At 38.3% G+C, this 72,089-nt stretch overlaps 7 protein-coding genes across 7 annotated transcripts; 2 read left to right on the top strand and 5 right to left on the bottom strand.

Annotated features, from left to right (window-relative positions):
- Positions 1 to 6,982: 6,982 nt before the first annotated feature.
- LOC126381728 (larval/pupal rigid cuticle protein 66-like) lies at positions 6,983 to 8,418 on the top strand. Its single transcript, XM_050031189.1, has 2 exons — positions 6,983 to 7,038; positions 7,733 to 8,418. Exons 1-2 carry the CDS (start codon positions 7,027 to 7,029, stop codon positions 8,300 to 8,302), a joined length of 582 nt encoding a protein of 193 aa, XP_049887146.1. The 5' UTR covers positions 6,983 to 7,026; the 3' UTR covers positions 8,303 to 8,418.
- Positions 8,419 to 12,490: 4,072 nt separating this feature from the next.
- On the bottom strand, positions 12,491 to 14,344 carry LOC126381478 (larval cuticle protein A2B-like). The gene is made up of 2 exons (XM_050030986.1): positions 14,264 to 14,344; positions 12,491 to 13,196 (listed from the first exon to the last, which is right to left on the bottom strand). The coding sequence occupies exons 1-2, from the start codon at positions 14,273 to 14,275 to the stop codon at positions 12,624 to 12,626; spliced, it is 585 nt and encodes a 194-aa protein (XP_049886943.1). The 5' UTR covers positions 14,276 to 14,344; the 3' UTR covers positions 12,491 to 12,623.
- An 11,736-nt stretch (positions 14,345 to 26,080) lies between these two features.
- On the bottom strand, positions 26,081 to 28,281 carry LOC126366648 (larval/pupal rigid cuticle protein 66-like). Its single transcript, XM_050009847.1, has 2 exons — positions 28,270 to 28,281; positions 26,081 to 26,677 (listed from the first exon to the last, which is right to left on the bottom strand). The coding sequence occupies exons 1-2, from the start codon at positions 28,279 to 28,281 to the stop codon at positions 26,081 to 26,083; spliced, it is 609 nt and encodes a 202-aa protein (XP_049865804.1).
- A 4,383-nt stretch (positions 28,282 to 32,664) lies between these two features.
- LOC126366655 (larval/pupal rigid cuticle protein 66-like) lies at positions 32,665 to 33,698 on the bottom strand. The gene is made up of 3 exons (XM_050009860.1): positions 33,687 to 33,698; positions 32,970 to 33,396; positions 32,665 to 32,810 (listed from the first exon to the last, which is right to left on the bottom strand). The coding sequence occupies exons 1-3, from the start codon at positions 33,696 to 33,698 to the stop codon at positions 32,665 to 32,667; spliced, it is 585 nt and encodes a 194-aa protein (XP_049865817.1).
- Positions 33,699 to 34,364: 666 nt separating this feature from the next.
- LOC126381341 (cuticle protein 19.8-like) lies at positions 34,365 to 35,499 on the top strand. The gene is made up of 2 exons (XM_050030857.1): positions 34,365 to 34,405; positions 34,767 to 35,499. The coding sequence occupies exons 1-2, from the start codon at positions 34,394 to 34,396 to the stop codon at positions 35,496 to 35,498; spliced, it is 744 nt and encodes a 247-aa protein (XP_049886814.1). The 5' UTR covers positions 34,365 to 34,393; the 3' UTR covers position 35,499.
- Positions 35,500 to 38,000: 2,501 nt separating this feature from the next.
- Positions 38,001 to 39,020, bottom strand: LOC126381567 (larval/pupal rigid cuticle protein 66-like). Its single transcript, XM_050031060.1, has 2 exons — positions 38,985 to 39,020; positions 38,001 to 38,678 (listed from the first exon to the last, which is right to left on the bottom strand). Exons 1-2 carry the CDS (start codon positions 38,994 to 38,996, stop codon positions 38,106 to 38,108), a joined length of 585 nt encoding a protein of 194 aa, XP_049887017.1. The 5' UTR covers positions 38,997 to 39,020; the 3' UTR covers positions 38,001 to 38,105.
- A 661-nt stretch (positions 39,021 to 39,681) lies between these two features.
- On the bottom strand, positions 39,682 to 40,353 carry LOC126366664 (larval/pupal rigid cuticle protein 66-like). Its single transcript, XM_050009872.1, has 2 exons — positions 40,301 to 40,353; positions 39,682 to 40,074 (listed from the first exon to the last, which is right to left on the bottom strand). Exons 1-2 carry the CDS (start codon positions 40,310 to 40,312, stop codon positions 39,682 to 39,684), a joined length of 405 nt encoding a protein of 134 aa, XP_049865829.1. The 5' UTR covers positions 40,313 to 40,353.
- Positions 40,354 to 72,089: the final 31,736 nt, after the last annotated feature.

The raw sequence follows: 72,089 nt of genomic DNA on the forward strand, positions 1-72,089 counted from the left end.
TCGGTAAGCTGTTTCTAAAATTTCCAATAAAGCACTTAGAAAATTAACACTGTTAGGTTAATCTCGGGTTGTCTAGATAGCGATATTACTAACATTAAAAAGAGCTAAGTGAAATGATAGGTATATATTCATTTTAGGATACAGTCTTTAATGAAGTTAGTCATATTACTATCTAGGCAACCTGATATTAACCTGGACTATGTTGATTTCAGTCTGTGGCGTGAAAAGAACATTGACAAAAGTTACCTTGTGGAAAAATTACTTAGTATAGAATGGTCAAGTTGACAGTAAAGTGTAGGTACATTAAAGTATCTACAATCTACATGCCCCTGCAACAGTGACGCGACATAACGCGGTCTTTGACCATACGACGTTTATCTACGTAGATAAAAGTTGCCTAGTCACAGTGGCCCTGTGGTTCACCGACTTGCTTCACAAACGGGGACTGCCGGGTCGAACTTAAGTACAGTCTTCACTGACACTGTTGGCTTGACCGTTATAGACGGCGATACGGCTCACCTATCACGTTGGTCTAACAGAAAGCTCGGTGAGGTGTGGGTACTTTGTTCATCTTGCGATGGATGTATCTATGATTACCCTACTTAATTGGGATGTAGTCGTGAGCTTATGTTATAGAAGATGCGAAGGCACATTATATTTTGCCATGTAATTGGAAATTTCAATGAAACAGACGATGCATTCGTTTTAAACACGCATGGCTACATTAGTAAATTAATTTGGGTATTGTGTCTAATTTTAATGTGGGTAATTTACCTCGTTCTAGCGAATTTTTTAGTATGGTAACATTATGGCGATTTTGTTAGTTATGTGGTGAGGTTAGTACCTAACTGTTATGTTTGCTTAGCCTGTAGATCGGGAAGTAACACTGGACATGATTTAAAAAGTAAAAATAATAAGTATTTTTATTTTTCATTATAAGAGAACCTGTGCATATTGGTTCTTGTAGGATGTAAGGATCTTTTCATTATCGGAGAGTGTTCAAACCATACCTACCTCTTTATTGATTAAGGTTCAAATTCAAAAGGCCCAAAGGCGTCTTAATTGGAAAAACTTATCAAGTCATTTTATCTATACTTCCAATGTCCAGTGTTATTTTGAGCATCTAATTTTAGGAACAATCTTTTGGGAAAGCGTCATGGAAATATTAACAAATAAAACATACATAGATGCAACTAAGACCTTTAAGTTCTGGAAACACGTAAAATGCGACGTATTGTGTTTCTGTAACGTAACTTAGAGAACAAAAATAAATGCTACTTATGTACTAACACTTTATTTTTCTTCTCTTTCAACTCAACTTTTTTTAAATTTATGCAGGAACATACATAATTTTTGCGCATTTACCTCCAAAACCCGCAGGTCTGTGGTACCGCGCGAATTATATCGAAGCCTTCGACCAATAACCGTACGACTTTTATCCACGGAAGTAGATAGGATTCGCTGCGTCCATTGGTCGAAGCCTTCGATATAATCGCGTCGCGTGCGCTGAATCTATTGTCTGTTTCTATAACATCCATTACGTTATCCCAAAAGATTTAGCTATCACGAAATTATTTTAAGTCTAAATACAGGTATGTCCATGTGCACTACTTACTTGTACTACAATAACAGTGAATCGACAAGCCCACTACACTAACTACAATCTGGTTTAGGAAATAGTATAAATATTACATGGAAAAATTTGTTCCATTGTGGAAATCTTAATAAAAAAATGTTGGAAAATTATTATTGTTGTTGATTATTTTGTGACGTCTCCCTTTCCCTTGTTTAATATGTTACCTACATTTTTTACCTATAGCACACCCCGGACACTTCATACAAACAACCTCGTTTCACACAAACACTACACATTGATGTTATCGTACACGCGCCTCTATGTGTGTGACGTCTACCATACGATTTCAGTCTAAATTATGATAGAGCCCCCCCCATTAAAGATTCAAGTCAAGATTCAAGTCCGGGGGAGGTCAACCTAACTCAGACGCTGGTGGAGAGCGTAGAGATGTCGTTCTTACATAGCATTATTCCTAATTATATGCCTATAGGCTACATAGGCACAAGTAGGTGCCTAGGTATAGCTAAATAATTCCTGCAGATTTTTGACTAGCGTAGTTGTAATTAGGTACATAAATTTCAAATTAATAGATTTACCTAATAAGCATAATGACACCAGGGGTCGATGGGGTTGATAATCCATCTCACAACCCACACGATAGAAGAAAAATAAACATAATATAGCAGAAATAGTTTCAAAGGCTTTACAGTATCTATGTAGAGCCATAGAATAAGGAATAAATAGAGAAAAAAAACAAAATCTTATAGGCCTGTAGGATACTGTTATTAAAACAACCATTGCAATATACGACGCCTTACTAAAATGTACTTGCAATTGCAACGCCCGTGAAACGAATGAAAGCCCGGATATCTTGTTCTTTTTAACAGGCGTTTCTTTTCGACACATCTTGTTTGTATTTATGTAAGTTGGTATATTGGAACACACCGAGACAGGAATTTTATTTATTTACATAAATTCACATCACAAATTTTCTGAGCAACAAAATTTGTAGCTCAATAAAAATATTTATGCAACTATTTGCTACTTAAAACCTCATTGTGTGCAAATGACAACCAGATGATTAACAATGAAAATGTCAACGTTACATTGATAGTGATGACATTTGCAGTGAGTTGCTGATTATCCGGCCAATTAGGATTACAAACGCCTTAACATAACATAAACAACATATTTACGTCCCACAGCTGGGCTCAGCTCTCCCTTCAATCAACCGGAGGGGGTATGGAGCATACTCCATCACGCTGCTCCATCGCGGGTTGGTGGAGGTGTTTTTACGGCTAATAATCAGCACTAATACGTAAGTAGTATTATTCCACTCGAAAATTTATGCGGACTTTTGAGTTAATTCGTTTAGGGTTCGGAGTAGGAGTTTACTCCGAGGGTGGGGGCTTAGGTTTCATCATCATCACCTTTCATCAATCATCAAGAAAAAAATACGTAAGACATGGCTGTATGGGCATAGTTCCCTTTGCCTTACCCTTCGGGGAAAACTAAAACAAAAAAAAATATTCTATGCCTACGTTAAAGGATATTTTTACATCTACCCACACTTGCCTACTTTTTTATCTCCAAAGATTAGCGTGTTAGCGAACCAGTGTCATATTATTGATTCGAATTCGGGAACCAGTCTTAGACAATTGAAGGACAGACGGATAGACTTAACGTTTGATCCTTTACTCTGGAGGATTAGAATAACCTTCAAATGTGTAATTTTTTAATACTGACCAAGTGGTTAGAAGTGTTGTGACCTTGGACCAGAAGCAACCATGGCCGAAGTCTTCATTCAAATACTTGGGTAAGTGTCTCCTAAACACCTAAGTTGACAATAAGTGCTAATTCTTGTAGACACAATCTAATTTAATTTTAAGTTATACCTGTCAGTCATACCAGTTATACCTGTACTGGGCAGCCATAAAATTTACGGAACTCTTAAAATTTTACATTGGCAAATAACCCAACTTTTGTGTTAGTTAAAGTTGCACTTAGGAAGTAAGTAATAAGCACTAACAATTATTCTGAATATGTTAAGCCTCAATTCCTCTTTATCTCAATAAATTCGCAAAATTTTGATCATTGTGCTTACAGTATAACGTACAGTCATGAGCAATATCATGTACCCGCTTTAGAACTCTGTCGAACTATATTATATTTGTCATTTAATGAGACTTACGGGTTTGACATGGTTCCAAAGTGTATACATATTAGTACTCGTGACCGTAATGCCGCTTTTTTTCGTTCTACCATTTGTACAAGAAATTCCAAAATCAAAAATAATGCGTCTCTTCGGATCCTTTATGTATGGATGGATAATAATCTTAACTACATTTTTTTAAATATGTTTCAAGTTTCCTGGGGCGTTTAATTTTAACGAGCTCTACTGAAAATGTCGAGGGCAGAACAAACCGCTTGTTCGAATTATTGAGATGACCAGGACATGAGCATAAATAAGGCAATCAGTTCGACCTTTATTTATAACAATCAGTTACTTTTTACTTTAAAAAAAATGATTACTTCTCTCGTGTATTGGGAGTAAAGAAAATTGAGTTTAACTGTTTATTATCTCGGTGCTGATCACCTGATTGTCCGAAAGTAAGATGATCTGTACTAGAGTGTGGAAGGCATGTTAATCCGTTGATCCCGGTTACTACATACTGCTGTAAGTCTGTAGTCGTTACATGAGCAATGTCAGGGGCCGTTGGTGGTCAATAGTAACCTTTACACCAGGGTTGATGAGATTGGTACTCCACCTCACAACCTACACGATAGAAGAAGATCCCGGGGTTCTTTCGGTTTGCTCCAACATAAAGGTTGCTGAGATCTTTTTTCTTCTCCTTTTAATGCAATGCAAATTTTGTCTCTCCACATTATCAGATACACTTTTTTGCACCAAAATAAAAAGAAATAATTACAAAAAGTCTGTTACCTAAGTCTTGTAGCACTTTCCTCCTCAGAATCATCATTTAAGAATAAAGGTTTGTTTACAAAATACCATGATATTAATAATAACATAATAAGTCGTTTATTTCAGGCATAAAAAACCCATATACAAAAATAAAAGATACAATAAAATAAAATAAAACTAAAATAAAATTATACAATAAAATGATATAAAATATTATTATATTTAATACAATATTATTATATTATATTGTTGCGGTAATGAGTTTTAGATAACGGGTTTGAAGTTTTATTTGCCTACTGAACTTTACTATTATTTCGTACGGAGGGTAGAAAATGAGGGACTTTCCAGACTACGTTTCTCAAAAACAATATAGATGGCGCTGTACAGTTTTTTTCATTATATTATGCATCTTTTATCTTAGTTTTTGAGTATAAATGAAGACCCTTTTTATTACACCCAGGCACAAATACATCTTCCACCCATTATTATTCTGAACAAAATAAAGAGAAGCAATATAGGTAGCAACATAATTCTATACATAATGTGATCCAAATATCAAGCAACAATATTTTTATATATGCTTCTGCTATTACATTGTATTTTGAAATGTACCCGAGTAATGAGAAAAATTGGTAATTATCACGTTAAAGCTGTACAAAACCGGACCTGTCAAATCTTTAGGTTAGGTAAGCGGACCCTGTGAAAAAAAAACCGGGATAATGCACGGTGGAAACCTGTTATTGGCTTAGTTTTTAAGTATGATATTTTTGCTATAGTTATTAAGAGATGTTGGTCTCCCAAATATTAAATAAATAAATAAATTAAATGCTAGGAACAGATTGTAAACCGTTTTATTTTGACAATTGACTATCAATTTTTTTAAATAACAGTCAGTTGCAGAAACGCTCTTTTAGTTTGAAAGGCGTCTTTAAATACTAATGAATCATTAAATTTTGCACACGACATCATAATAGACAATTTCAATGTTCCTTTTTATTTAAATGTTAAACTACATACATAATCCAGGCACATTAAAACTCCATCGAGTAGTAGGCTCACCACATGTTCACACCCACTTATAGAACTTCCGAAGAGACAAAAGAAATCAGGAAGCGTATTGTGGAATGCGTTACGTCTTTGTCACTACCTACTTGTCTAATAATTATGCCAATAACTCTCTGCGTAAGACAAGCGTCCGGCCTATATCTCAAGAACGCCCGGTGACCGCTACCTGAATCGTATTTAGTCTAGTGCGAGCGATTCAGCGATTCGCGACGTAGGTTTTTCTTCCCACGCATACTGACATAGCATGCTGGTCACAGCCCTCAGGCTTCGATCTGGTCACTTCCCGTTAAATAGTTTTGCTTATCTAATGGGTAAAGTACAATCCTCTAAGTGTTCTGAGTGTGATGTGATTGATGATAAGTACTTTTCATATCCTCATGGAGTGTGACCGTAACGAAACCGAAAGAGTTACGTTATTTTCTGCAGAATAATTATATATAAGAAACAATGTTGGTCTCTGTAATAGCATTCTAGCTTTCCCAACATCTGTGGAAGCTAGAGGTCTATTCAGAGTCGTTCAGAAGGGCGTAGAACGTAGATCATAAGTAGTTTTTTTTTCTTTGTTTCAACAGATTTTATTTTTTTTTATGTATACAATTTGCACCACTACGAGGGTGATATTTTCTTTTAGAAAAAATCCCTTTTTAAAATAAAGAAAAATAAAAACTAGCGTATCATGTGGGACTTTGAACTGTTCACAAAACCTGTTGAATTATTTGCGAATAAATGATTGATTGACGTTGTCAGTGGAGGGGCGAAGTTTCTATCACAAGTATTTTAACAACTTAAAAGAAACTTCAACCGCTATGTGTTAATTATTTTGGTAAATAAAGCATTTTGCATTTAAAAAAAAATGATTTAAGTACTGTAATAGATATGAGATGTGTAGGGACGTATACCTAATAGATTTGAGTGGTAGGAAACAATGAGACACTAATTATGTTGTAATTAATAGTTTTTATTGAATTAAAAGCGACGCATAAAAATCCAAGTTCAAATTATTTCCGTACGACCTCCATGGTAGAAAAACAACGCACGTCTTCCAAAGAATTAAAAGTGAAAATTCAAATAATAAAACCATAAATCGACCAATGATTATGGCCAGTAATAGTAACACACATCACATTACCATAAAAACGCTATGTCACATCATTGGAAAAAGAAAGAGAAGAGTTTCTTATCCAAGAAGATTTTAGATGAGGTATATTGTGCTTTATAGGACGGCCTTTCGACTTAAAGTAGGTAAGTACTCTTAAGTAGTTTTTTCAGATTGAACGCGAATAATTGCAGCGTCAAAACTATTCTATTAATTACTTATTTTCCATGAACACCCTACTCGCTTACAGTCGCACAGTTGGCTAACAAACCAAGAAGGACTACCTACAGCGATGTAAGTATATAAACCCGATGCGGCATGAAGTACTTATTCATTCATCGAGTGGATTACCTTAAGATCGCAGCAATGGCAGCTAAGGTAGGTTAAAGCTCGTACATTGTAAGCTCATAGCATAGTAAAAGACCGTAAAGATATAAAATTGTAGGTTGACTTTCCTAACGACTTTTCTTACCAGTGTCTCGGGTAATTACGGAAGTCCTGTCTCCTACTCTTGCTGTACCGTCCAGAGTCAATAACGACTTATTTTATTATATCACCTTTATCTACTTTGTGGAATGGCAATAAAGCTATTGAGGATTGAGTGTGGAAGTGCAAGAAACTTTAGTTTAGATCGCCTTTGTAAAGATTTAGTCAACTTGATCATAGTCTAATCAACCTATTCTTTGCATTGCAACAGCGAGACAAAATACCACGCATCATACCTTATCGTCTTTCCTCCTTAGCTCCTAGATTATCCTTCAATTAGCGCAATTTGCTCTTGTATTTTTATTATTTTCTATGTGCGAATAAATGTTTCGATGGAAGGTCAAAGTGTAATAGTTATTATAAAATATACCATAGCAATATAGAATTGATATCGTGTCTGGCTAGACATTTACTTATTTACCTATACAACTTCGTTACTTCTTTTTTAAATATTCTCCATTTTAGATTATATATTTTTTATGTTCATAGGCTTGGTTGTCCACATCTCACTATCGTTTTACTCTTTTATCTAAGTTTAACATATTGACAGGTCCAAGTTATAATTTTTGATATTCCTTGTTTCCAGTTGGTTGTAGTTCTCGCCCTTGCGGCCGTGGCCCACTGTTCCGTGGTGCCTGTAGCGCCCCTTGCGCGAGTAGACGCCGACTACACAAGCTTCTCCTACGGAGTGGCTGACCCCCACACCGGCGACTACAAGAGCCAGGTGGAGACCCGCGTCGGCGGCAATGTCGTCGGGCAGTACTCGCTCCTCGACTCCGATGGCACAAAACGTACCGTTGACTACGCTGCTGATGACGTCAATGGTTTCAACGCGGTTGTGAGGAAAGACCCTGTGATCGCCGCCGCGCCTGTTGTTGCTGCCGCACCCGTTGTCGCCGCTGCTCCCGCCGTGGTTGAAGCGCGTGTTGCCGCCCCCGTCGTTGCCACCCATGCCGTCGCCGCCCCTGCTGTGGTCGCCGCGCGTGCCTACGCCGCTCCCGCCGTGGTCGCTGCCGCTGCCCCCGTGGTCGCCCACGCTGCCCCCGTGGTCGCTCGCACTTACGCAGCCGCCCCCGCCGTAGTCGCTCACGGCTACACCGGCTACCCCGCTCCCCTCACCTACGCCGCTCATGCCACCCCTCTTGCTTACTGGTAAATTATAGAACTTGAAAGGAGGTGTGAGTTCCAACCACGGTGTTCCGCTTGTTGTAAAAATGTATATTTATTAATTACTTAAAAAAATGAATAAAAATTAAAAAGTGAAACTACCTACTACGTTGTTTCCATTAGAACCTTTGAACTAAAATATTATATACTTATATTCTATCTATATCAAAATCGATTCTGCAATCCCAATGGTCAACTATGTGTTGAATAAATAGTATTAGTGCAAAATTTAATTTCCCAATTTGTGACCATGTGAGTTATTTGCTCCAGCTGTTGTTAGGTAGGCAAAATTAATTTGATATTATCATCTAAAGGATGTAAAAAAAAATACTCTATCAGACGCCTACACGTGGTACGAATTTCAATTACGTAACAAACGCAAATTATCATAATACTTATTTGTGATTTGGTGGATCTAGTTCTCAAGGTTTCTCTAAAACCTTAACTTAGTAAAAATCGTCAATAATTATTTCAGAGTTATTGAGTTGTTGATTCCACATTTTAAAATTATTGTGTCAATAATGAAGATGAATTAACGACGATGGCGGAGGCGGTCTAATTAGTCGAGTCAATGTAGGGTTTCTTCTAACTTTTTTTATTTGATTGAAATATTTATTTGCGCCACTCAAGATGTTTCTAATTTTAAATGATATAAAAAACTAAAAAACTACCCCTACAAAAAAAACATCAACATCGAAACCCTGGCAAATCAATGAAGGCCTAAATCAATGATTGACAAATTTGTTTTCGAATTCATGTTTGGATCATACTTAAATGATTATCACGTGCTCAGCGGTGAAGGAAAACATCGTGAGGAAATCCATATTCCTGAGAAATGCATTTTCGGAGGTATGTGACCTAACCTGTATTGGGCTGGTTTCCCTTCGTGGGTTGGATTGGAAGGTCAGACAGGCAGTCGCTTCTGTAAAAAACTGGATCTGTCAAATCTTCAGGGTGAAATACGGGATAATGCTAGGGAGATGAGTAATTATACATTAAATAGTTGTTTGGAGTAATCTGAATTGAATTCGGAGTTACACGAGCGGTTCCAAACTTTGGCTGCATTCCAGTTTCAGCCTTGAGGTCATACTAATTATCATTGCAGATTACTAGCGTTGGATAATATTCGAATACGCAAATGGATTTAGTAATAATGCTTTGTAAGAAGATTTGCCCAACTGCTACTTGTGGAACTGAATATTATATGAGCCAGTGTTGCTATTTATTGATATGAGTTTTTGTCTATACATGTATCTATGGTACAATAAGTCAATAAGAATAAGTTATAAGTGGTATAGTATTAAGGATTGTACTACCATAAAACAATAAATCCTAGTTCTGGAATTAACTATCACTGTATACAAGTAGGAGCTCGGTGGCGCAGCGGTTAACGCGCTCGGTCTGCGATTGTTGAAGTTAAGCAACTTTCGAAGGGCCGGTCATAGGATGGGTGATCACAAAAAAAAGTTTTCATTTCGAGCTCCTCCGTGCTTCGGAAGGCACGTTAAGCCGTTGGTCCCGGCTTCATTAGCAGTTGTTAATAACCACCAATCCGCACTGGGCCCGCCTGGTGGTTTAAGGCCCGATCTCGGTGGGGACGTTAATGGGCTAGTGATGGTGGTATACAAGTGCTATTTTTTTGATGTCACTTATTGTTGATTTACCGCAGATGGCATTAACTACTTGGCCGGACAAAATACTGTTAGATAAAAAAGAATTGATACATAACTATGCTAATGACCGTCACAACACTAGCTTATGTACCTTGACAGATCTAATTCTTACCGCGCATTGAAGCTATCGTGAAGTAGTTATCTTTATTGAAATATCATCACTAATTGTACTGAACTGGTCGTCTTGATTTATAATAGATATAAATAAAGCTGCACATTTAAGTATAACATATTTTATTATACAATTAAGCATTCGAAGGGCTTTTTTGTTTTTATAGCACTCAACCATTCTTAGTGAAACTTACGTGTGATGCTCTGTCGCGGAGCCACCACCTCCAATTCAGTTGAAAACGATATAGATTACTGTACGTACCATGTACATAGTGTACGTGAAAAGATTTTATGTGTACGTGCTATAATTAGAAAGAAAACAACAAATTAAAGTGGCTTCGCTGGAGAGCATACTCCCCAGCGGAGCCACTCAGTTTGCATACTTCGAGATGTTTTCTTCCTGTAAATTGAAGTATAGTTTGATGTACGTACTACGTACATAGTGTACGTGGAAAGATTTTATGTGTACGTGCTATAATTAGAAAGAAAACAACAAATTAAAGTGGCTTCGCTGGAGAGCATACTCCCCAGCGGAGCCACTCAGTTTGCATACTTCGAGATGTTTTCTTCCTGTAAATTGTAGTATAGTTTGATGTACGTACTACGGACATAGTGTACGTGAAAAGATTTTATGTGTACGTGCTATAATTAGAAAGAAAACAACAAATTAAAGTGTATATGACGGCATGAACAAAACGTGAAGCGCTGAAGATTTTAAGAAACAATCTCCTTGCGAGAACTTTTTATCTATGCACAAACTACTAAGAGAACCTATTTCAGACGAACGTCTCTCATACAAAAGAAAGAGCCTCAGAATTTAGAGTATGACACTTGATTTGACATATAAAATTATATTGCCACACGCAAAAATAATTGTGGGGTTGCCATAGTAATGATATGGCACGGCGTGGCAGTAGTGATAACTTTAAATTATTTAGATTACTTTAAATTTTGATGACAAGGTTTATAAAAAAAAGACTGCAGTTTACTTGTATAACATGTTATTTTTTAATTTTGTTTTATATTTTATGGATTTTTTTTCTGAAATAGAGCTTTATTGTTATTATTTTAAATATGCCTTTTTGCATTAATGGCAAACTTTCTTCTAAACTCTCTAATCTAGAGACATATGTACCCTTTAATATTTTGTTTATAATAACACTGCTAATCTTGAGAGACCCGGAAAGTTTTTAATAAAAATGTCTTTGTGCAATCCGCATGGCAAACACAATTGTTCCCAGTAGTCCTAAGCCTTCGCAAATTGTCATCACACAAACACTGTAACTTCTGCACTTCTAGAGTTCTTCCTAGCTCACTTTTAGGAAACTGGTGAAATATAGCGTCTTTTCGTCTTTTTGCTTACTTATCTTACACTCATACTGTATGGATATCACAGTTTCCTAGTTGAGAGGCTAACTACGGAATTTATTCAACGCAAATTTCACTCGATCACTTACATTTATAAAACTACAATGAAACAATGATTGATTTTGGATTTTGTTTGGTTAGGACGCCGGGCGGGCAGTGCTTGCCCTTGTGTCTATGTTTATATCCTAACCTAAGATTGTCCCAAGATGGCGGAAGATCGCAGAGGGGTGAAATGAAGTAGGATAGGGGTGAAGTAGCTGTCATTTTCTAAACTCGGTACATTTGCGCTATGGTACAATTTTTTTGTATGAACATTTCCGGCCGTGTATCTATGACAGATTTGACATAGATTGTCAGTGCCGTACCGATCCGTCACCAAACCTTGTCATCAAAATTTAAAGTAATCTAAATAATTTAAAGCTATCACTACTGCCACGCCGTGCCATATCATTACTATGGCAACCCCACAATTATTTTTGCGTGTGGCAATATAATTTTATATGTCAAATCAAGTGTCATACTCTAAATTCTGAGGCTCTTTGTTTTGTATGAGAGACGTTCGTCTGAAATAGGTTCTCTTAGAAGTTTGTGCATAGATAAAAAGTTCTCGCAAGGAGATTATTTCTTAAAATCTTCAGCGCTTCACGTTTTGTTCATGCCGTCATATACACTTTAATTTGTTGTTTTCTTTCTAATTATAGCACGTACACATAAAATCTTTTCACGTACACTATGTACATGGTACGTACAGTAATCTATATCGTTTTCAACTGAATTGGAGGTGGTGGCTCCGCGACAGAGCATCACACAAACTTACGACACTCAAGAGAAAATTACCTAGTCCCTTTAATTAGTCTTTTTCAATTAATTTTCTCTTTGTAAGTTGTGAATTCATGCATATTTAGGTTAAATAGGGCTGTTTAATTTAAATTTTGTACCGAATGAGAGCCCTAGCTTTCCCATATGAGAGAAATCAATAATAAGTCACGTCAAAAAAACAAAAGGATTTTTTAAAAAGTCAAATCTTGTATAATATTTAAAATGGTTTATTTTCATACCATGGTATCGACAGTTTTGTAACAAAATATATACACCTGCTTAAACAGAACACTTTGCGGCTTATTTCTAACTGACCTAAGCTGCTAAATCTCTGAGGATTTACCAGTAAGAGACGGGGCTGCCGTAAGCCGAGTAACTGATGGGAGAAGCGGCATAGTAGGGGGCGGCAATGGAACGGGCGGCGTAGACCGAGGGGGCCGCGGCGTATACGGAGGGGGCGGCGGCGTAGACCGATGGAGCGTAAGCGCGGGCAGCGACAACGGGGGCGGCGGCGTAAGTGTGAGCGACCACGGGAGCCGCATAACGCGCAGCGACCACGGCAGGAGCGGGGGCCGCGACGCGCGCTTCTACCACAGCGGGAGTGGCGGCGACAACAGGTGCGGCAGCAACTACAGGCGCGGCGGCGACTACAGGGTCCTTGCGCACAACAGCGTTGAATCCATTGATGTCGTCAGCGGTGTAGTCAACGGTGCGTTTCGTGCCGTCGGAGTCGAGGAGCGAGTACTGGCCGGAGACGGCGCCGCCGACGCGGGTCTCGACCTGGCTCTTGTAGTCGCCGGTGTTGGGGTCGGCGACATCGTACGCGAAGCTGGAGTAGTCGGCATCTGCTCGCGCCACTGGCACCACCGAGCTGTGGGCCACGGCCACCAGAGCTGCGAGCACTACGACGAACTGCAACAAGAAATGTTAAGAGCAATTACGATAAATATTCAATTTTTACATACACATACATAAACTCACGCCTGGGGTAAGCAGAGACTATGGAGTTCCATTTGCTTCGACCCCGAAACACTTCTCTTGCTTCCTCCACATTCATCAATCGTTTCATTCATGCACGTCGGTTCAGAGTAGATCTTACTGAACCTTCCCCTAAGGACATCTCCAATTCGGTTAATGTACGTCCTTCTAGGTCTTCCTCTGTACGTAACCTTCGCTCTATACGTATATTGCTTTTGGAAACCAAAAGTCAATATTTCTTTGAGATAAAAATAAATACTTTAATGAAATAGATACATATGAAGAAATTTATTTTCAAAATGACTGTATTATCCGTGATGATTCCCGTGAATATTTGTTGGGTACTTAAATCAATTTCACTAGTAAGTTTCAGTACAGAGCCCTTCGCTATGAAGAACTGAAAAAGAATTTATATAAGAAATTCTGAAAATTGCGAGTCCTGTTAATCGTTTTCTCATTTAGTAGATATTACAAACTGGTAAAATAAAGTAAAATTTTTTAAACAAAACTATCGAATTTATACACTTGGACTGAAATAAGCCTATAATATTTTACACTGGTGTGCTAAATAGGCAATTTTCCAATTCCTTGGCGTTACCCCAGAATGGCACGAATTCTTCGAATAGATAATAAGTTTTAAAAAATCCACTGAAATGAACCGGCAATTGGGTCGTGCATTTGGTTCAAGATAAATTATGGAATTCTGATTAATAAATAAAGAAAAACATTTTCTTTTTTCCTATTTCACTTATTTACGAATTTTAATCAAGAAAAACGTAATAAGTCCGACATTTTATCACGTTTTTTAAAATATCACAGTGTGCTTTTTCATACAAATTTTACAGTAAATTCGTGTTTTGACGTTTAGTAAAAAGTAACTAATTTGACTAGTTGGAAACTAGCCTGTTGGCACAAAAATGTCGTGAATATTCTACGATTAAATGCGCGATGTATCGTAGGCACGTTAGAAACACACGCGAACAGAATATAAAATAGTTCACCTTAGTTGCCATTGCGTTAGACTAGAGGATGTCCACTCGAATGATTTCGAAGCACCACGCTGGGAGCTTTTTATACGATCATCTCGTAAGGCGTGGCACGGTCACTGGTTGATCTTTAAAGTAATGCGTACGTCAGACATGAGCAGTCATTATGATATACAAGTACATGAGAGTGATCCGGAAACAAAAGGCCATCATTCTGGAGTGCTCTGTAGAAATTACTATTGCAGGAAAGTATATTAATCGTTTAATAATCAGCGGTTAAGTATTTTGTAATTTGTTCTCGTCGAGCGTTTGAACTTGGGTGTTTGCGGCGTTAAAGTTCATGAGCTTCTTGGCTATTGTTATATAATATAAACATAAGCTCACGGCTAAGTCACAATTGGGGTAGTCAGAGGTACATCTATCGCAAGATGTACTAAGTGCCCACACCTCAGCAAGCTCTCTGGTAGACGAAAATGATTATTTTACATTTTTTAACAAATGTTTTTGCTAAGATTTCTGAATAAAGAAACATAAATATAAATAGTTATATGTCCCGTTGCTGCCTCCCTCAATCAACCGAAGGGTGTATAGAGCATACTCTACCACGCTGTTCCAATGCGGGTTGGGGAAGGTGTTGGGACTAAGGGTGGTTATTATAAACTAATCTCAGCTTCGAGACTGCCCTCAAGATCATGTCAATGTGACAGTTCTTATATAAAAACAAAGACTTGAGCATGATCTTGAGGGCAGTCTCAGCTGAGATTCGTTTATTAATACCACCCTAAAAAGATAAGATTTCAATTTCGCAGTTTGTTGTGTTTGACGATGTGGTTATTTTTTTCAATAAAAAAAGTTAGTTTCATCTAACAAAAGATGGAATTGATACTTAATGGGATCTAAAAGCCCTCAGTGATAATTATAACGAGATGGAATAAATTCACAAAGTCCGTGATAGTCCTGAGTTTGTATAAATTTTTGGGTTTCCAGGATTTGTGCCTGGTTGATGGTAATAGGTGGCTATTGGGACTTAAACATACCTAACGGGGTGTCTCTTCTATCGTGTGGGTTGTGAGGTGAATTACCAACCTCATCAATCCTGGCGTCAGGGTTACTATTGAGCCGCCAAAGGCCCCTGACATGACTCATATAACGACTTAGGTAGTCGTTATATGAGTACTTAAATCAGTAAGTAGTAACCGGAACCAACGGCTTAACGTGCTTTCCGAAGCACGGATCGTCGTACTACGGACGGGGACGGGGAACGGGGAGTGGGTGTACTAGACACTTTTGCCTACCTTTTTAGGATGAAAGCGTGATGCAAAGTTTTTATGTTACAAATGCACAAGAAATCAAGCTGGATTATTAACATTTGCATCTCCGTGCAACCAAACAGGAATTATTTATTAAGTTAAATATCTTAGCATACCATTCTCAGATACAATAAGATAATTTTTATACCCTTTCGCCTACGATTGCGTTGCCATTTCATTCATAAAAGGATAGCAAAACACGTGGGTTTGATACTTGTGTGAATTGTATGTGTTACGTCATTTGTATGAAGATATAAACCGTTGTAAAGTAAATAATATGATCGCTATCAGTGTTGTGTCATTCCCAGGAATATTCCCAGTGTGAGAACGTAAAAAAAGTCCCCGATACCGACCCCGCCGGCGTGGTCGACGATTTCCCTCATTCAGCGCTTATCGCTATCGACCCATTAGGGTCGATTAATTCTTTCAAATATTTTTCCTCTCAGACGACGCCCTGAGCCGAGGTTCGCGCCCAACTGGGCACCCTCAGGCCTGTTGTCTTAAACGTTGTACCGGGTGAGAGCCTTCAGCGCTCCCCATTTGTCCGGCCAAGTAGTTAATGCCATCTGCGGCAAATCTACAATAAGTCACAAAAAAAAAAATAAGCGCAAAAGTTATTGTTTAGTATTCATTCAAAGGATTCATACTAAAATTCATTCTTCCCTTCATTCTCTCTCTGTTCGCCCAACCTCCGCAGCGTCAATACGTGTATTTAGTGTATTGTGTTTTGTAACTGTTTTCTTTCATATATAAATAAATAACAAATGATTGTAAAAGTGATTTTTTGTTAATAACGCATCTTTGTCTCAAGGAGGTCGTCACGTGACCAAGTGATCCATTCAACATTCATCAATTCATTCAGATTGTGCTGCACTCTGGCGGACGGCGGGCAGAAGCAACCTATATTTGTCAATATTGGTCTTAAAACACTCGAGTCCAGTAAAAAGTGCTTTAATATCTAACCTTCAGCACACACCGGACACTTCATACAAATAACCTCGTTTTACACAGACACTACACATTAACATAATCGTACTCGCGCATCTGTGTGTGTGACGTCTGACACCATACGATTAAAGTCTAAATATGTTCGAGAAAGGGTGAGGTAAACCTACCTCAGACGCTGGTGGGGAGCGAAGAGTTACCGTTCTATCTAGCGAGAGCGTATATAAAAACTAGCCAAGTCGGACCTTAGGCTACAATAGTTATGAGAAGAAATTATATTTTATGTTGTGGCGGCAAGTTGTCTTTGATTACTTGTGGCTCTGCCCACCCCATTAGGGATTACCGGCGTGAGTTTATGTATGTATGTTGTTATAAATAAATTTCAGGACCGACTATTGAACTTGGCACCCATTTAGATCTCACTTCTTTTGTCAACAACAAAGACATAATATAGGTATTTATTTATTTATTTATTTATTTATTTATTTATTTTATTGGAAGACCAACAGCTAATATTACAAAATAATAGTTCATATTAAAAAACAAACAGCCATTTACAGGTCCTCACCAATAGACACAACTTGACTAAAAAGAAAAATGCTATAAAGAGCACTTACAAAATAGGTAAACAAGAAATAATAATAAGTAACAATGTAATTAATATGGTAGAACACAATGCAAAAGGTTATTGATTTATTCAACGAAGAAACTCTGACTTAAGAGACGCCTTGCCGCAGTGCAACTAGTATTAAAAAGGTCAATGTCTAGATCACCTGCCAGTCTGTTGAAATTCCTACTCGCACGCCACATATAGGTATTCTGCCTGTAGTTAGTAGACGCAGATGGGAGGTATAAAATAGAATTGTACCTAAGAGACTTCGTCGGCACTCTCAAATAGACCTGGGATAATAATTCTGGGCAGTCTACGGAACCGGAAGCAATTTTTAAAAGAAATACTAAATCCGCGACCTCTCGACGCCTCTCTAATGGCAGAAGGTGATGTCGTCTGCACAGGTCTACATACAAACTAGATTTGTAACGATCCCTAAGACGATAACACAAATATTTAATAAACTTTTTCTGGATATTTTCGAGACGTGAGACATAAGTTCCGTATCGTGGACTCCAGATTTGCGAAGCATACTCCAAATTACTACGAACAAAAGAACAATATAAAATTTTAAATGTCTTGGCTTGAGTAAAATCCCTGGAATTACGCATAACAAACCCCAAGGCCTTAGATGCTTTGCCGATGATAGTATTGATATGCTTGTCAAACAATAGCTTAGAATCATGGAAAACTCCTAGGTCCCGAACAGTGAATTCCCTTTGCAAGCTGACGCCTTTCAAAGTGTAATCTAATGCCAATGTATTACGTTTCCGTGTAAAAGTCACAACAATACACTTTGAGGGGTTAAGGTCCAAATGATTAACAGCGCAATACTTATCAAGTCGAAGTAGGTCAGCTTGCAAGGCAGCAGCGTCCTCTTTGGAAGAAATTTTGGCAAAGATCTTCATATCATCGGCAAAGCACAGAAGGTGCGAGGTAAGGAGACACGTCTCAATGTCGTTTACAAAAATAATAAATAACAGTGGACCCAGAAGGGAACCTTGCGGGACCCCGCTAGGTATGGGTATCCATCCAGAGATGTAGTTACTTATTACCACTGCTTGAGATCGATTTTTAATATAAGAAGAAAACCATCTTAACAAATTTCCACTGATCCCTACTTGTTGAAGCTTTAGAAGCAACAAATCATGCTGTATTCGATCAAACGCTTTACTGTAGTCAGTATAGACGACATCGACCTGCTGCCCATGATCCATGGCATCAGCTAGGAAGGAATTCAATAAAACGAGATTGGTCACCGTAGAGCGCCCCTTTAGGAAACCATGTTGAGAAAGACTAAGCGACTGTTTCAATGCTGGATAGACCTGATTGTATACAACTTTCTCCAATAACTTAGAAATGAGACACAGCTTGGATATGGGTCTATAGTTCACAATCTCAGTTTTCGGCCCTTTTTTATGCACAGGTGTTATGTAGGCACGTTTCCATATATCGGGAATAATACTTTCCGCTAATGTCCTCCTAAACAAAAGACAAATGGGGACAGCTATCGTATCAGCACAATTAATAAGGAAAATTGCTGGTATAAGGTCAGGCCCTGCAGACTTATGAGGGTCTAACTTACGTAGCAAACCTACTATGGTTTCGACATCAAACGTCACATCAGATATACCCGAGGAAGAATGAGTGACAGAGTCCTGTGTCATTTGAAAATAATTAATATTAGAAGGCAATATACTATTTAAAAAGGACGAGCCAAAATAATTTGAAAACGCGTCACAAATCGAAGTACCAGTATTGAGCGCAGCATTATTATAATTAAGGCTGCTGGGAATACCGTCAGACTTGGACTTAGACTTGACGTGAGACCAGAAAAACTTGGGGTCCCTTTCAATAGATCCCTCAATAGATTGTATATAAGTGTCATAACAGATTTTTTCCATGCATTTCACTCTTTCACGCAACAACTTGTATGACAACTCATCGGATTTATTCTTATATTTTTTATATTTACTGAAATATTTAAACTTTTCTTTGATAGCTTTCCTTAACGCAGAAGAATACCATTTGGGAAAGGAGTCATTTTTGACTAGTTTCGATGGAATATAATTGTCTATTAAGGAGGACAACGTCGAGTAAAAGTAGTCTGTGGCAGTATTAAGTGATCCATTGGATAATTTATAAGTCCAGTCGATCTCGCTAATTGCTGCATTTATTGACACGTAGTCACCTTTAGCAAACATAAACTTATTGTAAGGAGCAGCCTTCAAGATACCACAATCGGCAAAACAGACCTCAATGACAAGGGCCCCATGCAGAACGTCTACAGGTACTAGCGCGTCATTGCTGCAGTCGGACACCAAGACACTATTAGTAGACAGCACGAGATCAAGGATTTTTCCTGACTTATTTTTTATTCCGTTATACTGGCAAAGACCTAGCGTATTTATTTCATCGACTAGAAAAATTTCGTCCACCTTCTCATAATTATATGGCTCCAAGGAATTGTCATTCGTACTTTTTCCAGCCCAGCATATGCCACTAAGATTAAAGTCACCAACAATGAGGTATCTATCATATGGGTTCTGTATCATTATATTATTTACGCTACTGAAAAAATTTGAAAGTTGTTGCGAAAAAGTAAAACCTCTTTTTTCATTGCACAGATAGACAGTACACATGTGTAGTTTAATAACTGAATTTGTACAGCGATTTTTTATAAATAATGTTAGCCACAAGTCCTCTGCACTAGAATGAAACGATAATTGTGGTGTAATAGACAGTTCCCTACGTGTCGCAATAAGTACGCCACCTCCATACACTTGTCCGGTCGCAGCATAATTACGATCGCGTCTCAATACCACATACCGGCTATCAAACAACTCAGTGTCTTTTATTCCATCCAATAACCAAGTCTCCGTTATACAAACTATATCATAGCTATTAACACAAATATTGCGATAAAAAGTAGACGTTTTAGTACGCAAGCCCCTTGCATTCTGATAATATACAGAGATATAATCATTTTTAGAAGTATTAGCCATTGTAATTATAATTGTTAGCATCATAGTAAAAACAAACTAAACTTTTAGTATATAAACTGGGCAAACAACAACTAAAACAAGTTACCGATATTAATTTTGCTAATTGTAGGTAAAATTTAACAGAAGCCAGGATTGCGCACAATAGAATAAGCAAGCAATGCAGTAAAATGCGTGTGGCAGTAAAAATCACATATAACCAAAGCAATAATATGTATATGATGCGTAAAGACTGGTTATGAATAGGCAGACTGGTAGGTAAAGTAAGCGGCAGCGAACAATATCGAGTCATTAGCGTAAAGAATAAGTCAGAGGTTCTAAACAGTTTACTGGATAGTAATACGATCGAGAATATTATATACAAGCAAATGCGAGTCGCTGGGCAAAACAGCAACGAAACATATGGTAGTGAAATGTAGTATATATTGTTGAAATAGACTAAATAATTTTGTTTAAATCACTTTCTTTCGTGATAGTGAATACGTGGGAAGTTTCATTTCTTCTGATATGTATTTTACAGAACTTGACCCATACATATAAATAGTTTTTTTCCTTAGCAAGCGACTTTGCCCTTGTGAGTAACACTTTTGAATCTGGCGTCAAGTGATCGTTGATGTACACTCGCTGCTTATTACCCTGGAACCCGATATCGCCTGCTGTCAACGTTTTCTTCGCACGCGCCGCTGCCAAAAACTCCTCCTTAATGTATCTATTTATAAAAGTTATAATAATAGATTTGTCTTTGGAGTTGTAGGTCGGTATCCTGGCAATGTAATTAATTTGAGATTTCGGGAAGGCATATCCCACCGCAGCACTCAAAGCCTCTGCAATAGAAAAGAGGTTTTCGTTGTCCTTGACAGGCACGCCTTTCACCTCCACATTATTGAGACGCAACCATTGATCCCTGGCCCGAAGATCTTTTCTAAGGGAAACAACTTCAACCAGAGTAGAGTTCAGATCCACTTGCGTTTTCTGTAGCTCTGGGATTTGCTTTTCGATGGCAGTCAGCCTCACATTATGCTCGTCGTGCTTAGCCCCGTTGAATTCGCAGGAATCCTTCAGCTCAGCTAACTCGCGTTTAATATTTTTTATCTCATCAATTAGTGAAGGGAGTCCAGCGAGTTGCTCCTTAAGACCTCGGATTTCCATCAGTATTGTATCTAAGGAGGAAGAAGCGGTGCTAGTGGTCGGCGTAGGTGTCAGTGGCGGTCCCAGCGATGGTGATGGTGCCGGGGACGTAATTTTGCACTGGGGACATTTCCACTGGGATCTTCTATCCGATCCTAGTTTGCGGTAACCTGCCTCCGTAATTTGAGCACAGCCAAAATCGAGATGCCTCTTACACGTACTACACTGCACACCATCATTAAAGGCTACCTTACAAGAAGCGCACTGCATAGTTTCTTTTTATTTATATTTTCAAACAAAAAAGGTTGTTAACCACGGGGTATAGTGTGCACCACCGATATACGCGTGTTTCCGATGCAAGTGCTCATAGCGGACTGATAGGTATATCACAATATTGACACATCATTTCACATTTACGTTTTTGATGGGATTCGTAGTCTTATTCCTTATTCTATGCCATCAGGCATATAAGATCAGAGTACAGGAAAGAACAATTTGAAAAAGGAAAGCAGCCAGTGTGCTTACTATTAAAGAGATTTTACAACAGGAACTTTCCCACTTTCGGAACATTCCCACGACCGGCACATTGCTGATCGCTATCATTGCATTAGCATTGCTCCATATTTGAAGCGCCAAGGTGATCTTCGGACCAAATCGCTCTTAATACGATACTGATATTGTATTGTGTTCTGCTTTCTTGAAAGGTGACACCTTGAAGAAATGCGAGCTTGCGGCCTATTAGAAGGCATTTGCGAATTATTTATTATATTTTGTTTATTGTTCTAACGCGGTAGTAATCCTGTAAGTAAAAAGGCAGAAGAGTAGGTTCATAATATTAAAGCGTATTTAGGAGAATATTGTCCAGATTAAATAATCGTTTTTCTTCATCATTAAGTTCTAACGACTTCTGTGGTCCAGTAGTTGAGCGTTGGGCTCACGATGTCCCGGTTTCGAATCCCGGTGGGGACATAATAATATCACAAAAAACACTTTGTGTACCCTAGTTTGGTTATAACATTACAGCCTGTCCGAAAGTAAGATGATCTGTGCTTCGGAAGGCACGTTAAGCCGTTGGTCTCGGTAACTACTTACTGATGTAAGTAAGTAGTCGTTACATGAGTCATGTCAGAGGCCTTTGGCGGTTCAATAATAACCCTGACACTAGGGTTGTTGAGGTTGGTAATTCAACTCACAAGCCACACGATAGAAGAAGAATCATTAAATTCTGATTACTAAAGAAAGACAGATCTAAAACTAACGAAAAAAATTTCTATTTTACTTATCAATGAATTTTAATCAAGAAAAACGCAATAATAAGTCCGACATTTTGTCATGTTTTTCTATGACGTTACGTTGTTCTTTTTCATACAAATTCCATAGTAATTTCGTGTTTTGACGTTTAGTAAAAAGTAACTGATTTGACTAGTTGGAAACTACCCTTTTCCGATGCAGTTGTGCCAACCACCAATCGCAATTTTGCAGCTGGCTTCCTTGGTTTAATAGTTCTATGTCTTTATTCTACTATGGTCAATTTTAGGTGATTGTAATAACCACTTTAACATTCAAGTAATAGCTTAATAGTTCAGTTTCGCACGTTATAAATTAATGTTCGCATATACAAAACCGGTCAAACAGGAAGCGTTTCGGTAAAAATACTTACCGCATTTGATAGTTATACTTCTATGCATGTTTCGAACTAAACCGATAAATTGTATCAAGGACTCAGGTAATTTACTATGTCGGCATATTTTTGTTGAATACAAGTTTGGATACTTTACGATCATTGAATAGATGGATTTTTAATTCGTCTCTTGTAACATCTATTAATTATCATTGGCTCCGATTCCTGCAGACACCTCCTAATTTTACTTTAAGTTATATCTGTCATTTTCTTATCCACCGTCAAGGAAAGGGACGGGTGATTCACAGCTCTTAATTTTAGGTAGAATGAGTAAATGAATGAATAACCCGGGTGAATCTAAAAGGTATCGCGCTGGTATGCAAACCATTTGACGTGTGCTGTCAACATAATTCTGTCGGGTTATTGGCCAATGTAAAATTTTTAGAGGGTTGTTTTAGATTTGTGCTTAAAATTGACGTGTGTTCCATAAATTTTATGCTTGTCGAATACCCGTCCCTTTCTTTATCGGCGGATAAGAAAATGACAGATATAACTTAAAATAAAATTAGGTGGTGTTTACAGGAATTAGCACCATTATCGATCTTAAAAGCATCCGTGGTCTAGTGGTTAGAGCATTGGGCTCACGATCTGGAGGTTCCATAGGAGGTTTGGTAAGGACTAAACAAAGGAGTCTCACAAAGTGATTTGGAGAGTGTCCCCATCGGGAATCGAACCCCCAGACCACATTGCAGGCTTGAATCACCTGATTGCCTGAAAAAAAAATGATGATTCCGTGCTTCGGTGGGCACGTTAAGCTGATGGTCCCGGTGCAGGGGAGCAGCGTGGTGGGGTATGCTTCATACCCCCTCCGGTTGATTGAGGGGAGGCCCGTGCCCAGCAGTGCGACGTATTAGGCTGTTTATGTTATAATGAAAACACATAATAACGGGTTCTTACCGCGTTTAAAATGGGGATATGAGACTCCCGATATTTCGACACTGTTGCAAGTGCCATGATCACGGGATGACTGACTTTGGTGCGAGTTCAGATGGTTCCGAACATTCCGATATCAAAAACATAAACAAGCGGCAAAGAAAGAGGGTAGACAGATATGTCTGCCCGTAGAAAATTATGGATCTACCTACTCCACTCCAATCTCATCAGTCATCTCGTGATCATGGCACTTGCAACAGTGTCGAAATATCGGGAGTCTCATATCCCCATTTTAAACGCGGTAAGAACTCGTTATTATGTGTTTTAAATCTGTTAATAACCACGTAAACTTAAAACAATGCATTATCCATCTTAGAACTTATTATCGAAAGTTGCCGAAAATTTAATCCGTACCAGCTCTGTTCGGCAACGTGGCTTACGTGGTTCGAATACCGACACGGGCTCTAAACCGTTGAATTCGACTTTATGACTTTGAATATGCTAACTTAAGTAGTCAAATCAGTTACTTTTTACTAAACGTCAGAACACGAAATTACTATGGAATTTGTATGAAAAAGCACTGAGACGTCATAGAAAAACGTGATAATAAGTATTATTACATTCATTTAGATCTGTTTTTATATAGTAATCAGAATTTCATGATTTGTCTTCACCCTCGGTCACGAGCATTAATATGTATACACTTTGGTACCATGTCACATTAACTTTTTTGACAAATTGAACTGTAAGTCTCACTAAATGTCAAATATGTTAGTGCGACAGAGTCCTAAGGTGGGTACATTATATTGCTCATGACTGCACATGACCCAATTCATGTTTGGATTATAGATAATAGATATCACGTGGTCTAAAGGTTTTGTGTCCGGTTAATGGCAATATAGGCTCGCCCTCTATTGTCGAGTGACGAGGTGGCGAGTAGTGGGGCCATACCCACTACACACGTCTGCCTACTCCTTTGGGCATACATGCGATGCTATTTTGTGAGTGTGGTGAGACGGGATACCAACCTTATCAACCCTGGTGTCAGGGTTATTATTGAGCTGCCAAATGCCCCTGACATGGCTCATATAACGTCTACACACTTACATCAGTAAGTAGCAACCGGGGTCGAAGCACGGGACATGTTACTTTCGGACAATCAGGTGATCAGTCTGTAATGTCCTAACCAAATTATGGATCACAAAGTAATTTTTGTTATGTGTCCCGGAGTCGAACCCGGGGCCTCCGGATCATGAACTCAGCGCTCAACCACAGGACCACAGAGATCGTTATTTTGGGTTATGAAAATTATCTTAATGGCTTGTGGCTCTTCCCAGCCCGTTAATGTACATCATGAAAAGAAAATAAAGAAAAAGAAAAAAGTTATTTATTTCAACAAAAAGGTACAATCATTGCCAAGTGTAACGGCCTTCTGTTAAGTGAACAACACCTGTGTTAGAAGACCGCGCTCTTCAATATCGATTACTAATCGTACCAATACAAAAGCTTAAAGAAATAAGTAACTTATGATTAGTAATAAAAATATATTTGTTTATTTTATTTGTTTAGCCTAAAGTGTTCAGTTGAGAGTGGTAGAGTGTCAAGTGTGTGATAATTATGAATATTATGTAACTACAGTGTTTTTATTGATCATTATTATCCTCAGTAATTTTTCCTAAGAGTTTCTGTATGTTGTATGTTTATAGATATTAAGGTATCTATGGATACTTTGCAATAATGGACTACATTTTTTATATGTTTCGTAAGACACGGAAGGCAATGATCACTTATCTCGATTAGTTATTAAAACGTTTGCCATTTTATATGGTGTTATTAAATTAATTGCATGAGAAAGAAATGATATTATGAATGGTGAGTCATTGAGACTTAGAATTATTAACTTTATAAACAAAGAGTTGCTATATATATTTATAATGTATATATACTGGGATTGAGAAATAATATGCTGTATATTGAACATTATATCTATTATGATAATAATTTAAGAATCTTCGAGGAATAAACGAGAGAAAAAAAATAGATTTTCCAATATTTATATTTATTGGATTTTTATTTTGCAATTATTATAAGTTATAACAAAGCTAACAGAAATAACAGTAAAATAAAATGTACAAAGACGTATATAACATTGTTTAAAACTAGCTCAATAGTGAGATCTAAGAAAGACTAAAAAAAAAAATTGCAACAAAAGAAAAAAGAGAAGGGTACTAATTAATAAATAAGGGTCGTTTGGTCCGTGGGGTAGTCTTTGGTGAGATGTCTTTACCAGGCAGCGCCATATCCGCCATAGCCGCCGAGGCCGCCGACGCCGGCAAGGCCGCCATAGAGGGAAGAGGCACCGTATGCCCCATAACCGGCGTGGCCGCCATAGAGACCGCCATAGTTAGCGTATGAGTGGGGAGCGTACGCGCCGCTGTACGCCAAGGGGGAGTGTCCGGAGTAACCGCCGTGGGCTACAGTTGTGGAATACGCGGAGACGGCAGGGGTGTGGGCATAGGAGAGGGGAGCGGCATGGGATGCGTAGGCCAGGGGAGAGGCGTGGGCGCTGTACGCCAACGGAGCGGCGTGGGCGGCATAACCAGCACCATATCCGTACGCTGCGGGAGCAGGATGGATCCCATATGCAGGGTCCTTCCTCACGACAGCGTTGAAGCCAGTATGGGGATGCGACGAGTAGTCGACTACTCTCTTAGTTCCGTCAGACTCCAGCAGCGAGTATTGGCCGACCACGGTGTCTCCGACACGTTTCTCGTGCTGGCTCTTCACGTCGCCAGTGTTGGGGTCTGATACGCCGTAAGAGAAGCTAGAGACGCCACCGCTAGCGTGAGCGGACGCGGCGATTAGAGCGAATAGGGCTACCTGTAATAGAGATATAGGGTTTAGCTAACAACATAGTTGCCAACAAGTCAATAACAGTTGACTAGACCATTATAGCTGGCGATACAGTTCACCATCTATCACGTTGGTCTAATAGAGAGCTTGGAGAGGTGTGGGTACTTAGTTCATCTTGCGATGGATGTACATCTGCCCACCCTTTGGGATACCTCTAGTTGTGAGCTTATATTATGAGAAAAAAAAAAGTTTTTATCTCGAGCTCCTCCGTGCTTCGGAAGGCACGTTAAGCCGTGGGTCCCGGCTGCATTAGCAGTCGTTAATAACCATCAATCCGCACTGAGCCCGCGTGATGGTTTAAAGCCCGATCTCCCTATCCATCCATAGGGAAGGCCCGTGCCCCAGCAGTGGGGACGTTAATGGGCTGAGGATGATGATTGTTCATGAGATGTTACAGTACTTACTTCTATTCACATTTCCGAATACAAACATAATGCTGGTTATATTAAAGGTTTAAGGGCTTATGAATGAGAGACTTTTCAGACTTCGTTCCCAAAATAATATAGATGGCGCTGTTCAGATTTAACGTGATAATTACCTATTTTCTAGGGGGTTAAAGTGGCCACGTCGAAGCAATTCATCTAAGAAAGTAATTTTGCTATTTATTTTGACATTTGTTTGCATTGCGCACTTACTTTTATACAAATGTCATATTGCAATATTGCTTTCTTATGGTGGCCATACACCATCCTTCCTATCGTCCAATCGGCATGACGCGATCGATTGGATCAAATCGAATTGACCGTATGTGGGCGTGGATTGTGCCGTCAAATAGATTGGACATCGATCGCGTCATGCCGATTGGACGATAGGAAGGATGGTGTATGGCCACCATTAGATGAATTGCTTCGATGTGGCCATTTTAACCCCCCTGCACTTAAGATGAATTAATAACTCATTGTGCAAGCCCGATATCGGGGTATGAACCAATGTTCGGGTACATAAAATTTCAAAAATTCAATGTAATGGCATAAGCATATATAAAAATAATTGTTGCTTGATATTTGGATCATATTATGAATACAATTGTTTTGCTATCTATATTGCTTCTTTTTATTGTGATCAGAATAATAATGGGTGGAAGATGTAATTGTGCCTGGGTGTAATATAAAAAGTCATAAATTTATACCCAAAAACAAAGATAAAACATGCATATTATGTCTGTTATCCATGAAATTAGAAGGAAAATATTTACAGCGCTATCTATATTTTTTGAGGAACGCCTGGAAACTTCCTCGTTAGTAAGAAGGTACTTATTTCTTGACAAAGGATAGCAGTGAGAAATTTCAAAGGTTTATAAATTGTTAAGCTATTAATATATTAATTAGTGGGTTGTAACTCTTCTAGGCACATCATCTTGACTGCAAGGCGGTGTTATTCTAAATATTATTTTTTAAATACTTAAGTAAATGTCTTATGACAGAGTGTATTTAATAAGATAAACTAAGTCATAGTTAAAAAGAATGAAAAATATAAGCAGTAAGTAAGTAGTTGGAAGATATGAAGTGTCCGATGCAAAACAATGCTTAGTAAATTAATGCTAATTAAAGGCTATTTACCTTGAAAAACATTTTGTGTTGTTCTAATTTGCTGTTTGCGATGCAACTGATGATTTTACGAACCAATTACGCCTTTATATACTAAGTTACCTTAATATTAAAATTCATACGTGTAATATTATCGCAATCTTTAACAGGAAACGTTAGAATTTGACGGCCTACGTACTTACGGAAACCCCTTTCATTTTATTCATTATTCATTTTAAATTGCCATTTGAACCTTAGCCGTGATGTACGTTAAGTGGGACGAGGTAAAACTTTTAGTTTAGGTTTCTTAGTCAATACAGGGTAAAATTATCTAGGTGTTCATACATAAGTAAATAAAAAAATACATTTTTATTTCCACACTTAACAAATTCAAATTCAAAAATATCTTTATTCAGTAGGTAACATAGTTACACTTTGAATCGTCAATTTTTACATAACGAACGTCTTATCCGCCTTAAACTACTGCAGCTTCTCACAACCTGTATAGCCGGGGAAAAGAAACTGCAAGAAAAACCTCGGCACAGGGCCCTAGACGTTCTTTAAAAAAAATAAAAATAAACATAAAATATTGATATACAATTGAGTAATTTAGCTGCCTAATATCAGTTCTCAGACAGTTAATCCCATGCATTCATATCTTCTAAATAATCACTAACTTTATAATAACCTTTTTTGTAAAGTTTTTGTTTAACTACTTTCTTAAAGCAGTTGAAAGGCAAATTCTGAATGTCAATGGGAATAACAAATTAGAGACCCCCCACACTAGCGTGTTTCGAGCGTCGTCGTCGTGTCAATGTCGTGGCCAGATCTTAGAATTGATCATTTCACGAAATAGAATATCGTTCGTTGGCCACATCATGATGTAGTTTGGCCAGATCAATGGACACAAAACGTTTAACGATATGACCATTGGTCATTCATTTAGTTCGTCATTGACCAACTAAATGCATGATTACTTCATGATATGGCCAAACGTTGGCAATCACATCGTATAATTAGTAACATTATCTACCGGTAGTGGCGCTGATGTCGATTATATTTAAAACTTGATTGATGTAATAATCGATGAATCGATGTCATTGTACAATTTTCCATATCGATTAGGTAATTTTTTTAAGACATTAATCGACTACTTATTCTCATTTTTATAGCATGGACACCACCTACATTAACGATATGGCTAAACGTTGGTTGAAATATCACTAAACGTTGACGTTTCAACGATATGGTCAACTTAAGTTGGCTATTTGAAATGGTCGAACACATCATGAAATGACCAATTCTATGATTTGGCCACGACATCGACACGACGTCTACGCGCATTCGGCAGCCGGCCAGCGCTGGCGTCGCGTCGCCGCGGCGTCGATGTCGCGTAGACATTACGCTGAGGCGGCCACGACGACGTCGCACGAAAGACGCTAGTGTGGGGGGTCTCTTACATATTATAGACAATTACATCGACAGTTTATATAATTTTGATGGTGTCTATTTAAATGCAGAAGAAGGTAACCCTGTCTCTCAAACTAGGGGACCTGTATCTTGAGAGACAGAACGACAAAACGTTATTGATTCAGCTTCGTAGAATCTTGGGCAGAATAAATGCGGCTTGGTAGTGCGGTGGGGAAGAAGGGATCACTTCAAATCGAAGGTAGATAATTATATTTATAATATTTATAATAATATTTATTTATTTATAATTATAGTTAATTAAATGTTAAATGACAAAAATAACTTACAATCTATAACTGATATGGCCAATTTATACAAAAGAAATCTAAGACTACCTCTACAAAATTACAAATTAAACATTAATAGGTAGGTAGGTAGATAAGAAGTTAGAACACCTCGATGAGCCAAATACTTCTCAAAGTAGTTATCAGTTCCGTTGCATGTCATGAAAGCCGGAGCAGTTACCCTTAACTGCTGGGCCCTCCCAGTCTCCGGTTGCAGAATCAGAATTTGTTTTTTTTTACCCCACTGGGGAGCACCCGTTGACGTCACTATACCTGAAGTTGCTCTACTTTATTATTCCAAACATTCGGTAAAGGCAGAAGCAAAAGTAAACTTAATGCTCGCGAAATAGGATCTGGAATTTCAATTCCAAAGTTTGTAGGTAACTAATTTGTTGTCGGCAACCGAATCCCAACTAATTTCTCGCGGGTAGCGCAACCATGGTGTCCTAGTGAGATGAGCATTATGCTCAATGCAAGTTTGAGTCAAGGGTCATTTAAGTATTCTAAGCAAATACCATAGTGCTTCAGTTTTTAGGAATTGACCGCTTACTCTTGTTTAACGTAAGAAATTATAAGATAATAGGTTTCTGTTTGTAAATACGAGTATTATTATGCTTAACTAGGCCATAAACAGAACATAACATAAACAGCCTATATACGTCCTATTGCTGGGCACAGGCCTCTCCTCAATCAACCGGAGGGGGTATGGAGCATACTCCACCACGCTGCTCCACTGCGGGTTGGTGGAGGTATTTTTACGGCTAATAGCCAGGACCAACTGCTTAACGTGCCCTCCGAAGCACGGAATCACTTAACTGGGAAGTGGAGAAAATTGTTATTCCAAAATTGTACACCTTGGGAACATCACAGATTTTGAATAGAGGTAAATTGTAATCTAGTAATTTTATTTACACTATAAACAAAACAGTTACAGAACAAAATTATGAAATAAAACAAAAATTGTAGGTATAGTCTTTCTCTCGGTTTTCATGTTGATGACATAATTATAATCCTTTAATACTTTACCGTTCAGAGGGTGGTTCTGCCAGATATCTGTCCGGTACTGGTCGATAGAGAATCGCTACGGGTATGCGACCCCGAACTGCTCTAGCTACTACTGTCACCTCCCTCTTCCTCCTGTGGCAGTAGTATCCTTTTCCCCCTTCCTCACCACTCCTATTACGGATGTCTCCCGTTAAGATCGACCGATGATCCCGATCGGTCACAAAACCTAGCTTGCTAGCTTTCGGTCCGCGGCGTTAGAGGCCTTGCTAATGCTGATGCCGTTCCTACCGCTCTCCGATCGTAGCGGCTCCCCGTTCCATTGGATACAGGGCGGTAGGGGCAAGAGTGCACCTGTGTTCGCGCGCACACTGTCAAACCATTGTTCCGTGCACTATAATATTTCCTGCGCAAATGGCTCGGCTTCTGGCTCGGCGGCTTTAATACTGTTGAATAAATTTGCATGGGTTGTTTTTCCTGCTTGCCTGTGCTTAGCATACGCTTGGCACATCAGAAGAGTATTGTAGAGTACACCTTTTGTATACTGCCATGATTTGGCTCGCCAACACGCCATCACTCTGTACAGGCAGACCGTCCTGCATTGACTGACTGTTCGTCTTGCTCTGTATTCAGATGACGTAAGCGCCCGAGACAAGGATAGCAATATCAAAGCAAGTATTATATGTGTAAAGTGTGGCTAGGTATGCCACCCTGGTGCATTTTTATACATTTTGAGTACAGAATTTGTAAAAGGTTTGAACTTTGGGCAGCACTAATTTTAACACGATAATGTCACATTACTATTATATTCAGTGACAGTACTGATGTTTGTGCATACGTTTAGGTCATTGTACGAATATTTAATGACGAGAGCAAACGAAGTTGGGCTCACAATCTGGAGGTCCTGGGTTCGATTCCCGGTGGGGACATATCACAAAAATTACTTTGTGGTCCCTAGTTTGGTTAGGACATTACAGGCTAATTCACCTGATTGGCAGAATGTAAGATGATCCGTGCTTCGGAAGGCACGTTGAGCCGTTGGTCCCGGTTACTACTTATTGATGTAAGTAAGTATTCGTTACATGAGCCATGTCAGGGGCCTTTGGCGGCTCAATAGTAACCCTGACTCCAGGTTTGATGAGATTGGTACTCTAACTAACAACCCACAAGATAGATGAACAAACAACAAGAAAATTTCTATAAGTACCTGAGAACTTTCACCCTTCAAACAGAGACAAATCTATTAATGCGGTCAAGTTCTATTGCAATTGTATTGAACGAAGTGAAAAGATAAGATTGTCGCGACATAGACATGATGTCGTCTTGGCAATATTTTCGCGATGTCGCGGGAACAAATTATTAGGTACTTACTTACTACGTTAGCACGTATTTTATTTCAAAATTATTATGATCTGTATAAAAAAATATATGAATTCGATGTTTTGTTCGTTTTGTACCATATTATAAAAAAGGCTTCCATAACTAGCCATAAATCTTCAGAAACATGCGATTGATGAAACTACTATCTATAATTGAAGATATACGATGCTTTGACAGAACGACGAGTAAGTAGGTAAAGAAACTAAAGTTAATTTAAAATTATATCATTGTATTCATTTATTATTAGTAAATTTCAGTTCATTACAATTCGTCTATGGTTTCAGCCAGTCATTCACCATTCCGCACCGTAGTTGAGACCGTGACCGGCGAGATTACCATGAGCTAGACCAGTATAGGCAGCGGCTCCATGTGCCAGAGGAGCGCCATAGGCGGCAGCGGCCAGAGGAGCGCCATACGCGCCGAGACCAGCGCTATAACCTCCATATCCAAGACCAGCTCCGATTCCGGCGTAACCAGCTCCAGCATATCCGGCACGGTGAGCAGGGTAGCGGTTGAAGTTAGCGTAGGAAACAGCGCGGCCTGCGAGTCCTGTGGCATAATGGGCGCCGGCGTAACCACCGAGAGGAGCGGCGAGACCACTGTGGGCTAACGGGGCTGCGAGGGGAGCGTGGGCGAGAGGGGTGGCAGCAGCGAGAGGAGCGGCGATTCCATGCGCCAGAGGAGTGGCTAGCGCTCCGTGGGCTAAGGGCGCAGCGAGACCCGCCTTAGCGAGACCAGCACCGGCATATGCTCCACTGTATGCCGCAGGAGAAGGATGGACGCCGTAAGGAGGGTCTTTACGGACGACAGCGTTGAATCCAGTGTTGGGATGCGACTCGTAGTCCACCGTGCGCTTGGTGCCGTCAGGGTCGACCAGAGAGTACTGGCCCACGACGGAGTCTCCGACACGTTTCTCGTGCTGGCTCTTCACGTCGCCAGTGTTGGGGTCCGTCACTCCGTACGAGTATGAGTAGCTGCCACCGCTGGCGCAAGCCGCAGACACACATGCGACGAGGATTATGAACTGGAAAAGGAAGTTTACAGATAAGCATTTGGATGCTTTTTTGGTCGTAAAAACATAATATGATTTTACCAAGGTAGGTGCAGTGTATTGTGAGTGATTCAGTTTAATATTACAGATTATTAATTTAGTAAAAAATTGCATTCCGTGTGGAAATTAAGTCCTATTAACGTGCTGTATCTTATAATGATCTGTGAGCACCACCAAGGAAACAAATAGGAATCATCACTTCTTTGCTATTGTTATTTCAGTAGACCCGTTACGTTGTATTTTTTTTTAAATAGTATTTTTACCTTAGCTGCCATTTTCGGAAGTGTGGTATGTTGTTCGAGCCGAACTCTGGACTGACTTACCCCAATATCAGTTACTATTTATATTCATGAGTGCCTCACTGCGTTAGATATTGCTTAACTTTATTCAGTTAGCTTTAAAAAATGCAATTCTCAAAGTCATAATTCATTTTATGAAACTTAATTAGGCATACATAATGCCTTGTTCTATGATTAAGTCAGTTAATTCATCTTACTTTTTCCGCCAATCAGGTGATTCAAGCTTGCAAAGACCTTACCAAACAAAGGACAGTCTCACAAAGTTATTTTACTAATACATAAATTCTATGTTTAATCAATTTGCCTAATCCATTGGAGTGGCTGCCTTAATTTATGTGTAAACGTCAGAATGAAAATTCGGTTCTCTAGTAAATCATAAAGATCATAAAACCATTTCGTCTTCCGCTCAGCAATAAAACATTTCACGATGTAATCCGACTATTCTTCATCATAAACCGAGACGGTTATACGAAGATAAACGTACTTACATGTGCAACGGTCATAATTAGCTTGTCTAAACAAGTGTTTCGGTAACGTGTGCATACAAATCTTCTCATTATAACCCCCGAAAATACAATGCACCAGTTCTACACTGAATATAAATAGCAAACGAGATTAGGGATGAATCAGTTCAGAGTTTAACTCGACTGAAACACCACATACTAACAAAAATGGCAGCTAAGGTAAAACACATTGGCAATAGCAGTAGAAAGACTCTCCCCCTATTTCATGTGATGTACTATACACGTCTTCCTATCCCTTCAGGAATACAGGCGTGTTGTTATGTGTTATAAAACATTGGACAAAATCTCATATTTCCACTTGGGAATTCATTTATGATAGCGAAATGAGCTGTATTTGACGTCATGAATAATCCTAATTAAATGTACTTATTATTTTTTTGTCTAAGTAGTAGGTCGCTATTTGAGTGACCAATTGCTTTGAATAGATTTATAGAATAGAGTAATAGATTTTATGTCTTAGCTCTGATCAGCCCAATCGTTCTTACGAAACAATGCAAGCAATACTTATTTATTTTTCCAGTTCATAATCCTCGCTGCATGCGTGGCCGCGGCTCGTGCCAGCGGTGGCAGCTACTCATACTCGTACGGAGTGACGGACCCCAACACTGGCGACGTGAAGAGCCAGCACGAGAAACGTGTCGGAGACTCCGTCGTGGGCCAGTACTCTCTAGTCGACCCTGACGGCACTAAGCGCACTGTGGACTACCAGTCGCATCCCAGCACTGGATTCAACGCTGTCGTCCGTAAAGACCCTCCTTACGGCGTCCATCCTTCTCCTGCGGCTTACAGTGGAGCATACGCCGGTGCTGGTCTCGCTAAGGCGGGTCTCGCTGCGCCCTTAGCCCACGGAGCGCTAGCCACTCCTCTGGCGCATGGAATCGCCGCTCCTCTCGCTGTTGCCACCCCTCTCGCCCACGCTCCCCTCGCAGCCCCGTTAGCCCACAGTGGTCTCGCCGCTCCTCTCGGTGGTTACGCCGGCGCCCCCTATGCCACAGGACTCGCAGGCCGCGCCGTCTCCTACGCTAACTTCAATCGCTACCCTGCTCACCGTGCCGGATATGCTGGAGCTGGTTACGCAGGAATCGGAGCTGGTCTTGGATATGGAGGTTATGGCGCTGGTCTCGGCGCGTATGGCGCTCCTCTGGCTGCTGCCGGCTATGGCGCTCCTCTGGCCCATGGAGCCGCTGCCTACACTGGTCTAGCTCATGGTAATCTCGCTGCTCATGGTCTCAAATTCGGTGCAAAATGGTGAATAGCTCCCTTAAGCTAGGCAGCCTTAGACGAATTATAACGAAACGAAATAAATAATTTAAATAAATGATTGTAAATGATAAAGTCGTTTCTTTAAATAAGTACCTTTGTTAAAAATATTTTTTACAACATGAATGTATCGTACTATCTATATCGTATCATATTTAATTTGATATTCATTTGTTTAATTTATTTTGTAAATATACACGTTTGTGATTTGAATTTAGAATCTTCCCATTTGGTATTAGTAGCAGTGGCTTACGTTGTCTGTACACGTAAGTTCAATAAGTATTATGACATCAAAGTCTACAGCTATTTCATAGCAGAGTTTTCTATTATAATATTTCGCTAAATATTATCGGTTTGTTATTAAGAGAATGCGTGATTTTTGTTTTATTTTAGTTCTGTGCAATAAAGTATATTTGATTTGATTTGATTTAGATCGTAGTATCACGGGTTCGAATTCCGAGTCTAAACCACTGAATTCGACTTTTTGACATTGAATTTATGTTAGGTAATTTATATCACGTGGTTCCCAGGATTTGTGCCCAGTTAATAGCAAAAAGCTCGGCCTTATCGTATAGGACTTGAATATACACATCTGCCTACCCCTTCTGGGATACAGGCGTGGTTTTATGTTATAATATTATAAATTATTGAATACGAGAAAAATTATGAATCAATGTCAAAATTGTCCCCTTTGATGATTACAGTTTCCGGTTCTTCTTCTACCGTGTGGGTTGTGAGGTGAATTACCAACCTCACCAACACTGGTTCATAGTGCATGAGTCGAATCCCTCAGTAGTACCGGGTTCTTGAACCGATCGGCGATTCAAGGTTGACTGTTTTACTCTAGCTATTTGTTCTTGCTATTTTTGTAACAGTTTTGGTTAAATGTAGTTGAGTATTTAAAGTTTTAAATTGGCATGCGTAAATAAAGTATCCGTCGCAGCGATATTTTGTTTTCTTTTTAAAATTATTTTCAATTCTTTAGCGATGGAAAATTCCACTTGATATTAACTCAGAATCAGAATAATGAGCTGAATCATCCCTCTCAGTATTCGTTACGATGTCACTTACATCCCGTACAAGTACGTACAGGTAGCCATACAAATACGCGTAGGTGTTAATGACGCCGTAACAAATACTGAGGGGTTGATTCAGACTATGATTCTGAGTTGATTTCAAATGGAATTTTCCGTTGGAAATTTCATGAAATTTTGTGTTTACTGTACAGATTTTCCTTCGTTTAACCTTCTAACTTCATGCATCTTTATCTTTATTTTGGGTATAATTCTTCTTCTTCTATCGTGTGGATTGTGAGGTGAATTACCAACCCCATCAACCCTGGTGCCAGGGTTATTGCAGAATCGCCATACGCCCCTGACATGACTCATGTAACGACTACGTACTTACATCAGTAAGTAATAACCGGGACCAACGGCTTAACGTGCCTTCCGAAGCACGGATCTTTTTACTTTTTGGACAATCAGATGATCAGCCTGTAATGTCCTAACCAAACTAGGGATCACAAAGTGTTTTTTGTGATTTGTCCCCACCGGGATTCGAACCCGGGACATCCGGATTGTGAGCTCAACGCTCAACCACTAGACCACGGAGGCCGTCAGGCCGTTGGGTATAATGATGATCCTTTTTACATTGTATTTTAGAATAATGATTTACCCAAGTAATGAGAAAATAAGTAATTATCACATTAAAGGTGTACAACGTCACATATATATTACTTTTGGTGAACGTTGCCTGGAAAGCCCCTCATTTCGAGCTATTAAGTACATTACGTGCGGTGCGGGCCAGCTCCAACAGCGTCCTGATGATGATTGCATCCAGACTGGACTGCCCTTTTCTTCGGCATTGCTGTGACAGACACCTCTCTGTGCCAGTGCCGGAAAGGCGCTTCTAAATGGATTTTATTATTATATTTATTTTTAACTCAATATTAATTAGTTTTTCATTTTAATAAATATGTTTTTAATTTTAAGCTTTGATTTTAATAATTTTTAACTTTATTTTATTATTATTATTTTTAATTTTAATATATTGGACATAATTATATCTTACAATATGGGTGCCTACCTGAAATAAATGCATTTTATTTTATTTTATTTAATACTGGTATTTTTCCTTGTTGAATGCTTTGTATGAACGTAATCTTTACTGGGATTTGGTTTTGTGTGCTGTTGTCAAACAAAGATCAATAGATAGATCAATCGTGTGGGCTTTCATAATAAATATTCATAAGGAAAAATACGTAATTAATCAATACATTGCATTAATTTATTGAATTGCCAGCTTGAATAACTCAATCTAGTGAAATTACGGAAAGTAAGTGAATGATTTGCTACAAGCCTCAAAATTGCTTAATTACTTACAAAGTGTAATTATCAAGTTTATTAAGTAGGCACTTATATTAATTGAACAGTGAAATGTACTTCAATATGAAAAAGCGACGTAACAGGATGTCGTCAAAGTAATAATTAAAAAACGTATATTTTAACAAAAGTTTTATTTATTTACACATTGTTCATCACAGCTTTATATGTCATTGAGTATTTGTTGGGTCAAATAAATTATTTTACTATTTACTTATTTACCAGGCGAGTCCGTGGGCTCCGTAACCGTGGGCTCCGTAACCGTGGGCGGCATAGCCGAGACCGTGAGCACCGAGGCCGAGACCGTGAGCGCCGAGGCCGAGACCGTGGGATCCGTAGGCGACGGCACCATGACCAAGACCAGCACCGTAGGCGAGGGGAGCGGCGTGCGCGGCGTAGCTCAAAGGAGCAGCGTGCGCGGCGTAGCTCAGAGGAGCGGCGTGCGCGGCGTAGGCGAGGGGAGCAGCGTGGGCCAGGGGAGCGGCGTGAGCGACCACGGGAGCGGCGTGAGCGACCACGGGAGCGGCGTGGGCGAGGACGGGGGCGTGCACGAGGGCGGGGTCCTTGCGCACGACGGCGTTAAAGCCGGAGTGAGCATCAGCGGCGTAGTCGACGGTGCGCTTCGTGCCGTCGGAGTCGAGGAGCGAGTACTGGCCCACTACGGAGTCCCCGACGCGGGTCTCGTGCTGGCTCTTGACGTCGCCGGTGTGGGGGTCGGACACGCCGTACGAGAAGCTGGTGTAGTCTCCGCCAGCGTGCGCGCACGCCACCAACATAGCGACAACGACGAACTATAGGAAAGGAAAGACAAATTGAGTTAGATGATTAATAATTTCACTATTTTTTAATGTGTGATTTCTAGCTAAACCCCACTGCTGCAGTAGTTTCTGGAGTCAAATCGGTGACCGTTTAGGCTCCGTCATAAGGCAAATTCCATAAAGAAAACTTCCGCTCAATTAAACTTTAGAACTTGTCACAAAACTAGTCACTTTTGAAATATTTTTTTAAATGCACTGTTCGAAATGGGTGTAATTACACTATGGACTCTTGTATATAAGTAAATTACACTATGTAACTGCAAGGTAATAAATAATTACCTTAGCTGCCATTTTGACGTTTGTTTTAGTTGCACAGTGAACTGCGAATGATTAATCTCGATTTTGTTTGTCTTTTATATGAGTCCTGCACAATCGTTTCACGCTAATAATAGGAAGTAAAAGACATATTACACGTTCTAGGTCACTCAGAGCGAGGGTTTTTTAGGAGTTCAATTTCGTCAGTGAACGAGTAATGCGGAACTTCAATGCTCGACGGCTGACCGCTCCAATCGGTATAATGTACTTATATTTCATCCGTAATATAAATATAATATTATTACTTGATACAAAGGAAACAATTAAATGCATTGCACAAATCGAACCCAACCACGTTTTCCGTTTCTAACAAAAATATTCGCAACCTTGAGACAGTTAGATGTTAGCGCAGATAAAATAATGATGTTACAATGTTTTTAGTCAAATTGCTATTTGTGTTAATTGGACGATTTAAATTATAATCAGGCATGATTTTAATGCGTTCAACTACATTATGACAAAATACGATATGTAATATTACCTAGGTAACATTATTTTGTAGGTGCAAATGTTTTTTGGTTAAAGTAATGTTATTGCGCAACAAAATAATCAAATTACAAAATATTTTAGGGGTCATAAAAATTATACGTAAAGTTAAAAAATCATAAACTTTTATTTACAGACCAATTATTTACAAAAATATGCGGAGATATGTCAGGATTTAGTAGTAGCGAGCATAGGGGTAGGCACCGAATTTGTAGGGGTAAGCTCCGTAGGAGTAGGGGTAGGCGCCGTAGGGGAAAGCGCGGACGATGGGGGCGATGGGGGCGATGGGTGCGATAGGGGCGATGGGAGCGATGGGGGCGATGGGGGCGGCGATGAGAGCAGGGTCCTTGCGCACAGCGGCGTTGAAGCCCCCGGCGCCGGCGGCGTAGTCCACGGTGCGGCGCGTGCCGTCCGACTCCAGCAGCGAGTACTGGCCGACCACATTGTCACCGGCGCGGCTCTCCGTCTGGTGCTTGAAGTCGCCGGTGTAGGGGTCGGCCACGCCGTACGAGAACGCAGACAGATCGGAGGCGGCGGCCACAGCCACAAAGGCGAGGAATACGACGAACTAGAAGGAAGAATTTCGTAAGTGAAAAGACTATATTGGGATCAAAAGTACTGTCATGATATTTTACGGTCGTATTTCAAGATAATTTATTGTCACCAAGTCTTGATTGAGGTTGGTCATTATCCATCACTGCTGATCGAAAGTGATAATTGGATTTGGTTCGACAGTGTAGATTTATGACAACAAGCTTAAAGTTATCTATTTTAATATTAGTCTAAATATTTACCTTCGCAACCATTTTGTAGTTTGTTGTTTTGGTAGTTGTGACTACGTCGTAAGATCCTGTGAATCTGATGCTATCCTCCCAGATTCAGTGCCTTTATATATCGCCCAAGACTACTCCAGTTTTATCTCGAGCAACTTGTTTGAGAAGAAATTCAGGAAATAAGTCTAAAAGTCAAGTTCGTGCGAGGGCGATGCTCCCAAGAAAGGTTTCAAGTTCTACATGTTGATATAAATAACAATAGGTGGTCTATATTTAGCATCGTTACATGGAGCATTATGTCTTTATTGATTGCCTTCGTAAATATGTTTAAAAACCTTACAGGGACGCAATTTGGATGCAAATTAGGCTATTTTTGGCTGAGCTGTTTTAATTTATTACGGTTGCCCTAAATATAATTTCAACAGTGAATTTAAGGTCTTTCGACTTGAAAAGTATTATTAGTAAGGGAGATTTAGCACAGTAGGGTATTAAATATATAATACCCTACTAAAAAAATACTACTAAAATAGTAGTAAATAGTACTATTAAAAATAGTAATCGAACTCATTACCGATTCGATTACTATTTTTTTCAGTTGGAGGTACTTAATATTTATTTTTCTTTCTGGTTGCAGTTAGCTCTGATGATCGTCAAAAGTCTTAACGATTGTTATGGACTATTTGTCCGGCCAAGTAGTTAATGCCATCTGCGGCAAATCTACAATAAGTCACGTCAAAAAAAAAGTTATGGACAATTTATCGTTCTAAGACTATTTATTCTGTTTTGGGCGTTAATTATAATGACACATAGGTCGGTTTGGGTGGGTTTTATATTTATATTGCTTGAGTAGTTTATTTCTGTGCTGTATGTAAATATTTTGTTTGTTGTGTGAATAAATTTATTTGTTATTAGCAGTCACAAATAGGTAGGTAATAAATTACTTCCATATTTTTTATCATACCTTTATTTCAATTTACGAGTACAAAATTATAAATAAGTATACAACTAATAGGTTATATAATACAAATGGCATTGCATTTCTTGGACATTACTAAGTCTTTCCCTCAATAGTAATCATTTGTGCCGAAGGTTATCTGGTACGGTCACCAATTACCTCTTATTATCATTCTGTAGTGCACTTCAAGTCTATTCCTAAGCTAGTCCGAAGCATTGAAGTAAAATATAAATGCAAACAAGATAGAGTATCAATCGGTGTCCGTTTTCCGTCGCGTTCAATTGGATCCTTAGTATATAGTGTATCGATACACAGATGACAGAGAAGTCTTTCTACATTTGTTTATTGACAGAGAAGGTCATGTTAACTCATAAAAGGCGTTATGTTTTTAATATACGAGGTGACTTTAGTATCGTACTTTACATGACGCCTATTTTATGTCTCTACTTTAAGACACTCAAAAAAATCATCTTGGAGTGTTGGATGTTCCAAAATTTGAGTAGATACCTAACATTTGTCTCTTTGCTGCTTGAAAATGGCTTTAGAAGTATTTTCCTTTTTATTTCAAATACTTATCCTCGTTTATATTAATACCAAATTCCTTTTAAAGTAGGCTATGTCATAGTGGTGAGACATACTGAGTAGGTATATCTATTTTATCATTCCGTGGTTATATATAACTAAAGGACTTCCTTTATGTTCCTTCCTCTTCGTATCTATCACCTGCGATAAAAGTAGCTTAATTCCAGGGATGACCAACGCGATGAGTGTTGATGGTCTGAATGACAGACGTCCTGGACACAGCAAAAGGTTCTGGCGTCGAAAGAACTTGAGGTTGAGGTATTTGTGGCCATTGAGGTGTACCATTATCATCTCTATCACCTGATCTGTCTACGTCGTTCCTATCATTGTTGACTGTAGCTCGGAAGCCCCTTAGGTCATCGGCTCTGTAATCAACGGTCCTTCGTATTCCATCAGGCTGAAGAAGTGAGTACTGGCCAGTTACCGTGCCTCCGTGACGGGTTTCCTGTTGGTTTTTCATGTCTCCAGTGTTGTGATCGTTGACGTTGTAGGAAAAAGCGTAGTTCGAGTCGTCGTGTGGAATCACAATGGGAACGTGAATCGGTAGTTGGTGGATTACCATGCACGTAGCTGACAGGACCAACGCGGAAATTATGGACAGCTGGAAAGAAAAAGTTATAAATTCTTGAACTGGCTCGCCACTCACTCAAAAAATGCCTTACCTAAGTGCTTATTGATAATGATGTACGGTATCTATTGCAGCATAGAAATACACAAAATATGAACAACGCTCAGATCTATTGACATGTGCAAACTCAGAAGTGCCACATTGAATCAATTCACCTAAAAATTCGATATGGCAATTTGATTTTGTGCATATAAAAGTAAGTGCGCAGTGTCAACAAATGTCAAGTTAATAGCAATATTGATTTTTTTTAGGTGAATTGCTTCAATCTGGCCTTTTTAACCCCTCTGAACTTGTCTTTGTAAATTGATAAGTTGTGTAGTTTCCCTATCACCATACTTCTCTACTAGGGAATGATAAAGGTAAAACATGTTTAAAATCTCGAAAACTCAGATAGCATTCGCAATACTTTCTCCATCTACATAAATTCATCATCTCCCTTGCATTATCCCGTTTTTCACAGGGTCCGTTTACCTAATCTGAAGATTTGACAAGTCCGGTATTTTACAGAAGCGACTGCCTATCTGACCTTCCAACCCGCGAAGGGAAAACCAGCCCAATACAGGTTAGGTCACAATCGAAACGTATTTCTCGGGAATGTGGGTTTCCTCACGATGTTTTCGTACACCGCTGAGCACGTGATAATCATTTATGATCCAAACATAAATTCGAAAACAAATAATATAAATCCAGAAACAAATAATGATAAGGCATCCCGTATTTAACCACGACCTTTGAGGGTAAAGTATCTAGAATCTACAACCAATATCAAAAAGTTTTGAGCAAATAGGTTTATTATATTTATAAGACTGGGAAAACCTAAATGCAATTACGATGACAGGGAAACTAGTGCAATCTAATAAAACCCTTGCTACACTGTTGTGAAGGCTGAATGAGTAATATTATAAACTAGACCAACCTTCTGAATCATGTTGTTTGAGTCTAAAACCCGTCCTTTGACTACACGAATACTTAATGAAATATAAGTGTCAATGCGAGTCCTGCTATTTATATTCAAACTATAGGAAACTGATATCGGAATGTGCAATACAAGTATCAAATTTTGTGGGAAACGGAAAGGAAATAGAGCATTTTATACAAAATCGATATCTATTCGTAACACTTTAGTAACGTAGAGTACATATTAGAGACACGTTTAACAGACATACGCATCATTTTTTTCGGTATAAATGATGACCCTGGTTACCATAACAAGTTGCTGTATTATCCCGATCAAAATAAAGAGAAGTAATAAAGATACCTAGCAACATAATTCTATACATATCTTTAATTATCTAAATATCAAGCATCAATTATTTTTGAACATGCCTTTGCCAATACATTATATTTTAGGATAATTCTCACGTTAAAGTTGTACAGTGCCATATATATCTTTTTTTGGGAAACGTGGCCTTTTGGATTTTTCTTTTTGTTACCTCCAGAGCATAGAGATGCACGTTACTGGATAATATGGCCGTTAGTAAGACGTACCTATTATGCAAAAATATATTTGCCGAATAATATAAAAACGTTGAAGATATTAGCCTCAATTCCTGCAGACACCTCCTAATTTTATTTTAAGTTAAAAGGAAAGGGACGGGAGATTAACAACTGTTAATTTTAAAATCAATGAATAACCCGGGTGAATTAAATATATCTCTGATATGCAACCCGTTTCATGTGTGCTGTCATCTTAAATCTGTCGAGTTATTGACCAATGTAAAAAATTTAGAGGGTTGTTTTAGATTTCTGCCTAAAATTGTATTCCATAATTTTTACGCCTGTCGATTATACGTCCCTTTTCGTTTCGGCGGATAAGAAAATGACAGGTATAACTTAAAATAAAATCAGGTGGTGTGTACTGGAATCGGGGCCATTGGTTTGTTACATACCACTTAACAATATCGTTTACGGCTGCGGTCCGTTCAAATGGCAAATAAAATGACTGTAATTGAAATTCGACTCACAAAGTCTTTGATTATACTTAGCACCTTGAAACTAATAAACAAATAAGGGCATTTGTATGCTGTCCTCGTTTTAAATATCGAACTGTAGTGAATACGGGTGGGCCCCTTTGGTTTTTTTTTAAAGTGAAAAATATTTGCTGTTTTTTGTTTTTCTTTTCTGCCACGTAGGTACTTCTTCTCTCGTATAGGTTGTAAGGCCAGTGACCGACGTTTGAACCGCTAATGACCCCTGACATGGCTCATATAACGACTAAATACTTACTTTTGTTCGGAGTACGGATCATCCTACTATCGGGTGATGAGCTTGCAATATTCTAACCAAACTATGGAACACAAAGTGTTTTTATTATTATAAAATATCTTCTCAGATAATTAAATCTAGTCGAGAGACCAACGCCCTGACCACTAGATTACGTATGCCGTTAATGACAATGTGTGAAGTATTTATTAGGAGTAAAGAAAAATAAAATAAAGTGTGTTCATCTTCTCAATAATCTTATCGGAAAGCTACATAAGCTATCTTCGGGCGCATCAGCGTCGTGGCGGCTAGGAGTCGAAGCAGTCGCCATGGTCATCATCAATCTTATCATAAATCCGCCTTAGCGATTGCGTCTTGTCAAGGTCCTACATGATGAAAAAGAACAAGTTGAGTACCAGAATAAAATAAATTAGGCAGAAAGAAGGTATTAACGGAACTTTCTGGCAATAAATCATTTAGCCCGGTCCAAGAACTTAGTACTGTTGCGAATTTATTTATAATAAAGAACATTAAACTCGAAAGAAACAGTAAACTTGAAATAACTAAACATTAATTTAATGCATATTGAATGTAATAAAAACAAAAAGTTGATTAAAATTCAAAACTTATTCCAACTTTAAAAGTCACTCTTCACTCCAAACTAAACAACTGTAACCCAACTAAAAGTGAAGAAACAAATCATAAACGTTAACTTTAGAAGTAAATAATTAATAAGCGTATCATGCAACGCGCATTAAGTTACGTAAGTATAACTTTGAGCTCATCTTGACGACCATGGCAATGACCCTCAAATGCATTATGCCATTGCACTGTCGGCGCCGAAATTTGACCCGGCCCTGTGTTGCATCATGAACGGATTGCGGTATAAGCGAGGAGCGATTATGAAACTTGGCAAAAAAATATATGCAAGACATCTAGCACAATAGACACAAGATACAGAGATAAGGACAACAGATACAGAAAGGCACAACAGGCGGCCTTATTGCTCATGCAGAAATTTCTTTTAGGCAACCTTTGGATATAGGAAAATTTTGTACAAATATAATAGCGGGTTAGTGCATTCTAACATAATAAATAATTCAAATAACTACCTACAATAATAAGAACATTAATCTATCTGTATAATTAGATAGATCAAATCAAATCAAATATACTTTATTGCACAGAACTAAACAAAAATCAGACATAAAACTTGAATACAGTACAATTTGGGCAATAGATTAATGTTGACTATTAAATATAAATAAATAATTAAATATAATATCACTATGGAAGAAGGAAAAGATGACAGATAGTTTACATATAAGAATAGGAGTCAGAGTTCACAAAGTGGGCCTTAACTTGTCCTTAAGTATAAGATTTGATTACCTATATTTTTAAAAATATCACAGGAGGAAAAATAATTGGTGGAACAAATTGAAGGCAGACGTCGTGTTGCTTTGAAAAGAGACAGACAGATGGGAAATGTTACACCGACAAGAGCGTAGTTATTAGGTAATGTAAAGAAGCAATCTTGAACAGGGGCTTAGCCAAGTTGACAGTGATAAAAATGTATGGGATTGATATAATGTGACGAGTCAATCCCATACTTACTATAAGTACTTATTTTTGACACTATTATCGTGATAACCTTTGTAACTTGGCTCGGGCCCCTGGAGAATTGTTTAACTGCGAAAATGTAGTGGCTAATATGTTCAAAAGCTAAAAAGGATACATAATATGTTCCAGCAAAACCATTTGTAAGTAGTTTTATTATTGAATCATATTTTTAACTTAAAATAAGGGATGTTCATTATCATTTTAGGAATATTGTAGGTGACAATTTGCTTTGATATGGCCTTGTTAACCCCCTTGGTACCTAACTAATCGGTTTTTAAACATATGTATATTCTTAATGATAGGGGCAAAAATGTAATCGCCTCCGCTCATGTCTTGGGCTTTTGGAAGTTAAGCGATTATTTAGAGCAGTTAATTATAACTTGTTCGCAGATGGTTCGTGAAACTATAATGACTACCTTCAATGGTATTACCAACTTTAAGTTTAGGCTCAATTACAAAGTTCATTTATTCATTTCTTAGGAGGAAAGTTCCGGCAAGAAGTTTTTGGATTATTTGATTAAGTTTCGTCTTCTGTACAAAGGCTTTTTGTATTGATAATTCAAATGGAAATGATCTAAGTATTGCACATAATTCACAGAATGAACACCATGGTATAAGAAAACCAGGTATGCTCACAAGTGACAGCTAACATTTCAAGGTTAGCCCAGCTGACGTCATTCCAACCTGCGTTGCCATTTTGTAAAAAATAAATTACCTTCGATATTTACTTTGCAAGGAAATTTTGAAATTTAGAAAAATATTTAGTTAGTTTTAATGATTGGTCAGTAATTCTCTTAATTTTCAATAATAAAATTTACGTCCTTGGAGATACCAATTTAATTCAAATTCAAATTCATAAATATCTTTATTCAGTAGGTAACATAGTTACACTTTGAATTGTCAATGGTAACACATTGGTAAAACTTACGTCATCAAAGGGCTAGCAATCTTGCCAAAGGATTGAGAATACCTGGTCTTCTTATACCATGGACGATGTGACAGTGACAAATATGAAATTGACACTTTGACAATAGTTGTCCATGAATGTCATTATCAATATCACAGGGTTTTTTTTACAAAATGGCCGCATAATTCAAGGTATTTACTAATAGGTAGTACATTGTAGGTAATTCATTCTCTTTCAGTTTATAATGTAGGTAATTAAAACCATCAAAAATGACTGTTTCTTTTGGTCAGGTTTATTTTTTTATCCGACTTCGGCGAAAGCAAAAAGGCGGGTTATTTATCTTTATTGTGGAGTTCCCGGGACAGTGGCCCTCTCTTAAATCCGGTCCTGTATTGCTATGTATGCAGTAGTTTTAGGCGGATGAGACGTTCGTTATGTAAAAATTGACGATTCACAGTGTAACTATGTTACCTACTGAATAAAGATATTTTTTAATTTGAATTTATGCTTAGTTTAAATAGGCTAGTTTTCAACTAGTCAAATCAGTAACTTTTTACTTAACGTCATAATCACGAAATTACTATGGAATTTGTATGGAAAAGCACCCTGTGACGTCATATAAAAATGTGATAAAATGTCGTACTTATTATTACGTTTTTCTTTATTAAAATTCATAAGTACATAAATTTAATAAAAAAAATAAAATGTTTTTCGTTACTTTTTTTCGTTATTAAGTAATAATAATTTATCTTGAACCTAGTACACGACCCAATAAATTAGCAACAGGCCTCACTAGTCAAATAAGAAACCACAAAAATCTACTAAGTAATATCTCTAAATTACTTTTAATACCGCCCACGGAAGCGATATTTTTATTGCCAATACAACTGCTTATTAATCGTATGCTCATTTTAATTTAATTCCAATTAAAGCCATTCAAATGTTAAGCTTGGTAATAAAATTTGTCGTAATTGGATTTCGGCGGTAAATGTTTGGCGCCAAATGTTTCTAGGCATAGACATTTTTTTTTTGTTTTGGTTTTCCCCGAAGTGTAAGGCAAAGGGAACTATGCCCAAGCCATGTCTTACGTATTTTTTTCTTGATGATTAATGAAATGATGAAAGGTGATGATGATGAAACCTAAGCCCCCTACCTCGGAGTAGACTCCTACTCCGAACCCCAAACGAATTAACTCAAAAGTCCGCATAAACTTTCGAGTTATGAAGCGGCTTACTGCCACGAAGCGAAAATAGGCAGATCCACTTTGTTTATTGAATACTCCGATATAATAACACTCGCGAATGTCTTCCGACTAACTTAATGCGATCATTAACCACAAAACACCACTTCGTATTAATTATTTAGATTATTCAATGAAGAAAGCAACTGTCCCGTTCCCGTTTCCCGCCAAAAAGCCCTAGGCATAGACAACTTGACGAGTCTTTATGTTGACCATTATAAGTATTAATTAATAAAAAAATAAACTTGTAATAAGGGACTTTCCAGTCTTCGTTCACCAAAAACAATACAGATGGCGTTGTACAGCTTTAACGTGATAATTACCTATTTTCTCATTATTTGGGTACATAATTATTCCAAAATACAATGTAAAGGGAGAAGCATTATAAGAATAATTGTCGCTTGATATTTGGATCACATTATGTATAGAACTACGATGCTTCCTATATTGCTTCTGTTTATTTTGATCAGAATAATTATGGGTGGAAGATGTAATTGTGCCTGGGTGTAACAAAAAGGGTTATCATTTATACCCAGAAACAAAGACAAAAGATGCATAATGCCTGTTACCCATGAAATTCGAAAGTTAGCGCAATCTATATTGATTTTGAAGAACGTAGCCTGGAGAGTCCCCCATTATACGAAGCGAAATCGATCGACTTTTCGAATCGATTTTCGCCGTGCCAATGTCACATCTCTAATTTTCACTTTGACAGTTCTGTCTCCCGCGTGTAAAGATGTTATTTTAGAAGATTTTCTGTTCTTAAATACTAGTTTGTTGTGTTGAACTGTGCTTTCTACATAACTACTACTTAATTTTGAAAAGTAATCAATTTCACGAGATAAAGAAGAGTGAAGAGATAATGGGTCCTTGCCAAGCAGCGAGACAGGGTAAGCAAATTAGTATTCCATCTGCTTTTGATTCTGACATATTTCATGTTTATTCTTCGTACTTCTTCTTTTATACATTCTATTTGTAATTATGGTAACATGTCAATAGGTGGGCACATGACTCTTCTCATCATTCGGAGGGGATATGGAGCATCAACCACGCGCCTCAATTGAGGGTGGCTGAAGAAAACAATGTCCGAGCCAATAACAACAATTACTAAGGTATGTGTAGTTCACGTTACTTATCATCTCCATACCATTTTCCAGTTTCCACAGGGTTCGCTTACCTAACTTGAAGCTTTGACAATTTCGGTTTTAAACAAAAGCGACTGCCAGTCTGACCTTCCAACCCGCGTAGGGAAAACCAGCCCAATACAAATTACGTTTTAATCGAAACGTATTTCTCGGGAATGACATTTGACACTCACTGTGAGATTTCAAGGTCCAATAGCAGCACGGGCCTAAACCAAAGATTTTCGATATTTTTTTCGATTCATAACTGATTACCACGTGCTCGACGTTGAAGGAAAATATCGTGAGGAAACTCACATTCCCGAGAAATCCATTTTCGGAGGTACGTGACCTAACCTGTATTGGGCTGGTTTCCCCTTCGCGGGTTGGAAGGTCAGACAGGCAGTCACTTCTGTAAAAAACCGGTCCTATCAAATCTTCAGGTTAGGTAAGCGGATCCTGTGAAAAACGGGACAATTCTATGGAGATGAAGATTCGCATTTTATCCTCATTAGAACGATATACTTACCTACTCATTACTACGCCGTCTCATTCATAACTAAAGTCCATTCACAACAATAATCTACATAATAAATACGTGTATCGTTACGATGTTGCATCAGATGAGCTCATCGGTCGTTGACTCCATATGAGAGGTATCATCATCAAACCAGTTTTAGATGAGCTCGGACGTGATATACTTTCTCAAGAGGAATGAGGTCAGATAAAGTGGAAATTTGTGATAATAGGACTCGACAACTACGTTCCTTTCTTCCTAATATTATTATTATTTAGTACCAGACTTGCACCAATGAGTTGTTGATTTATCTTAAGTGCAGTTTTACCCACGACGGAACGGAGCAGGTATATGCGTTTAGGGTGAGAGATGTCTGATCGGTAATAGATATACTTAAGTACCTAAACAACGAATATGGATGTTTACAGTTATTTTCCTAACGTGTCTGTTTCTCGAAGATATACTTAAATGTAGCGATAATAATTTTACCATAATACATAACCGAGGAATATCCGTCGGGGGCTGCCATTAACCCAGCTAAAGTTTTTCTAGTGACGTGAATACAATTATTGAAGAATTGTAGATGTTTAACGACGACATAAAATACACTTATGAGTATGATTAAATTTTTGTTGAAATTTCATATAGAAAAGGCAGCCCCCGACGGATATTCCTCGGTTATGTATTATGGTAAAATTATTATCGCTACATTTATGTATATCTTCGAGAAACAGACACGTTAGGAAAATAACTGTAAACATCCATATTCGTTGTTTAGGTACTTAAGTATATCTATTACCGATGTCTCGAGATATCAACTCTTTTTTAGAAAGTATTTTTAAGTCTAATATAATATTTCGTTACATAATAATTGGGTTAAGTCGGGGGTTTTGAGTTATTTTATTCTTTTTCGATGAGATTTTTACAGTCGTGGGTTTTTTTTCAAAATTTTTAATTTTGCTTTATTTACTAACACGGTTGGTTCGACCATTAAAGACATCGATACGGCTCATCGTCTATCACGTTGGTCTAACAGAAAGCTTGGTGAGGTGTGGGTACTTAGTTCATCATATTATAGTCGTGAGCTTATGTCTGTATGTTGTGTTATTACCTACAAATTAACATCGTCAATAATACCTATAAACCCTTTCATTTCCTATAGGAAGCTTAATAAATATAGAATGTATAAACGTTTAAATCATGTACTTTTCCAAAGATTTATTATTTTAATAATAAAAAATATCTCAGTAAAATTATCATCGGTAACATAAATAGTTGGGAATCCCTCGGATCATTTAAAATTAGTCGCAGTCCAGACATGCGCGCGCGCCGCGTTATGGTACGACATTGCGAGGCTGCTTGCGCGTGAGTCAGTGCTTTTGGCGGAATGCGGATCGTAGTAGGCTGTAAGTGACGATTGTAAGTACTGTAGGAAAAACTGTTGGTTTCTATGTATTGATGTGCATCTACATTTTATGTGGGTGGAGTAACCAATACGGCATTTGGTATTAGTAAAGCCTGTGACTAGGGCCCCGGAAACTCCATACAAAAATCTCATTCATATCGTGTGACGCTATACCGCGTAAGTGGGAGCGAGTCAGGCTGACCACGCGCGCTCGCTCTTCCTCCTTAGCCATTTGGACTGAAGCACAGCCCGGATACTTCATACAAATAACCTCATTTTACACAGACACCACACATTGACGTTATCGTACACACGCATCTGTGTGTGTGACATCTGACGCCAGACGATTGAACTCTAAACTGTGTTCGAGGGGGGTGAGGTAAACCTAGCTCTGACGCTGGTGGGGAGCGGAGTGTTGCCGTTCTATACGATGTATTATTTCTTATTCTTTAACTGAAGTGAGACCCAGAAGGGATGAGGTAAACCTAGCTCGGCGCCGTTCTATACGCAGTTTTACTTACTTTTTTATTTTTCATATATATGTATATCATTGCTCCTAATAAAGCAAATAAATTTGAAAATGCTTCTGTATTACATATTACTTTGCTACCATTACACGGTCTCGCAACCGCTTGCGTACGCGCACCAAGGTCGCCGCCTCCGTGTCGCTTTGTTTGCTATACCTTCTGATATCGATCGCAATATTAAACATTGTAGTTAAATAATATTAATGTTCCCTACTTGTACGTCATGACGTGGATGTATTACTGATAATCTTGCTGGTTCTTTTATGCAGTTGGTTGTTTCAATCGTGTAAGCAACAGCTTAAGCAACTAATAAGTTATGGTCAATTGACGCTCCATAGGCTCTTCTTGGACCTCTTACGCGGTAAACACACGACGCGATGGCCCGCGTGGCGAGGCGGTGCTCCTGCACAGAATAAATAATAGTACTACGTACAGAAGTTGCACTCCTTTGATCTTGACATTTTATACAGGTACCTACCTAAAATTCGCGCGTTCAAACTAAAAACAAACACGAGCTATTCGTTAACTGCGCGGTCAAATACTGGGGTTGTCGCTAATAGTAAAAATAATACTCTTAAGAATCGATGGTTTACTTACAAATTAATATTACATTTCCGACCGCTTCACAACGTGGGTTTTTTTTTCTATATTGGCCAAGTATGTTGGCTCAACTATGCCTGATGGTAAACATAGAGAATCCCTAATTGCAGTAGCAACCGAAAGCAACGCAATGAGTCAATTTGGAATCAGTTGCGACTACCATACTGGGCTACTAGGTGCTTCTTCACGCTTCGCTTAAAGAGCCCCATATTTTAAGAAGGAGGGAAGACTTGAGCCGGAAACCCGTTCCACGTTCCAATTTTCGCCGTTTTCGAGGTAGGAAACTCAAAATTTATACATTAGGAAAGGGAAACCGTGTTAAACCGAATTTAACGAGAAGCCGCGGGAAAAAGCTAGTCCTCATATTTATCACTGTCACTGTCGATTGTCATAATCGCTTGCAACTTGGCTAAGTTTTTGTCGAAAATTACAACACTTATCGACATCACTAAACAGCAAATTAAGGAAGAGGGACACCACTAAATTGCGAATAACCAAGACCGACATGTGCTTTTAGGAAATGTCGAAGTTTAGACATCAGTCTAATTAGACTTCGCTAATAGTCGATGGATGGTGACAGTTTAATAGGCATTTAGGGTGGTATTAATAAACTAATCTCAGCTGAGACTGCCCTCAAGACCATGCTCAAGTCTCTGCTTTTATATGAGAACTGTCACATTGACACGATCTTGAGAGCAATCTCGAAGCTGAGGTTAGTTTATTAATACAACCCTTAGAGGACTTATCTCTGTTTTAGGAAGAAAGTTATTCATGCAAAATGTATGTTGAACCCTGTAGGAAATCGTGGCGTCTCCGACAGTGAGTGCAGTGAAGGGCTGAAGTAATTATTTCAAAATATGGTCAAAGGACAATGAGACAAAACGTCCCCCTCCAACAACAGAGACCAGACATATGTCATTCGAAGCATCTTAGTGAGTTGTAATTTTTTGTTATACGGCAACTTTCTCGAAATACGCGGGGTATAGCTGAAATTCGGGTTTTTAAGTACCTACGATTTTGGAAACCGCCTGGTACAAAATTGTTTCAACCAGTTTCGAATTTCGACAAACCTTTTATTTATTTTATACCTAAACCCCTTGCATTTTGAAGTTATAACTAATTGGTAATCTTTTTAAAGATACTAATGAAATACAAATCAACTAACCCAGAGTTTGTACATCTTATAACGATTTGAACGAAAAATCTCTTCCGCTGGATATATTTTTCGATTCACAGCAAGCTCTGAAGAGCAAGCTGACAAGACACTATCTCCATTAACAACCTCCGTGGTCCAGTGGTTGAGCGTTGGGCTCACGATCCGGAGGTCCCGGGTTCGAATCCCGGTGGAAACATATCACAAAAATCACTTTGTGATCCCTAGTTTGGTTAGGACATTACAGGCTGATCACCTGATTGTCCAAAAAGTAAGATGATCCGTGCTCCGGAAGGCACATTAAGCCGTTGGTCCCGGTTACTACTTACTGATGTAAGTAAGACGGCGGCGGTGGTAAGTCATGTCAGGGGCCTTTAGCGGTTCAATAATAACCCCTGACACCAGGGTTGATGAGGTTGGCAATTCACATCTTAATTATGTCTTGAGAAAACACACGTGAAAACGGGATAATGCTAGGGAGACGATAACGGTACGATTGCCAACCAGATCTTGAAAGACATTCACTAGACTGGATAGTTAAAATAGGGCTTTGCTAATACCTACTTAAAATAATTAGTCAGGTGAACTACTTATATTTATTTTCGATGTTAACTCCGTGAAAGTTTAAGTTAAAAATTATCTACTGGCAAAAAAATATACAGCTGTTTTTACCATAAACACAATAGGTATTGAAACAAGTGACATTTAACAGATTAATGATACATTTTATGAAGTTAGTTTCAAGCAAGTGGACATGTATAATATAATAGATAAATTATGTGACTTGAGATGTCAATGCCTTGTTTAGTAAGTACTTGCTCACTTAAAAATAATCTACGACCTTTGATAAAAAGTGTAATTGAAATGGCAAGTAAAGTTGACTCGCAAAAAAGTGGACTGTATAGTAGGAAGGTAGGTATATAGTTACAATTGTTATTTTTATTAGAACAATTGTTATTTTTATTACAATTGTTTTTCTTGTTAGCTCGGAGAATTGCAAAGCTGAAGTGGCAGTCGGCAGGACACATAGCGAGGAGAACCGATGGTCGCTGGGGCGGAAAGGTTCTGGAGTGGCGACCACGTGTCGGACGACGCTCAGTGGGTAGGTCCGCTACAAGGTGGACCGACGTTCTGGCGAAGGTCGCGGGAAGCCGCTGGATGCGGGCAGCGCAGGACCGATCGTCGTGGAGATCCTTGGGGGAGGCCTATGCCCAGAAGTGGGCGTCGTATGGCTGATGATGATGATGTTATTTTTATTTGCATACTCAAGCCTCTCGAGTAGACTGGCAGGATTTCTACCCTACTTATCCGATAACTGTCAAGATCATCATGCAATGAGGATAAAAACTGCCTATTTTTCCCATCAGGTGTCGCTATTGTTGAGTGTTCTTAAATTTTGACAGTTCCTCATTATATTTGAGAAAACAAACATTTTATTTTGGTTATATTTTTGCACTATAACCCTTTGCGCAGGGGTTAACTGCAAAACCATAGTATATTGCCTAAATATCGTAAAAAAGGAAGCTTAGAAAAACTTATTTTCAATCAAAACTGCCTTTTTCCAACTTTTCTTTTTCGTAAATCATCTCTCAGATGGGACACACTCCACGTGGCTCCACATTTTATAGCAATTTACCAAGAATTTTAGCTGGACAGTATGGAGAACTGTCAAAATTTGGGAACTCTCAACTTTGCTGCCGCCGAGTACCGCCTACATTTGAGCTTTTAGGTTTTATCCTCATTAGTAATTTATTATTCGAATCGAACGGTGATAATAATAACGCTCTTATTTGCAATATTGCTAACTTTAATCTGTCAGGCGACCGCGCGGTGCGTAGTGCAAATATATCGAATAAAAAGAAAGAAAGAAAGATTTATTATTTAGGACACCACAGACACGGATTACATATATATATACATTATAATGACATCACATCAAAAGATAAATAACGCACACACGAAATATTATATCGAGGGTTTCGACTTTCGACCAATAGACGCAACGTATGCTATCTACGTGTATGGTTATTGGTCAAAGCTCTAGATATATTCGCACCGCAAGGCTTATGTTCTTCTTCAGTCGTGTGGTTGTGAGATCAATCACAGCCAACCAACCAACTAACCTCATCAACCTTGGTCAGGGTTACTCATCATCATGTTGTCCAAACCGTATCCAGCGACGGCGACTCTTAAATATCTATATTAGGGTTACTATTGAGCCGCCAAAGGCCACAGACATGGCTCAGTTTTATTTTTCAATTATTTTATATTTAAGTTAACACATAACATACACGCTTGGTCTCGGTATCTGCGTTGAAGCAACGTGGTGGAGTATGTTTCATATGTTGATAGAGGGGAGGCATGTGCCCAGGAGTGGGACACACATAAAATTGGATCGCGTAGCGTCACGGTTCTTTTTATTTGTAACATAAAAATACGTTATAAAAAATATTAATTCTTTACTTTTATAATTAATTTCGAGGAGGTCGGTGGCGCAGCGGTAAACGCGCTCGGTCTGCGATTGCTGAAGTAAAGCAACTTTCGCAAAGGCCGGTCATAGGATGGGTGACCAAAAAAAAAAAAGTTTCCATCTCGAGCTCCTCCGTGCCTCGGAAGGCACGTTAAGCCGTTGGTCCCGGCTGCATTAGCAGTCGTTAATAGCCATCAATCCGCACTGGGCCCGCGTGATGGTTTAAGGCCCGATCTCCCTATCCATCCATAGGGAAGGCCCGTGCCCCAGCAGTGGGGACGTTAATGGGCTGATGATGATGATAATTAATTTTATTCTCATCGATCTAGTGGCAAAACAATCAGCATTTCTTGACTACAGTCTACGAGTGGTGAAACTAATCAATCCACATACAATTCAACAGTACTCACACCTCACCGAGCTTCCTATTAGACTGCTTACCACTATTTAAGTGAAGTTTGCTCATAAATATGTACTTAGTACTGTAGTGGACCCAACTAGTTGGCCACCTAGTTCCGCTCACATGCAACAGATGGCGCTACATTCTTTAAGCGGTCGTGAAACGCGGTATCGAAGTTTTCACGGCAAGACGCATATATACAACTTCTAACACAACACTGTTGGATCGTCGATCCCTAGTCACACTACTAACTTGTGGCTAGTGGGGTACTATGCTCTGTTCGGTACCCCGAAAACATCCTTTGGCGGCAGCACACCCTCGCCGCCAAAGTACAATTTTAAGACCACCAGTAATTAAAAATATCGATGACATTCAACTACATATAACATAAAGTAAAAACTGATTACCGTTTCAAGTAACTACATTACCTTTTAAATGAACGAATATGATACAGTTCATAGGAAAGAAATGTAATAAAATTTACATTTTACAAATATAAACTTTATTTAAAAGGGCGGAGAGCAGCCGTGTTCATCAAACCAATTTAAATGACACTTATTGCTTCGATATAGTTGGACTGGGCAATAAATTTGTATTTATTTGTAAATCTTATGCAGCTGGGAAGCAAAGAACTCGGCATGGGATCGCAAAAAATGTTAATAAAGATTTATAACATGACAGTGCGCGGGCCATTGTGAAGTTTACATGAAAAAGAGTAAGTTCTTAGTTTAATATTTACAAGCCAAATTCTCTCCAATTTATACTTAAGGAATAGTAGTAGGAAGAATAGTTTCATCAAAATCGGTTAAGCAGTTTTAATTCTGACACGTGGGACAGGTTTATTAAGCTCTGGATCCTTCAGCATTTAAGCGTGTGCCATTATGCTGTATTCTAGTTTTAAGTATCTACCTATTTTATTTTAATATCTTTTGTGTTTACGTTTGTCAGCAATATGGATGTAAAATTGTCCAAAATAAAGTACCTATACAGGTTGTTAGTGACATCGTAACGAAAAATTTGAGGGGTGATTGAGGCCATGATTCTGAGATGATATCAAGTGGAATTTTCCTTCGCAAAAGTATGGAATTGAAAATAATTAAAAAAAAACACAAACATTTTCAGGAATATTCAGACTGAAAATTCCACTTGATATCAACTCAGAATCATGATCTGATCCATCCTCCTCAGTATTCGTTACGGTGTCACTAACACCCATACCTACTTGTATGGCTACCGTATGTACTTGTGTGGGGTGTAAGTGACATCATAACGAATACTGAGGGGGATTATTCAGCTGATTATTCTGAGTTAATATCAAGTGGAATTTTCCATCGCAAAAGTATAGAATTGAAAATAATTAAAAAAAAAAACTTAAAAAAAAACATGAATTTTGCGACGAAAAATTCCACTTGATATTAACTCAGAATCATGGTCTGAATCATCCCCCTGAGTATTCGTTACGATGTCACTAACACCCTGTATAATATATATTTTTTAATGTTATGGATAAGAAAAACTTTATTACATAATACATACATAAACTCACGCCCGTATTTTTCAGAACTTAGATTCTGGGATTGTATTTAACAAACAATATGATTTCTTTACTTTTTATTAGACAGATTTTAAAATCGGTTAATTATTATGAAGTAGTTCAGAGTACTTCGTTTTGATGTAAATCTTCAAAATTTAATTTTAACATAAGTTCACGACTATATCCCAATTCGGGTAGTCAGAGTAGGTACATCGTAAGATGAACTAAGTACATACCTCACGGACGTTTTTGTTAGGCCAACGTGATAACAAAATAACGACATAATATTATTTCTTACTTTTTATAAGAGAAGATTTTGAAATTGGTCAATTTTTAAATAATTTTTTTCGTCCTTCCATTTGCCAATTCTATACAATTCGCAGGCCATACAACTGGTAGCAATTTGTCACTGCAGGTGTATGATCTGAGAGGCGCCCTTGACCGCTTCCGGGAGAAAGGAATTGTGTTCGCTCTACTCTTTTTACGATGACATTTCTTATGGGGTCTGTTTCCAACATGATTTAATGGTTACAAATTAGGCCGCTTTGAACTTTAAAAGGCAAAGGGGAGTTTTTTTTTTTTAAATAGGGTGTCCGTATCAGTGGTTTTAGGGTGAAGTGTTGGGTTGGTTCGGGTTATAAATTATTTATAATTTGTTATGATAATTATTATTGTAGATTGACAAATGAGCGGTAATGATGAAAGGTATTTTTAGCCTACCTTGATAAATATGTTGCGTGAAATCTATGAATTATTTATCTACAAACGTAAAATATTTAAATGTAAATTCGTCAGTAAGATTAGGAGAGTAGGTACTAGGTGCCATAGTAATGAATAAGAAAGAAAGAAAATAATTATTCGGCAAAAAACACATAATTACATATTGTTAAGTGGTAGTAATTAACAATATAATTATATAAATAATGCCTAAAATAAGTAGGTAATGCTCAAACATTCTATATTTTAAATAAAAATAAGAATAACAATAAAATAAATTTATTGCCTGTAACAATTTGATGATGTTTTTTGTTTTTATAACACCTACTCGTGCTTAGGGAAACTCACAAAGAGAAAATTTAAATCGAATAAATTTTACATTTTGACAATGTTTAAATCAAATTTATTTACTAAAATATGAATGTGTTATATAATTTATGATCACGTGCAAGATAGGTAGGTAAACTTATTTATGAGTTTACTCTCAACGACATCTCTGAGATACTTACCATATAAATAGTTACTAGTGTTACTATGCGTGTAATGTCAATGTCACGGTCTCCCGCGCGCCTATACAAAAATAAATCGTATAAAAAGATAACAATAAAAAGAGAAAAATGTTCAGCTCCACTAAGCATTTCGTTCAGGTGTACATTATAGGCACGTTTCATTTTGTTTCTTCTAATTTTGAACCCAATCCAAGCTTATAAATAGAACCCCACTTTCGCACGTAGTTCCGGCGGATACCGCTAGATGGCGCTGTAACACACGCGGTGGCTGTTCTATTTCCGCACCTGAAATCGAACTCCTGTTGAATTCTGTGCGCCTGGTATTGTGGGGACGAGAAGTGACTGGCGTGACGTAACGGACGGGTGCCCGTCAATGTCATTTCTCAGCTGTCATTCCCGTGTGAGGGGTGGAGGGATATGAAAGATGGATTGTTTTGCTGAAGATGGATTGAAGGCTCTCCATATATGTGATTGTACGGCGCAGTAAACGATTTTTCTTCTATTATTGACAGGATTTTCTTTGACACTTTGGCACAGGCTGATGGCAACAAAATTACTTCTAGATTATAATTTTCTTTTCTGAACGAGAATGTTTATATTTAGGTATAAAATATTAATATTAATAAGTATTTTTAAATCATCAACTGTTCTATGCACATAAACTCTATGCACTCTTTAAAAACACCTAATCTTCTTAATGTTCTTTAAAAAAAAACTAGCGTTTTCATAAACAATTGTCAGATTTCAGGTCATTTCATTTGGGGTTATTATGACGAGGGATTTCCTTGAAATTCAGTAATAAGGTTAGGAGTACTAGGAGGTTAGAACGCTTAGGATCTATCGGTGACGAACACGCCCGAAATTGAGGAGTGTGCGTGATGTAGGCACCTTGTGCGTACCTACTGTTGTGTAGCCTTCGTGTACAATACTTGTATATGATAAGATGTGTAAGTACGGATGTTTTGAAGTATCTATAAATAGTTGCGTACCCTTTACGGTGTTATTACATTACGCGATCCATCGGCCCCGTCGGAGTTGGGCTGTGTAGTTAATAATACATCCAATGGGCAGGGCCACGATTTTGCCATACATTTTGTAACTTACACCCGACGCGTCGTGCTCGATCAATCAATCAATCAATCAATAATACTTCGATACTCGATGTATCGCGTTATACGTAAGCTCTTTACCTGAGTACCCAAAAATTGTGGGATGGGACATGATGGAAACGATTAAATTTCTTCAATCCTTGTTTATAAAAAACGTTTTATTAATTTAGTACATTTTCCATTTTAAAACAACCGACCGCCATTTCTCTGTCATTCCGTAATCCTCTGTTTTCTCTCGCTCACTTCTCGCTCTCACTTTCACAAAATTAATTTAAGTATTTTATTTAAATCAAATATTATTATGACTTATTATTTAACTTGTTTTTATAATTTAAGAAACGAAGTTGATAAGTTTCTAAGTACCTAAGTTTGATTCATAATAAAATAAAAATAAGTACCATTCATTTAAATTATAATTTTATCAATATTAAGTACATTTACTACGTATTCCTAGTCATAGCTTGCTAATTATCAAGAATATGTTTAAAAACAAAACGTAACGCCAACGTTTTACACATCAAGTTCAGAGGGTAAGCACCTGATAAAACTTTTTCTAAACTACTTCAAGTTTGTGTGCATCTAAACACCACACATACTCACTCCCCAACTTTTCAGACTGCTTGGCGCTTCCCTCGACGCTTTCCAAATTAGCTTCTATTCGTCTCACTCGCACCGCTTAATTTAGAAGACGGTCTGTCTTGTTCGCTCCAATTGCTTTCCCCGAAGCTTTCCCGGGCATGCGCGCTGCGTCGCGACGCACGTGTGTAAGAACTCTTGGTGGATTCTGATCGCCTGGTACTGGGCGCGCCTAGGGCGGCCGCGTCGCGCCGCCGCCCTAGCCTTCCCGCCCGCTCAGAAGCACCGGCGACACCCTGCGACTCGGTCCGTTACCCAGTTGTGAGGGAAAATCGCGCGCACGTGCAAAACTTCGATACTTCCCGGAAAAGTCGTCAATGTTTTAAAATTTTAGCCAGTGGTTCTGTCCCCTCCTTAATTCTTCTCCTATCCCAACCTCCTGATTCTTCTGTTAAAGTTGTATGGTGTATAGTTTACAGGTGTTTGTGAGTGGTGTGTTCTAGGTTCGACGGGTGCTGATGAGCCTGCTACCCTGAGTCTGCTGCGTCGGATCCTGCAACATGAGGCGACAGGTGACTTTGCCAGGTGAGTTTTAGTTAGTTTTTAAACATGTGGTGGTCCAAGTTTATGTTTACGAGAACACGCAGGGCAGGTTGCTCTGCGCGTGATTAAAATCTGAGTGCAATATATGTATTATGATTTTTGAGAACTATGTGTAATGAGAAAACAACATAATTATTTTTATTAAGTCTAGAAAGTAGTAAGTAAAGGAACTTCTACAAGGTAAAATTTGACGCCAGGATTTTATAATTAAAAAGAAGCTATTTAAAGTAACATCTCAGAAAAAAATCAAATCTTCTCAGAATAAATCAAAAGATTCAGCTGTCTAAGTATTACAACGTTAACAGGTTTCTCGACAGCCAAAAACCGCAAACCGCCCCGAGATTCATTAAGTTTTTAATTATAAGTAATAATACTTTTTACGGTTTGTAATTCCGGGGTTAAAAAAAAACGACCTTAATCCGTATAACAGGGCCAACAGCCGTGGATCCCTCGAGGTACGCGAGGTAGATTAGCTAAGCTATGACTATCCCTGGAGGGATTACGTTGCGATCACTGACAGGAACGCTATTTCTCATGTTCTCCCGATAATATGGGTCAGTACTGGATAATTGAAGACTGAGCTATTTATCTAAGAACTTGATAACCCTTTTATCTATAATTTATAGTCGACTATCTGCAGAACGAATGAAAATTATAGGTTACCACTTATTTCAACTGATATTTTTAGTAAGATGGATTACTAGAAATCAGAGCGTACATCAGTAACCACGTAAAAAAAAGTTAAAAAATAAAAGTAAGGTAAGGTATAAGTTATAAAAATTCTCTTATAATTATACTTAACTTCTTTTTACTTGTTTTTTTTTTATTATATTATTATGAGAATTCTTCATTTTTGTTTCCGTGAATAGAACAGGGTAAAACATGGGTTTTAATTATTCCATTTAAATTGGCAATCAACGTTTATTTAAATTTACATTTAGAAGTAGTTTACAGATTTAGAAAAAAATATTTATTAAGGTAACAAGTCTTATTTTGTTAGTTAAAATATACTTATCCTGGTAAATGATTACTTAAATTAAAAATAAAATAAAATAAAAATACTTAATATTTTATTACAAAGTGTGGAGTACCCACAATAGTGATGTAACTTACGGAAAATAAATCATGATAGTTTTACATTTTAATAATTGTACAAATGGAAGATAGCTGGTACTTACAGCACAGGTTGTACCTATTGTAAGTTAATCTTCTAGCATTATCGAATTGTACCAATAGTTATTAAGTTGTTTGGACCAATAAATACATATTATTATTAATGTAATGTATAAATATTAGTATTAGAATTATTATTATTTCATTACGGGCGAAAGTCTTTGCATTTTTAAGAATGTCGACGACGAAGCAAATAACGAGCCGATATTGAAAAGAAAATAAAAAAATACTCGTTAGTTGGATGATTGCAAGCTAGCGCACATCAATCACAGGATCAATCAACGGAAATACACATAGAATTTTGCGATTGAATGTTGGGTTTATCGTTGCTATCGGTTCGATCTAGCTTCATTTCGTTGTAAAATAATTATCATAACATAAACTCACGACCATAATCCCAATTGGGCTGGTCAGAGGTATCCATCGCGAGATTGAGTATCCAAGCTTCACCAGAGTTATACTTACAGTTAACTTATAGCTAAGATATTGCATAGGATGTTTAAATAAAGGTTTACTGAATTGATTTATATTGCACTCCTGACGTATGTCAACCGGTAGCATGTTGTTGTTGTTGTTGTTGTTGCATTCGTTTACGGAGTGTTCTGTCACCGAAGTAGTTGGCAACTCGTGGTCAACATACCTGACCATCGACATTGTGCGCGTACTCTGGCCGTGCAAGTTCTCTATGGTCTGGATTACTATGGTTATTTAATATTAATGAATAGGTGTGCTTTAGACTAATATGAAGTATATTAGATTATGTTAAAACTACTTATTATTTTATTTATGTTTGTTTATGTACACTAGCAGCTCAGAGCTGTTGCGTGTACTTCACTGCACTTGTGTTTATAGCTGAGCTGCATTGTGTGACGAATGCGGCAGAGACTTGGTTAGAGGAGCTTCAGCTGGATATAATTATTTATATGGAATTTATGAAAGGTGGTGGCGTTTTGGATTGGCCCAGTTGTCGAAATCGACTTTCTGACTTGGTTTACTGAAAATACCGTTGAAAAATGGAAAAAAATCCTTTAAAATACTACGATTTGACCGGCCTACACTTATTCCACTGTGTTTAACAGCCTCCCTTCTGTCAACCAGACGGTTTATCACATACTCCACAACGTAGCTCCATTGCGAGTAAGTCCTACATTGTATATTTTTTAAGTTTTTCAATTCTTCTTCTATCGTGTGGGTTGTGAAGTGAACTACCAACCTCATCAACCCTGGTATCACGGTTACTATTGAGCCGCCAAAGGCTCCTGACATGACTCATGTAATGACTACTTACTTACATCAGTAAGTAGTAGCCGGGACCAACGGTTTAACGTGTCTTCCGAAGCACGGACCATCTTACTTTTTGGACAATCAGGTGATCAGCTTGTAATGTCCTAACCAAACTAGGGATCACAAACCTGGATTCGAACCCGGGACCTCAACGCTCAACCACTGGACCACGAAGGTCGTCGAGCTTTTCAATCGATAACCGCCATTGGCTTAGAGTTTTTCAGCTCAACTATTGAGTTTATTTGAAATCAGTTGAATTGACTGGAACCGATTTTTATTTAGTAGTGCGCTCGCCTTCCGCTCGAGTGGTCAATTACAGCTATTGGTACATAAATAAAAACTTTGTACCATAAAACCCTCGGATGGACGCAAAATTCAATGTATACAGAATTTTAGACAGTGAAAATTTACGGTAGCGCGTTGTAAAAATTTAAGTTTTGTTATCACAAAACAGAGACGGTCGATTTTTGTTTTGTTAATTGGAAAACTCGGACGTCATCCAATGACATTACGAGTCGAATTCTTCTGATGACAAAACATTTTTATTCCAGCTTTATAAGTTTTGTAGTAATTTGAGAAAAAAGAAAGCCCTGTACGATATAAATCATAAGCGACATTCACGCTTAACCATCAATAAAAGTAATGATAATCAGATCTGTCAAAGTTTTCTTTTCAAGGCCTCTGACTTGGCTTAACGAGTGCTGTCAAATGAAATACCGATTTAAAATATTAGCTTCGAATTAAAAAGATATACATAAACTTATTTTTTTTTACCTAAGATATTACGATGCGATACGGGTCACCACCTATTATGTACCAGAAGCTCGGTGAGGTGTGGATACTTAGTTCATCTTGCGATGGATATTGTCGTGAGCTTATAATTATGTTATGTTATTATGGTACTAAATCAATAGGTTAATTTTTTTCTACATACATAATACATAAACTGCCTATATACGTCCCACTGCTGGGCACAGGCCTCCCCTCAATCAACCGGAGGGGGTATGGAGCATACTCCACCACGCTGCTCCACTGCGGGTTGGTGGAGGTGTTTTTACGGCTAATAGCCGGGACCAACGGCTTAACGTGCCCTCCGAAGCACGGAATCATCTTACTTTTTCGGACAATCAGGTGATTCAAGCCTGAAAATTCCTTACCAAACAAAGGACAGTCTCACAAAGTGATTTCGACAATGTCCCCATCGGGAATCAAACCCGGACCACCAGATCGTGAGCCTAACGCTCTAACCACTAGACCACGGAGGCTGTTTTTTTGAGGTTTAGTGTGACCGCTATTGGAGTGAACAAGATCATTTCTTTCTCTTTTTTGAATACCATTTCTATCAATCAATAATTCTTTGTTGCACACAACAAAACATAAAGGACAGTTACAAAACTAGGGCAATTTCTTCAAGGCAACTTTTGGGTGAAATTAGTCTCTTTTCAATCCAAAGTGGCGACTGGCTTTTAGTTTTGTGCAAAAATATTAGTAGGCATTTTGCGATCTCTGAGGCAACACAACCCTGCTATAAGTAGAGAAGTGTCGAAATTTTATAACGTTGTGGAATATTTTCAAACGTGCTGACAGTCGGTATTGGAATTTCATATCATATTCTTTTTCGCAAATTTCCGACGGTTCTCTAGGAAATTCCGTTCCGTTATAGGATCGCTACATTTTTCAGCTTTAAATATTTCTCCCAAATAAATCGTTGACTATGATTCCCAACTCTAAAATTCTTCACTATTTCTAGTACTTACCTATTACTTACAAAAAGATAGGTACAGTTACGATTAGGTACTAATATGTATACACTTTGAAACCATGTCACATTAACTTTATTGACTAATTAAACCGTAAGTCTCATTAAATGTCGAAAATGATAGTGCGACAGGGTTCTAAAGTGGGTACATGATATTGCCCATGACTGTACCTATATGTTAAGTGCCATGCTCTTATCTGAAATATGATCAACGTTTACCTATTAATAATATATTAGTAAATCTACTTAATATTAATAATTTTATTCTGAGAGTTTTAGCATAATTTATTTAATATTCTATGTAAAACAATAAACATATATTATAACAACAAACACAATAAACAAACAAACAAAAAATATTATAATATTATATTATTACTTTTTTGCATTTTTTTATTTTGGGTACAATAAAGTGTATTTGTATTGTATTGTATGAATTGCTTTATCCTGGAATACAAATTTCAAATTCACGTTATTGTAATATAATAATTAATGTGGGATATAGAAATAAAACGGAATATTTTAAATATCTTTACTCCTTCTATTTTAATTAATTTTAACAATACAAAAAAAAACTTCTTTCCTTATCCTTTAACCCTGACAGACCTCGCACCTTAGACCCGCCTTTCTTACTTTTTAAAACTGCCTTACGTCCCATTCATTAACCATCCGCCATTCATACATAAACAATCAAATTCCCATTCATTATCCTTCCATAGTATTCTCACTTTCATACATATAAATATTCATTTATTTATATATTCATTTATATATTCATTTATTTATTATTATTATTGATTTTTTTATTTACTTATTTTTTGTTTTTTTCGTGTTATGTACGTTTGAAAACTTATTCCGGAGGTCTTTCATTTTACAAAAGATATACTATGTACAAATAATAGGAGATCTTTTCAAAATACACCGCTCCGTCGTTACTATAAAAGAACCTAAAACATTGTTACAAAAGAACAAACGAGAGCTTTAGTCGTAATTCGACGAAAATACTGTCAAAATGAAGCTCTATGTTTTTTCCTTTACAATATACGAAATTTCGCAGAAATACCTCTGATGTTGTTATTATTTTATTCAGAAACAAATTCTTTCGAAAATTTTCTGTGATTATTTTACTTTTACCGTAAATTTTCTATTAGTAGATTAGCCTTAATACGTCATTGTAACTACATGTGGCCCATAAAATGATGGAGAGCGGTGAGGACTCTCACCCGGTACAAGAAATTAGGATACTAGGCCTGAGGGCGCCCATTTAGGTTTGAACCTCGCCTCAGGGCGGAGTCTGAGAGGATTATATTTAAAAGAATTAATAGACCATAGTGGACCTTCGTGGTCCAGTGGTTAAGCGTTGGGTTCACAATCCGAGGCCGCGGGTTCGAATCCCGGGACATATCACAAAAATGACTTTGTGATCCCTAGTCTGGTTACGACATTACAGGATGATCACCTGATTGTCCGAAAGTAAGACGATCCGTGCTTCGGAAGGCACGTTAAGCCGTTGTTGGTCTCGGTTACTACTTACTGATGTAAGTACGTAGTCGTTACATAAGTCATGTCAGGGGCCTTTGGCGGCTCAATAGTAACCCGGACACCAGGTTTGATGTGGTTGGTAATTCACCTCACAACGCACACAATTGAAAAAGAGGATAGTGGACCGACTGCGTTAAGCGCTCATTATCTCGTTTTTTCACAAGGTCCACTTATCTAACCTGAGGTTTGGCAGGTCCGGTTTTTTACATAAGCGACTGCCTGTCTGATCTTCTAACCTGCGAAAAAGCAGCCTAATACAGGTTAGGTCACAAAACAAAGTGTAGTTCTTGGACAGTAGTCCCTTGCTAGTTCGTGTGGTTCTAAACTTAAAATGTCCAACCAGCCAGCAAAAAACAAAGTCTTACGGCTCGCTACGAACGGTACGGTAAAATATCGGCCATGAAGGACGAATATACGATCCTGACGACCCGATTACTGTAGTCATAAGGCGACCAATCAGCTCGCGACAACAAACACTTCAGGACCCCGATACCGATCCCGCCGGCGTGGTCAACGATATCCCTCATTCAGCGCTTAACGTCATTGGTCAGATTGCTTAGCGGTGAAGAAAAACTCGTGAGGAAACCCACATACCCGAGAAATGCGTTTCGGAGGTATGTGACCTACTGTTATTGGGCTGGTTTTCCTTCGCGGGTTGGAAGGTGAGACAGGCAGACGCTTCTGTAAAAAACAGGACCTGTCAAATCATCAGGATGATGAACTCAAGTGTATCATAAACAGCTTAACAGGATTCGCTTTCTGTCCAAAATTTTACATAAATCATTCTAATTCCATACTTGGGACCTAAAAGGCCAAATTGTTGCAATTCATCTAACAAAGCAATATGTCATTGCACACTTACTTTTTTATGCGCAAATGTCTGATTGCAATATTGCTTTTTAGATGAATTGCTTCTTAACCCCCCTGTAAAGCGTTCGCGGCTGGTTATTTTGATAATCAAAAATTTATTTCCTTCTTTTTTTCTAGAACAAAAAGAAGCACGGAAACAAAAATAATGTGAAATTTCATCTCTTTGACAATCTTAAGAAAATCAAAGGGCCGCGCCGCTGTAAAAACAGGAAATGATATTTTTTTCTTGTCCTTACCAATTTTAACATAATTATTTTTAAACAAATTTATTGAAGGTATATATTTGCGAAGAGAACTCGTAAATATATTTATATTGACATCTTCTCTTTTACTTCTTTATGCTTTAGCGTAGCGTAAACAAATGGTGCAATATTTTATAACAGCTTATTCAAATTCAAATTCAAAAATATCTTTATTCAATAGTTACACTTTGAATCGTCAATTTTTACATAACGAACGTCTCATCCGCCTAAAACTACTGCAGCATCTCACAACCTGTATAACCGGGGAAAAGAAGCTGCGAGAAAAACCTCGGCACAGGGCCCTTGACGTTCTTTAAAAAAAATATATTTTATTTAAAAAAAAATATTGAAAGTTGATGGTAGGGCTGGCAGAGGAAGACCGAGAAGGACTTACGATGATCAAATTGGAGATGTCCTTAGAAAAGGTTCAATACGATCTACTCTGAACCGGCGTGCGTGTATGAAGCGATTGATGAATGTCGAGCAAGCAAGAGAAGTGTGTCAGGATCGAAGCAAATGGAATTCTATAGTCTCTGCTTACCCCGGTGGGAAATAGGCGTGAGTTTATGTATGTATGTATGTATGAAAAAAATATTCTGCTCCATAGTTTTCTCTGTGAAATTAATAGATCGTTAGCTAGTTATATCATAGCTATAGAGGTTTCTCTAAGTAGTTAAGATGTGGGAAATAAGTGGCATCTTTAGAGGTCCATCAATAACTTTTATGTGACGCCGGCCACAGCTACGATAGCGACCTTACATGCGTGATGTGCCGTTTCCGAGAATGTTCCCACTTTGGGAACGTTCCCGGCAGTAAAAAGGCAAAACTTTATTACCTAACCTTTAGGCAGATAACAACCTCCGTGGTCTAGTGATTAGAGCGTTAGACTCACGATCTGTAGGTCCGGGTTCGATTCCCGATGGGGACATTGTCGAAATCACTTTGTGAGACTGTACCTTTGTTTGGTAAGGACTTTTCAGGCTTGAATCACCTGATTGTCCGAAAAAGTAAGATGATTCCGTGCTTCGGAGGGCACGTTGAGCCGTGGTCCCGGCTATTAGCCGTAAAAAAACACCTCCACCACACCCGCATTGGAGCAGCGTGGTTGGAGATGCATACTTCCTCCGGTTGATTGAGGGGAGGCCTGTGCCCAGCAGTGGGACGTATATAGGCTGTTTATGTTATGTTAGTAATAAAAAAGTTTATTTAGGTAAATATGAGGAGCTCGGTGGCGCAGCGGTTAACGCGCTCGGTCTGCGATTGTTGCAGCACAGATCATATAGTTGAAGTAAAGCAACTTTCGCAAAGGCCGGTCATAGGATGGGTGACCACAAAAAAGTTTTCATCTCGAGCTCCTCCGTGCTTCGGAAGGCACGTTAAGCCGTTGGTCCCGGCTGCATTAGCAGTCGTTAATAACCATCAATCCGCACTGGGCCCGCGAGGTGGTTTAAGGCCCGATCTCCCTATCCATCCATAGGGAGGCCCGTGCCCCAGCAGTGGGGGACGTTAATGGGCTGGTGATGATGATGATGACAAGAGAGAACAATTTGAAACAAAAAACAGCTAGTGTCCTTACTATTAAAGAGTTCACACACACAACAACAACAACAACGTCCCCACAACAACACCAACAACAACAACATTCCAACTTTGGGAACTTTCCCGGAACCACACATCATTGGTCACATGTTATAAGTTGAACACGTAGTAGGTTTCGTAAGATAAATTATTAGCTTTGATGGAGTTATAGGAGTTATATATATATATATATATATATATATATATATATAATATATATATATATATATATATATAACACCATATAACCATCCATCAAAGCTAATAATTTATCTTACGAAACCTACTACGTGTTCAACTTAACATGTGACCAATGATGTGTGGTTCCCGGAAGTTCCCAAAGTTGGAATGTTGTTGTTGTTGGTGTTGTTGTGGGGACTTCGTTGTTGTGTTGTTGTGTGTGAACTCTTTAATAGTAAGGACACTAGCTGTTTTTTGTTTCAAAATTGTTCTCTCTTGTCATCATCATCATCACCAGCCCATTAACGTCCCCTGCACGGCACGGGCCTTCCCTATGGATGGATAGGGAGATCGGGCCTTATACCACCACGCGGGCCCAGTGCGGATTGGTGGTTATTAACGACTGCTAATGCAGCCGGGACCAACGCTTAACGTGCCTTCGAAACGGAGTTGTGATCTCTTTTTGTGGTAACTCATCCTATACCGGCCTTGCGAAAGTTGCTTAACTTCAACAATCGCAGACCGACGCGTTAACCGCTGCGCTGCGCCACGAGCTCCTCTGTTATCTCTTGTACTCTGGTCTTATCTGCCTAACATAAACGCCTATATACGTCCCACTGCTGGCACAGGCCTCCCCTCAATCAACCGGAGGGGTATGAAGCATACTCCACCACGCTGCTCCACTGCGGGTGGTGAGGTGTTTTTCCGCTAATAGCCGGACCATCGGACAATCAGGTGATTCAAGCTTGAAAAGTCCTTACCAAACAAAGACAGTCTCACAAAGGATTTCGACAATGTCCCAATCGGAATCGAACCGGATCTCCACATCGTGAGCCTAACGCTCTAACCACTAGACCACGGAGGCTGTTATCTGCCTAAAGTTAGGTAAAAAGTTTGCGCCTTTTTACTGCCGGGAACGTTCCCAAAGTGGAACATTCTCGGAAACGCACATCACGCATGTAAGGTCGCGTAGAGTGCCGTCCACATAAAAAGTTATTGATGGACCCTCTAAAGATGGCACTTATTTCCCACATCTTAACTACTTAGAGAAACCTCTATAGCTATGATATAACTAGCTAACGATCTATTAATTTCACAGAGAAAACTATGGAGCAGAATATTTTTTTTACATACATACATACATACATAAACTCACGCCTATTTCCCACCGGGAAGCAGAGACTATAGAATTCCATTTGCTTCGATCCTGAACACACTTCTCTTGCTTGCTCGACATTCATCAATCGCTTCATACACGCACGCCGGTTCAGAGTAGATCGTATTGAACCTTCAAGGACATCTCCAATTTGATCATCGTAAGTCCTTCCGTCTTCCTCTGCCAGCCCTACCATCAACTTTCAATATTTTTTTTTTAAATAAAAATATTTTTTTAAAGAACGTCAAGGCCCTGTGCCGAGGTTTTTCTCGCAGCTTCTTTTCCCCGGTTATACAGGTTGTGAAGCTGCAGTATTTAGGCGATGAGACGTTCGTATGTAAAAATTGACGATTCAAAGTGTAACTATTGAATAAAGATATTTTGAATTTGAATTTGAATAAGCTGTTATAAAATATTGCACCATTTGTTTACGCTACGCTAAAGCATAGAATATAAAAGAGATGTCAATATAAATATATATTTACGAGTTCTCTTCGCAAATATACCTTCAATAAATTTGTTTAAAAATAATTATGTTAAAATTGGTAAGGACAAGAAAAAAATATCATTTCCTGTTTTTACAGCGGCGCGCCTTTGATTTTCTTAAGATTGTCAAAGAGATGAAATTTCACATTATTTTTGTTTCCGTGC

This window comes from Pectinophora gossypiella, chromosome 1 (assembly GCF_024362695.1).
Source record: "Pectinophora gossypiella chromosome 1, ilPecGoss1.1, whole genome shotgun sequence".
In the NCBI taxonomy this organism is placed as follows: Eukaryota; Metazoa; Arthropoda; class Insecta; order Lepidoptera; family Gelechiidae; genus Pectinophora; species Pectinophora gossypiella.

Coding starts and splice junctions, on each gene's coding strand:
- LOC126366655 (XM_050009860.1), bottom strand. Junction 32,811..32,969: donor AGCCCCGTTAGCCCACAGTG/GTCTCGCCGCTC, acceptor TTGGATATGGAG/GTTATAGCGCTGGTCTCGGC.